Source organism: Seriola aureovittata, chromosome 18 (genome assembly GCF_021018895.1).
Source record: "Seriola aureovittata isolate HTS-2021-v1 ecotype China chromosome 18, ASM2101889v1, whole genome shotgun sequence".
NCBI classification, from domain to species: domain Eukaryota; kingdom Metazoa; phylum Chordata; class Actinopteri; order Carangiformes; family Carangidae; genus Seriola; species Seriola aureovittata.
Window position 1 is genome coordinate 15,674,550 of NC_079381.1, and position 52,106 is coordinate 15,726,655.

The window sequence follows — 52,106 nt, forward strand, 5'->3', positions numbered from 1 at the left end:
TTGTGATGTGGCCCACCACATATACACAATAATATTGCAAAATGTAGACCTGACAAAAGCCACAATTGTATGTACATGTTTACCAGCTTTTCACCTGTGCATTTTCTACTCAACACAACACAACACAGTATAACTCATGTCTGTCTTTGTTGTGTTGCAAATTAGATGACAACAGCATTGATACTGATGAGGACAGCTAGCTTAATAGGTGTGTTGTACATATTGTCTCATGCTGCGACCTTTCGTGTTACAGCCCAACCATGTTTTTCCTCTCATTTACATTTATCTCCATATAGCTCTTTAATCAAGTCCAAGCTGCCCTGAGCTGATACCATGTTCTCATAATGAATGCTTGACTTTTTGCTCAGTTTATGGAATGTATTTTAATTTTCTTTTTTTTAACATATACCTGTTCACATATGGTCCTCACACTCAGATATAATCTACGGAAGTAATATGAAAGTCAGTTTTTGCGAATGCTTAAAGGAGGCAATTTCAATGTAATTACAGTGCTATTATGGAAATTATTCACCTATTGTCAGTTAAAGGTCAATGTTATACTCTATGGTCTATTCTTAGGAAATTGATGCATAATTCAAAAATATTATCAAGTTTAATTTTGTGAAAATTATTTACTTGTTTTCAGTTAGCAGGTGTCATGACAGGTATCATTCTTATGCACAGTATTTTCTGTTAACACCGCCATAATGCAATGTGTTCCATTTTATAGATGTAAAGATTATCATTGTGGAACCCTATGATTGTCAGTGATGACACAAAATGGCAATGAGTAATAAGTGTGTGACATCTTGATTTATTGCTCACAAGTGTTTGTTATATTGGGAGAGGTAATTGAATGAATGAAGTAGTGCTTTCAGACACAGCACTAATAAATGATAAAGGTTTAAGTTTGACAGTTGCAACAGGAAAATGAATAACATGTCACTGGGTCTTTTTTTACTGCTGACATTTTTGATTCATCATAGCAGGAAAAGCCCAGGTGTTACTTATAACTGCTATAATTAGTTGGAAATCATTTAAGTAATTGCAGAGGAATATGGTTCAATGAGATAATATTAGATCTCTGATAACAAAAGAGCTTAAGTCCGACTTCAAACAATGGTGACCCTTGTGGAAAATTGGGATGGAAATATGGAATTTACTGTATTTTTATTTCACGTATTAATTTGTGTCTTCAGTCGAGTGGATGCTTCAATCACATGCCTTATGTAGATCATGATTTTTTTTGCTAAGTCTGTTTTCCTTTTTGCTTTTATCACTACACCAACTTTTCCACCTCAAGACAAGTGTAAGAAATTGTAAAAACAATGATCCAGCGTCTCCATTCAGGTTTTTTTAAATGATTTTATTGAAAATACATATATAAACAGGTAGATAGAAACATACTTAGTGAGCCAGCATGTGCAGACATTTCCACAGCAGACAGTTTGACATACTCATAACAGTCATAACAGGAAAAAGCACAGGTGGAACAAATTTCATGGACAATGGATCAGTTCCTTCAAGTGTCTCAGCAGCAAACCCTGCCAGTGAGCCAGCATGTGCAACACCAGCACACTGGAGCTACTGTAGCTCAACTAACTCAATGGAACACAGTCAATTTTAATGTTATCAGCTACACCTGTGTTTATACTGTTATCATGCCAAAATGTCTGCTGTGAAAAAGAAGGGTTATAGAAAGATCTGAAATGTGGAATTCAGCTTATGATTGATGCTATTATTCATAATATAAATGTTATGAAAGAAAAAAGTGTGAACTGTACACTCTACCAAACAGTGTCTCACTGGGAGCGTAAGACATTTTTTTAATATTCCATATCATGTTTTTCAACATATTAAAAATTATCTTTGGTCTCAATTAGTGGTTCATTTGTTTAAATCTAACAACGAGAGAAAGCAAAAGTTTCTCTTGAAGAAATAGCATTAATCTCTGGATGCTGCACCTCTGCCACTTCGTGAGGACAAATAGACTGGAAAAAAAGAGTAGACACAACATCCTTCAGTACGGAACAGACCCAGAGGAGTCATCATCAACTCAAAGCAGAGGAGACATATACAGTAGACCAGAGTGTAACAATGGTACAAAAGCATTTAGAATAATTGCAAAACCGCTGTAGAGAAGAAAATTATACAAACAGCAACCCTGTCTGTCTCTCTCTGTTTCCTTCTTTCTCTGCTTTGGGTCTAAATGTGCACCACGTGTTGTTGGCTTTAACAGCACTGGCATTCTTTCATTCTCAATTCAGTGACAAAAGCCAGTGAAGCATTTCAGTTAAATTTGTCCTTGCCCTGATATTAAAGGAGAAAAAGAAAGAAAAGGTTGAAAGGAGTGTTTGAAGTGAAGCATATCTCCTTCCTTTTCCATTATGTTGAATTTATGATTCAGGAACATCAGTTTAATCCATTTACATCTATAGCGTGCACAAGATACTATAGATAAGAATATATCTGTCTCAATAATTCTAAATTGAATTCATGTGTACTCGAACTTTGGACAAAGGCCTAGTCCAATTACTCCATGATTCAGAGATTCACAAGTGCTTCATGACTAATTGGGCCAATTGACATGTTCGAGTGCTAAAAACCCAAACTGCATTAATAGCAGTCATACGCAGAGGCTTGTTTTCTGAGACTAGTTGATATTCTGCCTATTGACTGTGAACTTGCCTTGACCTCATTCCTTCAGGCAGCATGAACAAAGAAATGCTCATGGGATACAACACTAAGCAGACGCGGTTTTACAGTTCTTGTATTCTTTGTTAATTAAACGACTGCAATCCTCTAGCAGTTCGCATGGTTTGGATTTAATAGCTGCATATGTCACACTTGGCATTCATTTAAACTACTCCATCACATCTGAGGCTGGCCAAAGGACACATCTACAGTAGTACTCTCCTTCAATGGCTTTCTTTTTCTTTCTTTTTTTTTATTGGAGCCTACCCATGACTCTCCATCCCCACCCATGAGTAGTGTTTCAATAACAGGAAACAATCGGCCATCGTCTTTCATCACAGGTTGACGCTGGTTCCCGCACGGTGCCACTGGGTCTCTGTGGTGCCAGCCAGCCAGCCTGCCGCAGTCCATAGCAAAGGAGAGAGAGAGAGAATAAAGAGTATGTGCCAGCTTACTTGTTTCCTTATCGTCCTCCAAGGGGGGATCTGACGCATGGCCTTGCAGCAGTAATATTCAAGACTGATACGAGATGAACAGAGGCCTGTCAGCCTTACAGAGACATTTAAAGGCAGCTAATTGACAAGGCCCTCATTAGAGAAACATGCTATTTGCAAAATCATATGTCACTCCTGAGTGGGATTTGGGCTTTTTTGCTGGAAAGCGCAGTTGTAGGATTCAGTTAAGTGGAGTGGTCCTGGTTAATTTTATATTAGAGTCCCAATGCCACGTGTAATTGTCTGAGACACTCTAAAAAGCGGCTTTCTCAGCAAGCAAGGCATGTTGAAAGCTGTGAATGTTCCCGTATCACCCTCAGAAGGATGGTAGCCCCCCATGAGAGACTGCATGTCCAGGTTACATTTATTCATGGACTCCTCATGCAATGCATTTCTGGACCCCTACCTTTTTTTTAAATTTTAATACAGTCATCTGACAGCAGAAACAAAAGCATTATGTATGCATGTATACATTACGCATGCATGCATACAGTATTCATGCATTCAGTATGTCTTTGACAAGCTTTGATTTTTTTTTTTTTTTTTTTTTGAGCTGCCACAATATGTTTTCCATCTGATTTATTTTTTGTGTTAGCAGCCGTACTGATAAATGACCCTTTTCCCACACAGGTGATACCAAACTGATTTATGATATTAATAGCTGCTTGCACACTGCTCTACTTGTAATTACATCAGGCTGTGCAGCTGCAGTAAGTGAACATACAATCATATAGCCTGCACACAATTTTTAAGTTCATATTATCTGTCTTGGTGGACGCCTTAGTTTGCTTATCAACCCATCTCCATGGTCATTAAGCCTTTTTCTAAGAGGCGGGAGGACAATAAATTATTTTGTTGACATCTGTCTGCGTGTGATGAATGAATAAATGCTCCTTGCTTGATTGGATGCAGGTTTTTTCCCTGGAGGTTGTACAATTTAGTTATTCACTGGTCCATATTTCCTTCACCAAATGATGGTGAACTGAACATATGCTATATTTGAGGGATCCAAAATGGATATATTTTCCTTTTATTGTAGGGTTTCCATTCAATTATGAAGATTTACACCAAATTGAAAATGGTGCAGGTTTTTTTATACTACCACTAACAAACTAAATTGTTAGTTGTCTTGTATGCTGAAGTATTCTGTGAAGGTTGACAGTTGAAGGGTTGGTCCTTTAACTTAATATTTCATAATAGGTTAACTTAAGTTGTGATCCCTGAACCTCAGCACACAGCGACACACAGGCTCAGACATGTCTCTTTTCCTCTGTTGTACGTGATGAATTCCACTGCCCCCTCTTGTCTCCACCTTTGTTTTGCACCTTCATGAGGTAAGAGCAGCATTCCTCGCATTCAAGCAGCATCCTCGATGACTTTATGAAAGTGCTTACAGACGCCTTTTTCTTGATTGACTTTCCGACGGACACATCCTGTCCCCCTTCAGAAGCCGCTTTCCTCTTCCTCATCCCTACAGCGCATAGTCATGATCAGAGCTCTCCTTGGAGGCTAGTCCGGATACCTGTTGCAGTGTTTGCTTGGCCAGCTGGAAGTGTGTGCGTGTGTATGTGTGTGCTAGTGTGTCTGTGTGTGAGGAAGGTGAGAGGTAAAGGAAGACCTGTTGATCATCACAGGGCTCAAAGGAAAAGTTATAATAACAGTAATGAACTATGGCTGCAGCAGTGTGTTCTGTATCCTGTTGTGTCTACATGCTTTCTGAAAAGAAAAGCGTTTCCTCCTTCAACTTGGAAGCATTGTTTATGGGGTTACAGTATGTGTTTGTTCATAGGTCCTCACAATGTCACCCTGTGTACTACAGTGAGTCTTTTAAATATTCAGACACAGTCACCACTAATAAATTAATTTCAAATTTCTGTTTTACCCTTATACTTTAATTTACTTTTCTTTTCATTTTTTACATATACCTCTTTACAGACACCCATGTTACATGTTTACATCTTGATGGAAAACTATAAAGTTTCTGTGCTTTAAATATTGATATAAATGGATTAATAGAAACAAATGTTGTCCACAGTGGGTGATTGTTGCCATTGTACAATGGCATAATCACAAAAGAGTCTATCATTTTCCCATGGTCTCTGGATATGGCAGAGTTGAAGAAGGGTAAAGGATTGTGTAAAGTGAAGGTTTGCACCAGAGTGAGCGTTGTACCTTATAGGTTGGGAGATGGTCGTATATAGATTTCACTTGGATACATATTAAGCATAGAATGGAGGCGAGACTTATTTGAAGAAACAAATGGATTTCCAGACGCTGCCTTTTGCAGATTCACTGTTGTGTGATGTTAAAACTGCAGATGCTTATTGCTGGATTAGAAGTGGAGTTAAGGCATCTTTGATCCTTAATGGCCTTCAGTTTCTGTTAACCAAGCTGAGTGGAAACTGTATAATTTCCATTGTTGTTCATGTTTTGTCCATATGAAATTGACACAGAGAAAGCAAATTTGAAAAAATTAAACAACAACAACCAGACACAGCTCATCTAGTCATGTTGTTTTACTTCAGTGCATCAATAGCCTTGGAGACTTGGCTGAAAACTTCATCCACTGGCAGCTCAGAGTCAATCTAGACAAAGCAACACAGACACCATATGTAAGAATACATTATGTCAGATTTTGTTTTGTCAGTTTTCACTGAGCATAGCAGTCATACACTCACCTTCCTCACAATACCACGGCCATCATAAAAGGCGATGACTGGCTCAGTTGCTTTGTAATACAGGTCCAGACGCTTCTTGATGGTCTCCTCATTATCATCTGAACGGCCGCTGGTCTCACCACGCTTCAAAAGCCTCTTGACCATGGTCTCTGCTTTTGCATCAATGTACAGCAGCAGGCAGGGTTTGCCGATCTGAGTTCAAACACAAGGGAGTGATTTAAGCTTGTCTCCATAGTTGCAGGGATGAATTATAGACCCAAAAATTCATGCCCTCTCCTACCTTCTTCTCAAACTCCTCGCCCTGCTTCACCTCACGGGGGTAGCCATCAATAAGGAAGCCCTTGGAGACATCAGCCTTGGCGATCATGGCATCCTTAATCATGTCTAAGACTGTGTCCTGCAAGCAGCCCCGAAATATTATGACCAACTCTCACAGCATGATATAGCACTTCAAGATGGAAAATAACTTAAAGTGCATATTTGAAAGTGATAGTTCAGGTTATTTGACATGGGTTTGTGTGAAGTAGTTATACATAGTCAGTGTATTACCTGCAGTAGATTCAGATTGGCGCACTGCCAGTTTAGAGTAGCAGCCGGGAGCACCAACACAAAAGCTGAGTGGTGTACTAGTGTGAACGGGGCCAGACAGAAAAACATGTTTTAGCCAATTTTAAAAAATGCCACGTGAAAAAGCCAATATCAGATTAAGTGTACCACTTCACTACCATATTCCTATGCACAAACATGGTGAAAATATTCAAAATAAAGCATACACTTAATCTGATATTGGCTTTTTTTCAATATGGCAATTTCTTTCTGGCTAAAGCACATTTTTGCTGCTGTCCCCCTCAACAGCTGCAAATGACTCAGATATTGTGCCGGGGCTCCTGGCTGCTTCACCAAACTGGGAGCGCGCTGATCCAAATCTACTGCAAGTAATACACTGACTATAGATAAGTAGCTCATACAACTCCCACGTCAAATAACCCCAACTATCACTTTACTCTCATCTGTGCACACATTTTGCTTGCTATACTGCACAATTCTTATCGATACAAGGAGGAAAAGATATAAACAATACTTTTATTGAATGAAACTTTCTTACCAGGGGCACAAGCTCTCCCTTCTGCATGATGGCCTGGAGATGCTTGCCCCTCTCAGAGCCAGAAGACACCTCAGCACGGAGCAGATCCCCAGATGACAGGTGGGTGTAGCCATATTTTGCAACTACCTTCTCACACTGGGTGCCCTTTCCAGAGCCAGGCCCACCTGAAGAACAGAGACAGAAAGCATTAGTGTTACAGGACGGAGATAGATGTAAGAGGTCCAATGTCTTGGACAAAAAAAAAAAACACTCACCCACAACAAAGATGATCTTGGCATCTTTAATTTTGTCTGAAATAAGATGGAACAAAAGAAGTTGAGTCCAACTGTGTGAATAGGTAAAACTTCTTTCTAACAAAGTTAAATTCACACGAAAAGGATTTCTAAAACAAACCTTGTGGAAGTATGATATCAGTGGTACAGGTATTTCCCATTTTTTTAAGCCACAAGGTACAGTGTCTCCTGGTCCACTAGGCTGTTTTGACTGTAGGTCTGTAGGTCTGTGCTATTACTCAAACAGTGTTGCCATGACAACTGTTGTCACTTAAGACTGTTATGTAGCCAGGTATAACAGTTCAGTGGGAACTACAAGAACAATCTAAATTATAAATCTAAACAAATTTGCAGAAAATGAAAAGAAAACACAGAATTTTGGTTTTATTTATTTATTTTATTTTTTTAAACTATATTGTATTAATTATCTTAACTACATTACATTAGAACTATATTATCTTTACTGCATTTTGTATAGATTTTGTATCTCAAATATTTTTGTTGTTCAGTAAATGTCATAATTTATTTCTGAATAAAAATGGAATACTATGTCTATGTACAGTATCATTGAATGTACAAGGTAAGGTGCTGTCTGTATTCTCAAAAATCACCAAAAGATGGCAGTAGAGTCCAAGAAAACGGAGCAAGCTTATCTCTGCATTACTATAACTCCACACAAGTAATGATAAAATACAAATGAACATTTTCCAAATCATTAAATCATCATTAATAAAGCGTTTACAGTCATACTCAAACATATGTAATTATTTACCTGCCATTGTGTTGTGTTAGATGAGTGTTTTCCTTCAACTGAAAAGGACAGAAAAGGACACAGAAAGGCAAATAAATTCACTACAGCAGATAATATGACAGCAAGATAATCTAAGTAGGTCACACTGTTTTTATTTAGGTAATCCATTATAAACTGACACTCTGTTGTGTGAAGAGTGGACAATGACTGTCTGCACAAGGTTCCATGTTAAGGCTGGGATTAATGTCACTGTCAAAAAAAGACAGGTGACACTTTGTTGATCACATGTTTAGAATAGAATTAATAGTTTATCAAATATTCATTTTGGACTATGCGAATAAATTGTCTCCCACCATGAATGCAAGATTGCTACATCACCTTTTAATCAATTCGAGGTCATATAATCATTTGCATAACAGTTTTATCTATTCAGAGAATCAGTATTTCTGTATTTTAAACACTCCATTTCTGAACATTGTGAAATACTGAATACTTTGCCACACTATAACACTATCTGCTGGCAACATGAAACATTCTTTGAGAGTAGCATATTCTTTCTAACTCACAAACACATGAATGAATCAGGAGGTGTAGTTGTACTGTTAGTAGTATTAATATTACTGGTAATGTTAATGGTATTTTTTAAATGTTTGTGTTTATCAATAGAGACTGTACAATGTAGCCACACAACTTAAAAATGAGCGTAAGAATACTACATAGCTTATACAGTATGTCTGAACAGTGATCAAATTTCAACAGCAACCCCATTGAAACCGTCCACCAGCAATTAAATTCTATTTTTCCTCGTGTGGTGTTGAAAAACAATGAGAACCTGTTACTTCCTGGAGAGTCGGCCAAGCTGTCGTAGGAAAGTAGAAGCTTCTGATTGTAGCAATTGTGTTATTTAAAGCTGACAATTCTAGTCCTGAAACATTTGATTGGCATAGGAATGACTTTTAGTTATTTATTCATATTACTGAATATATCTAAAGAAGACAACAGCCATTTCATTTCCTGTTTACACTTCTCTTTTAACTTACTTAGAAAACAGAACAGAGAAGAATGAGGAAGGGGGTTGGGTCAGTAATTGGGCTGTGAGTAAATAGATATTTTCAAGTAGCTTCTTGTCAGTGTTATATACACGGGTTGAAAATGGGTGTGGTTGAAAGAACTGACTTTAAATAATTTTAACATGTCGCCTATTTCAAAATAACCACCCAGTTTTGCATCTACTTTAAATATAGGGATGTTCTCACAGGCCAAATACTATACAGTATATACCATCAATACTTATTATCATCTTTCCATTCTTTCCATACAGTTCTGCATACTCCAATTGTGGCTATAGTATTTGCTTGTCAACAGGTTACTTACATCACAAGTGTGTGTGCTAAACAAGTAACCTGGTCTGTCTCAAGCTACAGTGCTGAATATTTTGTGTTTCAAGACTTGAATTTGACCTTGTGACAAAGTGGCTGTTTGCTTTGCTCACTGGCACACGCCTGCTATACAAACAAAGCTGTTAGGCCTATGATAGTGCCAGATTGACCGATAAGCTTTAAAGGACCAGTGTGTAGGATTTAGGAGGATCTATTGGCAGAAATGGATTACAATATTTATATTGGAGTTTTCATTAGTGTATAATCACCTGTAAATAAGAATTATTGTATTTTCATTCGCTTTGAATGATCCCTTCACATCTACATAGGGAGTGGGTCATTTTCCACAGAGCCCATCATGTTTATACAGTAGCCCAGAACAGAAAAACCAAGCACTGGCTCTAGAGAGGGCATTTCACGTTTTCTCATTACCTGAAGGGTAGGTTCAGGTACCAATGTAGATTGGAAAGGGAAGGCTGAGGAGAGTGGTATTCAGTGAGTTGCAATCTGCAGCCTCAAAGCCAGATGGCACTAGATCCTACACACTGGCCCTTTAAGGACTGTATCGTATAAGAAAAGTGGTATAATATAAGGACAGGAGACGAATTCAATTAAAAACCTCAATAAATGTATATTAAAAAAATGCAGATACTTCCACACAGGTGCACTGCACAATTAATCAATTAACATCCAATCGTGCTCTGTGTTATCATAAATAAAAATGCTGAGCAGGTCCAGTTGGTTGTGAATTTGTATCAAGTGGCTTTGAAAGAGGGTTCAGTGTTGGGACACGGATGGCACAAGCTTCAGTCACACAGACAGTTCAGCTGGCCAGTGTTTCAATAGGAACAGTGGCTAAAGTGACATCTGCATTTAAATCTGTGGGGAAAACATCAGTAAATAGGAAATTTAATCAACAGCACATATTTGATTACGTGCATTAGTGTGATATGCAAGGAAAAACAGAAGAGCAACTCTTCTTCAAGTGACTGAGAATGTCAATGCAGTTCTATCCTGATGGGAGTGGTCTCTTCCAGGATGGCAATACCCCCATCTATAGGGCATGAGGGGTCTCTGAATGGTTGTGAATGATGCAAGTCATATGCTATGGCCTATCACCAGATCTCAATCCAATTGAACACTATGGGAGATTTTGGAGCCTAACACCTTAGTAAGAAAATTTATGTTAGTTTTTACTTAAATTTGTCACCTGTTTGTATGTTTCACTGTAGCTGTACTGCAACAGAGTGGAAAAAAGTGAATTATAGTTGTACTATACATGGTCCAAATGACAGATTTCTATCTGGCTATATGGTTTACCATCAAGATATATTTTAGCAGAGTACACACCAAAGCTGCAAATGTTACCAGCTTGTTCTCTGGTTCTCACTTGCAGTACTCCTCAGTACTGGTGGTGCTGCTTCTCAGGTGTCGAGTTTTATGTCAGCAGCCATTAACCCTGTGGTCTGTGTAAATGTCACTTGGAGACTGTCATCTGAGTCAGCACAGAGCTTGTTTGGGAATCCCACTTTGGCCTATTATGGTGCCATCCTCTGGGTGCCCTGCATCGTTGGCTTGTCAGTCATGTTCTGGTTCTAATATGGTGCAAACAACATTACATGGCTGCCTGTGTGGGAAATACACACCATACTGCATGGAATTATGGAAGTGAAAGTATATGCAGCTTGGCTTTGCTCAAATACATTTCACAATAGAGGCCTTATCAAAACTGGAGATGTAGCAAGATGTTTGAACAGGATTTTGTCTAATGTGGACAAAGCCATCTGAATTTTGTACTAGGACTTGATCCATACTGTTTGCATGAATCTCTACATAAATAATTCAATAGCATGCAACTGAGTGCACTCTTAATGTAGAATAGAAGACCACTTTAGAGGACGAGAGACAGAGACACATTCAAACGTGATTTTTGTAATTCAATCCTTGAAATTAAATATAGAGACACTGATACATATCGCCTGTCACGCCCTCATGTCTTATTACTGTTTTTTAACATGCCACCCAGCTAAAAAAAGACCCAGTCAGTTTGCAGCTGTTAAGGGATAGCATGTCAACCATTCTCTAAGAGCACATGCGGATGAAGTTTTCACTCACTGCCCCTGAAAGCAACAGGAGTGAAAACAGGGCCGAGCACATGATCTACTTGTAGGTTCTCTCTATACAATGTTGGTTACTAAGGTACTCTGCAATTTAATTGGGCATACTGTCCCTTTAAGGGAGAACAGGGGACCCTTTGACGTCAGTGCAGTGGGAGATATTCCATGATGTTTGTGAAAGGATGGAGCGAGATAAATTCATTGTTAGCTGTGGCTTTTTGGGGTGTGTTTGTGTTCTAAATTGCAAGCTTTAACTCACTTTAGTGTGCAAAATCATCTCAAAAGAATCAATAGCATTCAGCCACTAATCAGCTGTTAATGACCTTTTACTGTGGCTAAAAGCATGGCAGAATTAAAAGGTGAGAGCAGCTTGTATGAAAATACCCATAAATGGGTGCAGACGAAGGAGAACGTTTAAATGTCATTAGAGTGGAGGCAAACCATCTGCAATGAAATGTCAAACCAATTGTCTAGAGATAAAAATAAGAATCAATGGTTGGTTATCCCTTAGCAAGACAGTTATATCATCTATTCAATACCATCACTGAGCATGACACACACTAGAAACATGCCAGTGCACGATACAGAAAAGCCTGATTTTCTGATTGTGTCAACCATTTTAAACAGTGTGACTAACCAAAGTTTGTCGAGAGACCAGTAACCATGACAGTTTACCATTACAGTCTTATGTTATTCTGCCTCTCCATCCCATCAAACAGCCCTGCCCACTCCGCCTGCCCACACTCTTTCACTCTGACATCTCTCTATTCGTTCACTTAGACCCAGTCCCAGCCATTTCCTGCCTGCTCTTCCTCTATGGAGCCTTTGTCCTCTGTACTGACCTCTCTTTTCGCGCTGTGGCTCTAGATCCCAGTGCAAGGGGCTGCTGTCCCTGGATCCCCGTGTGTGTGTGTCTGCACAGTTCCTGCTGCACGGCAGCCCTCCCTCCCCCATGCTATGCCTTTTTATAGCTCAGCTGAGCCTGCTCAGCCAGCGTTGCATTCTGGGTAAAGGGGAAGAATAAGGCGGGCGAGGAGAGCGAGGGAGGGAGAAGCAGGATGAATGACAGGAGAAGGCAGGGGTGAAATTAGAGGCAGAGGGAGAGGAGGGGAGGGCGGTGGCAGCGTGTTTGACAGTAAGTTTTAATTCAGGTCATTAGGTAATGAATGGCTGCATATGAGTGTATCCCAGCAAAATAAAAAAATTGTGCTTTACTTAATGTAAATTAATCAGAGCTGCTAACAGCAGATGACTGCATTTTTTTCTTTACGTTCCAACTCAATCTTGGTTATGCAAACAAACTGGAAGTGAACCAACAGGTTTGTTTAGCCCTTTGTTCTTTGTTCCACTAAGGATTGGGCTTGAGAAATCCATCGTTTCGTTGTTCTCGGTGGATCTAGGAATTATTTTCTAATGAAATTCTGTGCAATACAGGTCCATGTTACACATGTAGTTTTCCTAAGCTTAAAAACAGGAATTTAAGAGTGCAAACTTTACAAAAGCTACCCTATTCACCCCCCCCAAAACTAAACAAAACCAGAGCCCAACGAAACATCTGAAACATTTTATTAAAAGCATGAAGGGACATATTCATGTCCTCAAATGGAACATAAATACAAAATATATTTATATGTACAAATTATGGCAAAGACAAATAGAAGCGTACCAGGTACTTTCTAAAAATGTTAATTCACAAAAAACAGAAAAAGAAAAATATTAAATGTAGCTCCCAATGTGTTGTTTATCAAATAGAGATGAATCAACCATAACCACTACGAACTTACATGATTACATGATCCATCCTGGTTCAGAATTCAGTATCTTCATGGTTCTTATAAGGTTTGAGGTACAAAAATGAGGTAAGCACTACTTTTGAATAAAAAGCAAGCCCATAGGTAAGATCAAATATTTTGGATTTTATGCAGCAAAAACTTTCAAACTGAGCCAATTAAAATGTACTTTCTGTTGTTTTTTATCCCTCTTGTTTTCATAGCAACAAATGGATAAAAAACGCACAATAGGCTTCAACTATTCTTTTTGCAAAAATCTCCATTTCATGGTACAAGTTAGCAAAACTTTGTTGCTGAAACCAGAGGAAAGTTTGGAGCAGAATATCATAATTACAGTGTGGTCCTACAGATATTCAAGAACTGAGTGTGCTCTGTTTTTCACAGAAGTAATTCAAAATTTTGACCACAGGGAGGCACTATACCAGCACCACAACCTAGAACTCAATATTGTTCATTGTATTAGATTCCTCAATATATGAAGCATCCATCTCATCAATCTGCTTCTATTTCTATGTTAATTAATAAAAAATGGCAGTAAGTAGTAGCCCATTATCAAACGTTCAGAACAGTATGGGCAGCAGATAGCATCACTTTAAAAGCCAAGCGGAGACATCAACTGGAGCTTGAATTATCACACATCTCTAATCTTGAATCTATAAAACAAGCAGCTATTTCATATCATTTGCGCAGTAACCTCTGTAACTGCAAACTGTGTGAAGAGACCGATGCATTAAATGGACATAAATAACATTTATGTTGATGGTTCAGTCAATTTAAATGTGTGGTTATCAATCAGTGGAACGTTTAAACGGACCAAAGCCGTTTGTTTAACACTGGAAGGCTCTTCCTAATACTGTTACTGCACAAATAACACCAGTCTCTATGAGTAGTGGGAACCAGAAAAATTGTAATGATAAAAGCAGCACTGATCCATGTATAACTGAACTGACATTTTTGTTGAAAGTGATCAGACTTCAAATTAAGATTTCAGTGCAAATCTTTCATTTCTCTTGTATTTTCCATAAAATTCTGTTTCTATCATTAAATCTTTTTGTGATCTCCATGACTCACACGGTACGTCTCCACACCAATTGTTTATATTACACTGTATGCCCATCACGTGCTTCTAAAAAACATATCTGACACCAGGGTATACAATCTTGAGTCTTAAAATTAGCTGATTAAGGCATTAGATTGAGTACATATTTCATCCCTTACAGTATATCATCTTCGTCCCCACACCACCGAGCTTAAATCCTGCTTGTTTTCCTGTTACATTTAGACATCTATAACATAATACACTGAGCAATATTTGACAGGGTACCACCTATTGCACATGGAATTTGTCTTGCTATCAAAAAAATCGTGTTAGTTCAGCCTTGAGTGCTGTGGTTTTTTTTTTTTTTTTGTTTGTTTTTTTTTTTTTTTTTTTTTTTTTAAATGTTGGCTCATCCTTCTTTCCTTCCGTCTGCTTTTATTTTCTTTGACACTAAGTCATGCGGTATTATTCACCAAGTCCTAGCTGGAAAATCCACCAGGTGGCTCTGGATCAGGGGACTGGGGGTTGTCCTGGTCGTCTGTGGGCAGCTGGACACGCTGCTCGTCCATACGCTTGGCCTGCACCCGCTGGATTAGACTGAAGAAGTCTTCATCAGGCACTGTGGGGGCGTGGGGGCCGGCTTCTGGCGGGGAACACCGCTGATCATCAATCCTGGAGGACTGAAGTTGAGAGAGATGAAATCATTTACAGACACCACTGAATGAATGCTTGACATTTGGTAAAGAAAAAAGAAAGTATCTCCAAAGTCTATAAGACTAATAATTAAGAATATAAGAGGATTAAACCCTTGACTTTACTTCATATGATAATTGTGGCCTTACCTGGCACTTGATAAGCATGTTGAAGAAGTCATCACTGGGTTCTTGGTGATCTCCCTCACCCACCAGGTGTCCCAGGTTGTTATGGGTAATCCTCAGGCCAGGAAGGCTACCAACATTAACCCGTTGGTCATCAAGACGGCGGCTCTGAGAGCTCGCAATCAAATCAAACAGCTCCTCAGTCTGGGGGGAAGTGGTAATTGCAGGATCTAAGAGAAGAGAGAAGAGCCCAATGAGAATGAATGTCACACATCTCATTTGAAAGGAGTTCAGCTGTCAAATAGCTAAAGATCTATACCGAAGATCAACTGACCTATCATCTCGTTCAGGGACGGCATGGAGTTCGCAGCACCTTCTCCATTGTCTCCGTTCTGTGGCTCATCAAGATGGCAGCGCTGGTCATCCATGCGGCTGCTCTGGAACTTGCTGAGGAGGTCAAAGAAGCAGTCTTCATCGGAGGGGTCACGGCCCAGCTTCTGAAATGAAAACGACCAGTTAGTAAAACGCTCTCATTCTTGTTCTGCACAAATAAACCAAGACCATCCCTCTTACATCTGGAATTCCTGTCATGTGTCGATTTACTTTTACTGGATTTCCTTCCATCGTTGGTTGACTACATATTCCCCACTATAGATACAGATACTGCCCCATCTCCAAGCTAGTCTCTGGCTCCACTTCCCTCCACTTGTCGATGCATTTTCTCATACAGGCTTTTATTTCACTCTTGAGAAGCTAAGACATGATACGTTGGTTCGTTGCACTCTACAGCGCAAGCCACTCGCAACTGAATCTTTTCAAGCTCATGACAGAGAATGCAGTTCACCTGGTTTTTACTGAACTCTACTATATGTCCAGGAAATATAATCTGCCAGTGGAATAATTAAACTCGGTGCCATTATGAGTTGCATAATGAGGATTTTCAAGATGGCCAATTTGCCTAGGAGAGAAATAATCTGATTAACTCTCAAGGGATGTCCTTCGTGGTGAGAGTACCTTGGCCTAGATACTGAAGGTGGGACAATATCATAAAATGTTGTGTAAAAATACAACCCATTTACATCTAAGTAAAATAGCTCACAGTGGTAACCTGTAAATGGGATCCGATGAATCAGATGGCAATATGAACACATACAGCTTTAGCTGCCACACACAGCTGCTTTTGAGGAACTAAGTTATGCATGTTGATTAGTTATAACTAAATATGATAGAATATTAATATGTGTGGTGTGTTTTACTTGTTTGTTGCATTTTAGTTTTATTTATTTTTTACCAAATAGGTGAAAGTGGCACTTTTAAGTTTTTTTAAATAATGGTTTTCTTTGGTTTTAACTTTCACACATGAGCAGTGGCATCGTTACACCAGGCGTTGATTTCAAATCAGCTGGCAGCGCTGGAAATTAGTGTGCAACTCTAATTAATGATCAGCTGATCAATGATTCAATCATTGAAATCTCACTGACAGTACTTCATTCTTTATCTATTTCGAAATAACACCCAGAAGCCCTCTCTCATTTTGTGCTGAATCATGTTCTCTCACCCAGTGTCACAGTATAAATATTGTGTTTAAGTGAATTTTTCTTTAGCTGCAAATACACTCAGCTAGAAAATCAGATGTGGAATGACTAATGTTTGACCAGCGCTACTGAAAAATTCGGGCAATCAGGCTGCAGTGTTATGAAATTATAAATAAAAGTCTAGCTGCTGGCTCACAGAGAAATTATCTGGGAACAGCCAAAACTGCCAACAGAGGAATTTAGATCAGATAAAAGCAAAAACAAAAGAATACACTTAAATACTAGAGTAGGCAAAATTGTACTTTCTCCATCTATTCCTACAAAAAGGGTTTTCCTTAGAGGGTCTGTTCCAAGAAGCAGGTTTACAGAGATCTCTGCATAACTTTGCAGAGTAAACACTGGAATCCCCTCAAATCTGGAACATGAACTGCTGCAAAGAGAGGAGTTGAAATGTCCATATAAAGCTTTGGCCAAAACTTTTAAAATTAAGCAATAAAATCATTTTTCAGCCAGTCAAAACACAGAATATTTAACAGTGAAATATTATAAACACACAAACATTTCACTAAACTTCAGCTAAACTTTAGTTCACTGAAATGAAGATTAATTAAGACTCATCCTCCTCATATTCCACAACACATTTCACACTTTAGTAAAAAAAAAATGAACAACAGCCGCTACATTGCAAAAGGAATTTGGGTTGCCTGAACATTAACAAAAAGTCTCACAGCAGGTTGAGGGGAGCCGAGGTCAACAGAAGATCGAAACATGTCGATGGTGTCCTCATTATAGAAGCTTTCTGACCATACTTCCCTCCCCCGCCTTAAAAAACTACCCCTAGTACAAACATGACTGTCAATATTCACCATTAAAACTTGTACAACCAAAACAGTATAAGATATGACATCTTTAACACCAACTAGTGGATAAAGTTAAAATCACTTTGCCTACAGCAAGATGTGAAGTAGGTCAATGTCAACGGACACCTGATTACAAGCAGCTCTATTCTAGGAATCTTCTGTTTTCTATGGTAACTATTGTATCAGAAACTCAAACAAACAAACGAAAGTTTCGCTATTGATAGAAAAGTGTAAAATATCTACAGTAACAATATAAACACACAAACTGCAAATACACACTTCCATGTGTCAAAACGCTAACGGAAAAGAAAGTCAGTAACCTCTGGTATCCTTTGCACCATGTTGTTGTTCAAGCTGTAAAAACATAAATGAAACATCTTACCAGCAGCACTTCTTCTTTGTCTTCTATCTATCCTACTCTCTCTCTCTCTCATTTCTCTCTGAGCTCTCTTTCCCCTTCACTTTGTCCACATGCCTCACTCACACCTCCTTCTCTCCTACTTTAACCCACCACTTTACATCACTCTCACTCTCTCTCTCTCTTTCTCTCTCTCTCTCACTGCTCTCCTGCTGTACTCAACTCCCTCCCTCTAATTTCCTCTCCTCGTCTATCCCTCTGTTTCAGCCCTCTTTTAATTTCTACCATCCACTCCCTCCCCTCTCTCTCCCTCCCCTCTCTCTCCCTCCCCTCTCTCTCCCTCCCCTCTCTCTCTCTCTCTCTCTCTCTCTCTATCTCTGCGGCTCTCCTGCAGGCCATTTTTGTCCCGTTCACTCACTGTGGGAAAACAACTCATTATGGGAAGCAGGGGGGGCTGACCCTTTGGGGAGGGTAGCGGCTCTGTGATCAAGGTCACATTATCGGCAGAGAGTGAGAGCTGAGGGTTGGGGGGAGAGGGGAGAAGCGGGTGCAAATGAGAGGTGGGGAGAAAGGGGGTGTAAGGATGGGTACAGTTATGAGTAAATTGCATGCCAGCACTGGCAGCCAGCAGAGATCAACTACCCGAAAATGACTAGAACCACCAACGCCAGCACTCAATTCTTCAAAAACTCATATACCATTCATAATCAAAGGTTGTTTTTTTTAACCACCATTCACATTAACAACATCTCCCTGTGATTATTTGCGTGCTCTGTGCACACTAATCAGCTGTGACTTATAGCTTATTCTGTCCTGTGTCCTTGGCCCCGTGGTCTCTGTGTGGTTTTCCTCACTTCCCTCTCTGTATTGTCCAATTAATCAAGTAGGCCAAAGGGACAGAGGGAGTGAGAGAGGGACACGTGATGATGATGAGAGAAAGAAGAGAGGGAGAAAGAGAGTGATCGAGGTAAAGAAATTAAATCATTCATGTGTGAGTGTGTGTGTGTGAAAGGAGGGGGTGGTGCTTTCTAACCTCTTCTGTTTTCAGGCAAGGTATTAATTACAGGTGGGGAATGGAGGAAAATTTACAGCAGGCAAAAATTAAATCAAATTATAAATTTAAAACCAAACGTAATCATCAGCTGACCGTTTGCTCAGCCACAAGCCCAAACAGCAATTCAACAATTACAGCTTTTTCTCTATGATACTTAGCTCTACATTGCAATACAAGAACAATGCTGTTCCTGTATTTCCATGTCTTCAACATGGATCATCATCTAGTGAGGATCCTTTAGAGTTTTAAAGCAAGTCAGCTGGAAACTGTGAAATCAGCCAGAGATAGCATGAAGCTAGTGTTAGCTGGTGAAATCAACCAGCCAAAATTGTAATTTCACCCCACAAATTTATTGTCTACCATTGTCTTACATCAAGTTTAAAAATGTTAAATGTTTAAAAAATTACTAACAGTTTCCAGTACATTCTGCTGATGAAGACCATGTAATATAAGTGAAAGCTCTGGGACAAGCAAATAAGTAAGCCCTGGGTTGAGAACGTTTTATCAACTGCTGTTCCCAACATGGATAACGGGGCTCACTCCATCTACTCATGAAGACTGTATAAAACAGCCAGAAGCTCCTCAAAACACTGAGTAAGTGGTCCTTGAGTTGATATTGTTCCAACAACTGAACCATATGTTATTACAGCCCTGGAACAGTTCAGTCAATACTCATGGATGTGCATCCATCCACCTAAATCCATAAAATTAAATAACCAACAAACCAGAATCAGATTGAATTTGTTGAATTAAAATCTGCTGCTTCAGTGACAAAAAAAAATTGGGCTCTGACATTTTTGTTCAACAATAAAATCGGTTCACAAGAAGTAACTATGCTAGAATGTGAACCTCATTATGATAATTAAACTTTATCATCATTTGACGGTTCAACAAAGTTGGTGTACTATCTATTTTATAACTGCCCCTGAGGATACATCCTAATGACTTCAAGGTGGATTTCTCTCTGATTTATAGTTTTCGGAAAAAGCAAGTTCATAGACACATAACTGGCTTTAAAAGACTGGCAGATTTGAAGAAGGGGTATGCTTCAATGTCAGCAGGATTACCAACATTTAGTTTTGGATGCTATTTTCAGTCCCTTGTGATGAACTATCATCATGCAACCCAGTAATTTCTGCCTCTTTTCTCAGATGTCAGCCTCCTGATTACAACAATTTGCATTGTTAAAGAATCAGGGCGTGATTAGGTGCCGTGGGGACACTGAAGTTTAAGGATACAACAGCTGTGAAACAGCATCTTCATCTGGAATTTAGTTCACAGCAAATGGATCGCAGTTGGCATATCATGAGAAGATACCTTTACACTGTAGCTGACATCTTATATACCTAGAACCTCACGGGAAATTAAAAGTAATGTTCCCAATTTAATCTCTCTCTAATTTCTCTCATCTTCTCTTTAAAGCAGAAGCCCTGAGGACATGTTGGACAGGAGATGAAGAACAGAAAAAGGAGAAAACCGAGTTCTTTTTCTCAGGTAGGCTCTAAGTGATTGAATTAAAATGCTGGCATATCTTAGATTTAAGCTAAATATGAACAAGGGACTATTATTATTATTATTATTACACATTTTGGTGAGCTGCTTAATAGACTGAGGCATGAAATTGAATTTAGCTTGAGGAGTATTTTTTTTACTATTAGAAGAAAAAAATGAGAGGAAAATAGCAATATCTTAAGTCTTTATCATTCTTATTACCTAAAGCTGTAATGACTAAATCTAAACAGTGAGGAGTGTTTGAATGTTGATACTTGATTTACTGGAAACTGGACACTTATTCAACATCTTGCTGAGAGTTGGAGGAGGAGATTGATACCACTGTCTTGTCTGTATGATAAATATGAAGCTACTGTGAGGAGCTGGTTAGCTTAGCTTAGCATAAAGTTTGGAAACAAGGGGAAGCAGTTAGGCTGGCTACTGTCCCGAGATAAGCTTGTACCTGGTGCCACATGAGTAACACATTGGCACATTCGGCTTAAAAAAAAAAGGCAGTAAAGATAAAGCAACTCACTTGCACTGGAGGCGGGACTTGCACAGTGATGTCGTCAGTGTCTACAGGCGAGTCTAACCACGGCCGTTCATCTGATGACTGACTGTCGGGATAGCCTTTCCTTTTCCCGGGCTGTGACAGCTGACTCTTGGATCTCCTTGGTATACTTTCCAATTCTTGGTTCTCACCATTCTGCAATAAAAACATATTGTTAGTGAGGGATTGAGAACTGTTTGGGGAGAGGTGCGGGGGATCACATTTACAGGGGAGAAATCACCTTATCTGAAGAGTACTTCCACAGTTCTACACTGTCCATGCTGTTTCTCTTGGTGAATTTGGGTCTTGCTCCTTAAGAAAAAAAAAAAAAAGAAAAAAGATAAGTAAATAAACAACACATTAAAATATCTTACAACTTTAGAATATCTCATGCAATTTATTCTAAAATCATTTCAGGAGCTGTATGGCGCTCTTTGTTTGTCTTTTCGCAGCAGCAACAGCCTGTAATGTCAGTAGTGGTCCCATGATGTCCGCTGTGGCTGTGTGGTTTAGGCAGACAACTGGGCAAACAATCTGAATAAGAGTCTGTTTGCCAGCTCTGCACCAGAGAGGGAAATGTAGGACATGGGTGTGAGTTTCTGGCTGGAGAAGGGTTCATAAAAGCAAACATCACACAAAAGCCAGGCTGATTGTACTGATAAAAGATTGTACAGCTCCCCCACACTACATTATATAGAGTTTTGAAATGTTCTCACTTGCCTGAGTTGGTGGATCATTTGAGGGGAATCTATAATAATCAACTTTATCATTTCAGGACAATGTTGAAAACAGACTGTGTTTTAGAAACAAACCGTCTTCCTGAGGCTGGAGGTAAAACAAGAATCTTAATTTTACCCCAAAAATATACACACCTCCTCGCTCTCAGTCACATTTAGTTCAGACATAACACAGACACTGTTTATCAGTTATGTCTGTCCCACCTGAAGTTGGTTTTACATTTAACATGGCCACCTTGTGTACACATACAGTATTCAGAGCTCTTCCAAACCCACACATGCTATTTTTGTCGAAGGCAAAAGTTAAAAGAGCAGAATCTACACATTTAAAATAGCTTTAATTCAATTAAATGATCTGTAGATGTAAGGTGATTAATAATTCCCATTTACTAAACCTCTTTACTAAAAATTCTATACTATTAAAGCAATTTCCTAGAGCATGATGGCTATTTCTTTAATGTATGATGTACAGCTCCAAGACAACTTCCCCTAACCACAGTTTGCAGTGTGCACACAGACAGGTCCCTGATCAAAATACACGCACAAATTCACAGAGTTGGGCTTTTTGATCCGCCGCACCCCTTCCCCTGCCATGATCAAGGAAATGGAGGCACTCACTCACAATACGTGCAAGAAATCAAGTTACGTGAGTCCATGTAAAACACGTGTTGCAGAGGACAAAGGCGAGTCATTATTTCATTCCTGAGTAAGAGAGGACACCATGTGATTCTTTTGTTTGTTTGTTTGACCAAATCTGTGGTTGCATATGAATTACAACATTTTATATCATACAAAATCGACAGCTGAATAAATCATAAGGAGAAGCACTAACATGCATGTCATTAAGTAAACCTGAAATCAGTTGACCTTGACACTAAATGTGACCAGCTTCAAGTGTTACATACAAGCTAAATTATTACCATATAAGGGCCTAGACAGTAGGTGTCTTAATTGCACACCATTGTACTTGTACAATTATTAAAGATCTAATTCTCACATTGTTTTTAAATGATTACCAACAGGACAAACAGATTTAATATATATTTATTTTAGTACCTAAAGCACTCCAATATGCAATATTTGTGTTTTACTAAAGAACAAAGACCTTGACTCTGTTACACTTAGAGTAATACATCATATGTAAATTTATATATGTAAATCCAACTGGCATTGCCCGTCTCCGTATCTCATTATCTGAACAACTATAATTAGTGGGAACATTAACTGTGTCATGTTAATGACAAAGTAATAATGAGTGATGTCAAGTGTCATTCCATTTATAACATTCACTGGGAGTAAATGACAAACATACAGTAAATTACAGGCTCTTAAATCAAACTCTCCCACTCTGTGAATTTGTGTATGCGTTTATGCGCAGCTAGCTTAGCATAAAGACTGGTAACTGCTAGCCTAACGGTGTCCAAAGGTAACTAAATCTGGCTGCCAGCGACCCCAAAAGCTCCCTAATAAATCACTAATATCTTATTCAGAAGGTTGAAAGAACTTTAAGTGTTACCTTGCATCTCAAATTCTGAACTGGAAGGTGAAAGGTCACTCTCATTGACCCCCAGAGCCTCCATCAGCTGCTCCACATTCATTCTGGCTGTCAGTTCCCCGTTTCTGTCTCCGATCTGAGGGAGACACAACGAGACAGGAACAAGGAGGCAAATAAATAAGTTCAAATTCAAGATAACTTAACTTTACCATTTTATTTTTTGAATTACTGTTTATGAAAATGTCTCACTTCTTTCGAGATGTCCAGGTGCTTTCGGGCATAGTGCAGAGCTTGTTTGTGGTTCCCTAAAGATACGTATGCATTTCCCAGACTCCAGCAAGCACGGCCCTCACCAACCCTAGAGAGGCATGGACATACACACACTATTTAAAAAAAAAAAAAACATTCCTCTGCACATGCATGTTTTTTTTTGTGTCTCTGCATTACATATCATTTATTCTCACTTTACCTATCAGTAAGCTCCTGGGCAATGTACAGGTGTTTCAGGTGATAGTCTATGGCCCTCTCATATTGCTGCAAAAGAGTGTAGGTGTTTCCCAGGCTGTAACAGGCCTGAGCCTCCATCACCTGGTCCCTCAGCTGCCTGGATAGTTGCAACGTTTTTCTAGGAAGAGAGAAATAGAGAAAACAAAGAAATGAATAAGGTGAGTAAAAGAAAAAGAAATGAAGACGTAACAAAGAGAGAAGGGTTTGTTGTGTGCGACAGGGTGGATGAATGAAGACATTTGTTACGTATAAAAAAGAAATGCCAGAAAAAACTTTTTTTCTTTTTCATACTCAATTTGTGCTTCTGACACATTTTCACTTTCACAGAAATTGCTTCACTTCCTCTTCCCTCCACTAGATGTCAGGCTGTCCTCTTTCCTCACCTGTAGTACTCCGTGGCTGTGTTGAACTGGCCCAGGAATATCAGGGCATTGCCTAGGTTACTGTAGGCCCGCCGTTCTGCTGCTTTGTCCCCAAATTCTTTGGCAATGGATAATCGCTGTGAATGAAAGAGCAGCAAGGTCAAGTCAAACCAAAACAACACAATATCTATTCATTCTGCTGCTTCTTTTGAGCAGGTGAGTTCATCCAAATTCTCTTCTCAAAGCAGAGACTGTTACACAAGTTCAAGTTGCAAGCTCTGTTGGACACATTATTTCATGACCAGAGCTGCTGCTATAGCAGCGGTGCATCAAATCAGCCCCTCTGACTCCCTTTGTAAGCTGTGTGCACCCCTCTGTGGCACACTGATAGATTTGTAATGGGGAAGAGAGGAGAGATTGGCTTCTCCCATGAGCAAAGTGGTTTACAATGGAGAGTGACAGGAAACATGGGGAGAGCGAGCCTGAAACCATACTTACCACTGATTCACCATGAAACCTATTCCCTTCTTCTTCTTTTTTCTATGTGAGGCTTTCATTCTCTGCACACTGTGTTGGCAGAAGTGTGAGATCATGATCCACTTAAAAACTGAGAGGTGAAATTTGCTCGAAGGGGTAGCTGCACTAGCTGTCTAGCATTAGCACTGCACAAGAAAATAACACACATTTGGATCAAACACTACTCTGTATTTAGCCTCTATTCCTGTCCTTGCACTCACTGGCATCTATGCTGTATCTCTTTCATGCTTTATTTGTATTAAATCAGAATGAAATTACAGTTATCAGTTCTTTCTGAATTAGAGGTCAGTTCTGTAAATTTGTCTGTGCAAGGCAAACTACATAAGAGCTTTTCCCAACATTGAGCATTGAATCTGTTTCTTAACTGAAATGAAGCGCAGTGTGGTCTGACTGCACCTCAACAGGAAGCATAGAATGAATAAATGATCAATTAGAAGTGCACTCAGAGAGCGCAGACCTCCGCCAAAGCCAATGTCAAGCCACATACACCAGACTTCAGAAAAAAAAATTAAAATTCATAATAAATTATCTGGATCTGCCCTAAACATTTAATGGGTTGTTCCCTGGCCCATGTCCTATCCCTCCACCAAGTTTGTTGCACATCAGTTCAAGTAATTCTGCTGACAAATAAACAGACAAACCAACAAACAAACAGAAAGGAGTGAAAAAATAACCTTTGAGGAGGTAAGTAATGATTAGTACAAGGTTTAATTTCAAAACTCTCAAACATGTTTGATCACAAACTAAATGACCACTTGTTTTGTGGTAACAAGTGGTTATAATTAATAGTAGTTATTTTACTTGCTTCTGGGCTACATGTGACAGAAGCATAAAAAAGAGGCCGAACAGGATAATGATGGCAAGTTGCAAATTTGTGATGCGGTTGTGTGGCTTCAGGGAGGACACTCAAAGATCCCTGGCCAGGAATTGTAGAAGCGACAAAAGATATAAAAACATGATGTGTGTTTTGGTTTTGGCACATACAATAATATGTTTACATGAATTTGTAAGATGAAACAATTTAATTAACCCATTTATACCAGATGCTGCGTAGTGCAACATTGCCCCTCCCGCCGGTTTCTGCGTAGCGCAGCATTGAGTCTTCTGCCGGCTGCTGCGTAGCGCAGCATTGTTGATTCCTCGTCATTTTCATGATATATTTTTACATATTTATATGCTGCATGCGTCATGAAAATGACGAGGAATCAACAATGCTGCGCTATGCAGCATCCGGTATAAATGGGTTAATTTTTTTTGGTAATTATAATGCAGAGTTCTTTGATCTGTAATTCCTTTGTGATCAAGTCCATTTTCTGCACAATCTGGTGCAGACAATATCATGATCAGCCACGTCACTGGACAGCTGCGAGGTGAATGACCTTGTGTCACAAGCAAAGTCAGGCTGCTCTTCTGCTGACGCAAGGTCGCTGCTCTGTTCTGGCACAGCACCATGAACATGACGCTGGTAAACACTCTGGATTTCTCACCTGACGGTGGAACTTGATTGCTTCGACAAAGTTTCCCAGCAGGTAGTGAGTGTTGCCCAGGTTACCGTAGGCTCTACCTTGAGCAGCTCGGTCTCCAAGTTCTTTCACCAAACACAAATTCATCCTGCAGAGGAAAGTAGACACCGATTTAGTAGCAGTACATAAGTGACGTTCAGTGACGTTAATACATAAGTTAAATATTTTAATCATTGTACTTCTCCATCCAGTAATCCATTTCGGTTAATCAATGCATCAATGCTAACATTAGAGAGCAACTAAATATACGAAACGTCTACAATATATTTCTAAATATTGGTGTAAAACAAACATGTTCATGATGATTAGTTACGACTGATTGCTAAGTTCGTACATATGATAAATAATTAAACCTTTAATATGTCCATTGTATTAATGAATGCATCATTGCAATCACCTTTGACAGGTTCTCCTCTTGGTGTTAAACTCCATTATTTTAAAAAATGGCTAAAAAGCTGCTATTTATCAGCACCAAGCTGCTTCACAATCCCACCAGAAAATTCCACTTTTCTAAAGGGTTTTGGATTAATGTGGATTATATTCTATTTTTTTCACTGATCTACACACAAACACAAAATCAAAGTATATTGTTTTGTTTGTCTTATTTCCTGATATGTAGGGTTTCAATTTATTTACTCAGTAAGTTTAAGTACAGTTAGCTTCTTTTAAATGCCATTTAGCTTCAACACCAATTCAACTGAACTGATCATGATTTGGAAAGAAATGTTTACAGTAGCTCTGGATAAGCTTGCATGCCAGAGCAGAAGCTCTGCTTTAAAGATCTGTACAAAGAATTCAGATGGTGGCGTGGAGACATATGTATTCTATTTCTTAAGAGTGAACAAATTCTTTACAAAAGGCTGTTCTCCAACCAGACTGAGTAACCCAAGGACAAATCTGACAAGGCTGCAATCCATTCAGTATTTCACAAAACGGGGCTATGAGGCAGATTAGCCTGAGAGAACCACTTTCACCCGCAGCAAATATGAGCCTGAGGTTTACCAGAGGGCAAATGAATCACTGCGAGTACAGGGTAAATTATTTTGTGGTCTGATGAGAATAAATTGAAATCTTCAGCAACAATTTAAAGTGAAAGTCTGTTGAAAACTGATAGAACTCATAATCAATTCTCACAGCGTTCCAGCTGTAAAGTATGCAGCTGTTTTTAAACAGGGACGAAGAAATTAATGTTCTGCGTACGAGTGTACAACATTTCAAAATCGGGTGGTTCATTTCAATCGAACACATTGGCCATACAGCTAAAATCAAGTCTGGAGTGGTTCTTAAAAAGGGTTGTGAAATTGTGAACGGGTGGTTCAGCCAAAAGCTGGGACTGAAATATAAGTAAAAATCTGAGCAAATCTGCAGGTAAAAAGAACAGAGAAACACAAATCCAGATGTGCAAGGCAGACAGGAACAGCTGACGGTGTAATAACAACCAGAGGTTGAGTCAACTCATGATAACTGAAGTGATATTTCTGTGTATAACTAAAATATTGTGTAGTAAACTATCAATATTGTGGAGTTTTTGACACTACAAAAAAATGCAGTTTAACTCTCGTCTATTACTGTAATTGTGATTTTCTACTGTAAACATCCATCTGTTGCAGATTCAACTAAACATACTCGTAAAAGCCAGTGGCCCTTTGCAGTGTGTCCCTGACGTCAGGAGGCAGGTCCCCCGGTTCCTGGGTGCAGCCCCATAACTGCTGTTTGCCCTTTGCATGAAACACGTTCCCTATGTTATACAGTGCTCTAGCCTCTCCAACCTGCAGGCAGAAAATAAAGAGATACAGAGAAGGTAAAAAAAAAAAAAGAAAAACATTATCAAAAAGGATGCTGAAAGATCTTTCAGTGTGTGTGTGAATGTCAAGTATGTTTTTCAGTAATGAATGCAAGGAGGCAAACATGGATGTTACCTTGTCACCTTGCTCTTGAGAAATATCCAGATGTCTTTGACAGCACACCACAGCCTCATCAAAGCGTCCCAGCACCTTTAATGTGTTACCAAGGTTTCCACTGGCTTTCCCTTCTCCAATTCTGTCTCCTATTGTTCTGAAAAAGAAAAGAAAGAGTTAAGTCACAGGAGCAAAGACTACAGTTTTTCTATGTTAATGTTCATGTTAAACAACAGCCATTAAGATTCATTTGGGAGATGTGTATATTATATTTTTAATTGGCTGCTTACTTTCCAGGACCAGGTCCCGGTGGCCCTGGTGAGGCTGTAATGTAACAAGGTAAATCTCCCCAGGGTTTTTAATCACTTCCCTGCTGAAGTACCAGCTGCACTCACTGCAGGGGAGCGGATTACTTATACAAGATAAATATCCAGCTGGTAGCCGTTGACTGTTACTATATGAAAGTCCCCTCACTTTTTCTTGGAATTTTCATTGTCTGACTGAATGTCAACATGATAAAATCCCTGTTTTTTTTAGGCATCTGATTAAGTAAAAGAAAAAAACAGGTGCAGACGGTAACCCAGATCCTTCTCCTCTGAGACTGTCTGTACATCAAAGAGAAGCATCATTAGTATATCATTCCTGCATACTGGAAACCAGCTCAGCACTGAGTAGAGCTTCTCTTTCATTGTGTTGACTAGTAGTGATATATGTAGCTTTATTTATTGGCCAGTTTTTATTAATTCCATTTGTCTGCTTATAAGTTCCCTTTGGTATTAAGATGATACTGTACTCTATTTCAGTGCCTGTGTGCCTCTTTTTGTGTGGGTTTCATCTGGTGTGGAATGCTGGGATAAATAAATACACGCCTTTCTCCACGGCTGGGAACTGTGTTCAAAACAAATAATAGATTACTAAAGGGTCCAAACTCACCTGGCTAAGGTAAGGTCATGTTTGTGGTATTCCAGGGCTTTGCCGTACTCCTTGAGGTAGAAGTATGCGTTGCCCAGCTGGCTATAGATGGCACTGAGGGTCTTCAGGTCTTCTGTGCCGACCTGTACGGCTGCCTCAAAAAATGCTGTCCCCCCTTTAAAGTCTCCAGCCTTGCACAGTCGCTCTCCCTCCAAAGCCAACTCCAAGCAAGAGGCCTCCATCCTTAATGTTGCACACACAGGTATACACACACACATACAGAAAAACACAAAAAAAGGTCTTTACACATTATCAGAGAAAGAACAATGTACAAATTACAATATAATATGGCCACTTACTACAGTGGCAGTACAACTTCTTTTCACGGTGAGGAACAAACTGGCCAGTATTACCATGACAACAAGGTCTGTAGCCATATATGTGGATTGTTGCCTAAGCAACTGAGTTGCAGCTCCAAGATGAGGCACCTTGAAAAGGTGTTGCACTGCTCATATCTGCCAGTTTTTTACAGTCGGCTTTATGAAGACGTACAGATTTCTTGCATTCATATCAGTCGGCTGTATCAAGCCAAATAAACTGCTTGCCTTTTCACACTTTTTGAGTGTTTTTGAATATGAAAAAAATATTCAGCAAATCAGTCCTGTTGATCCAAGTGTGTCTCAGCTCACTGACGTTGCTAGTCCGATATAATAGAAGCCACACATTCAGGAAACAACTATCAAAATAACAAGTGAAGAAGAGCCTCTCCCCCACTTCTACCTTGCCTTGGTCACCATAGCAACTGCTAGATCAAGGATGCTGACTTAACTTTGTGTCTATTCAAAATCATGTATCAAAGTATTAATGTATCCACACAGTGCGTGTGTGTGTGTGTGTGTGTGTGTGTGTGTGTGTGTGTGTGTGGGTAAATGAGAAATAGGTGATGTGAGTCAGCGTGTACGACCATTTATGTCCTTAATAAAAATCAATTTGGCTCACACCGAGTGCGGTCACAACAAGTACAACAATGCCTAATCAGTGAATTGTATCCAGAAAGTATAGATCCCAGATTCATTGTATAATCCAGGATAAACTGAAGACCAGCCAATCTGGTTGCGGCTCCAAATTCCAGATAAGGTACTAAAATGTAGAGTTAAGTAAGGATTATCCTTGAATCTAATCAGTTTTATAAAAGGCACCATTACAAAGGTATAGTAAAGAGATGCATACCGTGATGGTGGTTGTATTTTGTTTCCCTTTTGTAGTCAGGTGAAGATGTATACGGAAATGTACCCATCTCTGTAATTACGATGGTAGGCATTTTTCAATGCCAAAAGGATTGATTGTAAGTAGTAATTAAGAGTAATTTACATTACCCACATGATCTCCTGGTCAAATTTTCTTAACTTTTCCTGATCTAGAATCAGTGCAGCTCACCATGGTCATTTGGTTTGCCAAACGGAGCATCGCAATCAACACAGAATTGGTCCTTTTCAGTGTTCGAGCAATACCTGTGTTTTTGTTTGGTTCGTGTTTTGTCCACATACTCCTGTAGCTCCAAGTGTAAAGGCCTGAGCATAGCCTGAGGTCGGGGCCCATGGTGGACCAGTCTACACATAGCTCTCTCTGCCCCAGTCAGAGGGCAAGGCTCAGCGGCCATGAGGGAAGGTAGGGGCTAACGAGAGCTAGCTATGTCAAAACCTTTGAGAAATGAGCAAGTCTTTACGTACAGATTGCAGTTCATTCAAGTATCACTGATAACACAATGCTGAGACTTTTAGTGATATCAGGTCATATAAGTCATTCAGATGGAATTTCCAGAAACCAATATGAAGTCCATATTGTCCACTGAATAACTCCAATAGAATCCACAATGTCAGCAACGTTGCTGCAAACCTGGACACATTCCAGCTGGAAGTTCCACACACAGTCCGCGACCAGCCAAGAATCACATCTGCTTTTCAAGTCCTCGAGAACATTCCAAAAACTGAACGGTGAACTCTCCACTCCTGAAGCCGAGACAGTCACGAGGGAGCTGTTGAAAAATCCACGAAAGAGCAGGTCCAGTTATAAATGTATTTCTTAGCAAAAGCATGTTGATTAAAAGTCTACAGAGGACATGTTTCACCCCTCCAAGTTGATGTAATCAAGAGGTTGAGATGTCAGCTGCTGTTATGTCACTGAGTTCTGACTATTCCCAATGGAAATGTGTCCCCTCTTTTGATCCTCTTCAACCTGTCCTCAGCTGTGACAGCAACATCCATAGCTGTGCTTTGTCATTATGAGCCACATTTTAACAAGAGGAGAAGGTATAATGAAGGGAACATTCTGGGTGACAGTAGGGGGGAACAGTCTGTGACAACAAAGCGGGTGAAATACCTCTAAGCTTGACCAATGCCCCAATGGGAGACAGAGGGGGGGGGGAGAGAGGGAGAGAGAGAGAGAGAGAGAGAGAGAGAGAGAGAGAGAGAGAGAGAATGGCTAATCCAGTAACCTGCACCTCCTTGGTAGAGAGCAACAAAGCTCAGCGAGTGGCCCAGACTAATCCAACTATCTGCGGACACCAGCAGAAACATTATTAGGTCACCAGCCAAGACAAATAAGACAATGAGTGAAGAGGGGGTGAGGCTATAAATGACAAGACTGCACATGCACTTTCACTTTCCTCTAAAATCTAACTAATTTATAGATGAGAACTCTTCATTTGTGTTTATGTGTTTGTCTTCTTTTCTTGGTAAAAACCTTTAAATGTTATATTTTGATTCTAAAGAAACAAAATTTACATAATATTTAAAGCAATAACCACGTACCATTTTTTTTTTACTTTCAAATTACAATGAAAAATTACAATTAAGTGGATCCCCAACTTCTAAATGTACTGACCTTGACACAGGAGTAACTAATAACATTAACAACAGCTGTGCTCTAGCTCTACTTAAGTGTCCCAGTAAGCCTTGACAGTGTGACAGTGAGCTAGCAAGAGCATTACCAGGACCCTGAAACTGAAGGAGCTAAATGGAATTCAGCCTCATCATTAACTTTATCATTTACACATGTGCTTTTCTCTCTGGTCTTCTGTGGGAAAAAAAAGGCTCCTACAATGACCCTTCTCAAAACCACACACAGATACCACAGGCTGAGATGATAGCCAGAGAGAAGCATATCCTCTTTGATCTGAAAAAAAAGAAATCGTTTGACCTTGCGTGTAACTCGCCATGAGAGTCTTTTCTTTCCTTTGTTGCTGCTATCACTCTCTGACACCAGACAAAGTTGTATCATCTCAAAGTATGTATTGTCATATCACCCTACGCCAACACTCTTCCAGTCCTCTTGGGGATGAAATGACCACACTGCCTTCCTCACTCATAACAAATGAATCTTGCTGTTGTTGGAGAAACAGATCTAAGCCTTGCAGCAGAAAGTACTCCAAACATCTTTTAGAAGGGCTCTGGAAAGTGGACAGAGCTGGTTATCACTGTAGACAGAGAGAGACAGTCAATGGAAATATTCAAGGTCATCTCCTTGGCATTAAACAGCAGAAACTACTTCTGCAAGAAATATTTATGGGGGAACTCTAAAGCTCTGAAGTCCCTCACAGGAATGAATGGAGGGAATACAGGATGGGGTTTTGCAAAGACATCACTGCAGTGTCTTTGTGGAAGCATGCCAATTATAGGGGGTAAAGTTGAGGTAGGCAGCTGCAGAGGTGTTGTTACAGAAGAGGGACCGAGGATGAGGTGAAGACACAGAGGGATAGCGAGTCCAGCTGCAGATGGTGATGGGGCCTCTATAAACTATCACTGAACTGTAAAACAGTTCGTGGAAAATGGGTGTGGCTTTAAGAAGGCCTAGCGACATGGCTAAAAATCTTAAGCTGTGTAGTTGTAAAATTAGAGGCCAGTATATTGTCACTTATCTTGATCAAAGACTGAAAACAAAAAGTACTACACTGAGGGTTAACTGGCAGACAGAGGGATAAAACATTGAGGAAAAAGGCATTTATGGACATGAAAGGCGAAAAAAAGGCAAAGCAAAGAGACAACAAATCAAAGACTAAAAATGCTTTAGTCTCTGTGAGATGATTTTTACAAAGTGACTTTCATTCTTGCCATCTCTGTGGTTGGCAGAAGAATGGATCTGTGCAGTCTGCCTTTCTCTCCTCTGATTACCACTCTAATTGGTCTGTTTGGGAGACACTCATCCCATAATAGCCTGCCTGTGGTCTAAGAGAGAGTCTCCTAGAGCTGTTACCATGGCAGCACAGAGTACATGTGACACATTGGACAGGTTTCAGGGAGGAAGCTAGAGAGGTCGAGGTGAGGTTTGTGTGTAAGCTGAACTACGCCATGTCTGAGGTTTGTCCTTTCAGAGAAAAGAAAGCATAAAGTGAACAATGAGCCTTTGTCAAATCATGAATCACAATGTGTAAATTGTTGGTATTAATATGTGAAGATCATGTTCATGACAAACCTAATTCAGTAAAAATTAACAGTAAAAAGTCTACATCCACGTGGTTAGGACCTAGCCATGTCAGAAACCTTTTACTCATGACTTTCTGTCCATAAATGGTACTGTACACCCCTTTTCACATACTGTTGATTATGCAGACACCCTGCTCTATATGCAAACTCACTACCTAAAAAATAGCAACTTGATGAAAAAAATATATGCTGCAATATACATGTTCTACCTGCCATACCACCTCTTTCCATCCAGTGACTCCACTTGGAGCACACTTCCTACCACAACTGTGCAACAGCCTTGACTTATATTTAAACAATCAGCATTTGTGCCAACAGTCTGAAACAAACTTGTTGCTGGTCCGGATTCATTTAACAAGCCTTTATGTGATCCAAACTGCCTCTCAAGCATAACATACCCATGACCAGAACTGCACAAACCCAAAATCAGTATCAGTCTGGGGTTTGTGTTTAAAGCTGTACTTGATACTTATTCTTCTGCAAAACACATTTCCTGCAACATTTTACAATAAAAGTGTATCCGCTTGTTCTTTTTTTTAATTAGTGTGATGTATCGCCTCATAATATACCCCAGATTACTGTCAGATATAGTTAATGGAGCTGGATAAATCATAAGGACCAATAAACTATAATAAATAGTTCAATTATCAATTGTAATTAATGTTCAGATATGAAACCACGAGCTGAATATGAGATCTGAATCAATACCTGATGGATTTTCATCAAATTATTCTAAATAAAAATAAGTTCTTCCTTTAGTCATAGATCCTTATTCCATACTCAAGGTTCTGCACTACTGTTCCCATGAGTCTTGCCTTAGCTAAGAAAGTCTGCACTCAGTGTGGTAATCCAGCCATAATTACAGAGTGCCACGGCTAGTTGTCAAGGAAACCATAGAGAAACTCTCTAGGAATGTATTTTCCTCTTGCACTGCATGTCTCTTTCAGTTAGAGCAGAGCTGTTTCCTTCTTTCTTCTTTTGTCTGATTCTCTTGTAAAACTTCATTTTTATTCTCCATGATTCTGTTTCCCTCAGCTCTTAACCCTGCTGTCAGTAGCAATATTAATGGGGCAGTATCATCTAATGTGGTCCTAGAAAATAATGAGAGAAAACAGACAAAAAATGAATAATGATTAACCATGATAAAGATAAAATTTATTTATGAAGGACCTTTCGAAAACAATGTTTAAAAGGTGCTTTAGAGGGTAAAAACAACAAACATGAACAAATCATGGAGTGTTTCTCATAAAAACAAAGAGAACAATAGTAGAACAATAGCACCATCAATAAAAAAAAAAAGAATAGTAATAAACCAGGACAATAAAAAACTAAATCAATAAAAGAAATGGTGTGGTCTAACAGGAAGGCTAGACTATACAGTGCATTTTATGAAGAGGCTTAAATGAAGAGATAGACTTAGACATCCAGTTTTTGTTTTTCTGGTGCGTGACAGCTGCATTTTGGATTAATTGTGGAGAGGAAAGAAGACCAGGCATGATGATGAAACAAAAGCATGAATGACTATTTCAAGGTTTTTGGCAGATATTTAATTAATTTTGTAATCAATTAATTCTAAAAGAAATTGGTTCATTTTTGTGAGATAACTGATTAACTGAATCATTTTAATTAATTTTAAATCAACTAATTAGCTAGAATCTGCCTAAGTTGAAAAAAGCATGACTGTATGACAGATTTGATAAGGCTGCTACTGTCAATTAAAAGACAGGGGTAATAAAATGGGCGTATAAAGGTTTGTTTGTGACTTGAGTCATTGCAACAGTGTTTTTCTTGTTGAGCTGAAGTCAATTTTGAGTCTTGCATTTATGACTGTCCTCAAGATGTTTTATAAGTGAAAAAATGTTATTGAAATTATTGGGGTCACGGCCAAGATAAGCCTGGCTATAGTCTGAAAAAAACGGTACTCAGGGACCCATGAAGAACCCCACAATGCAGCCTTGAGGTGGACGATTTGGACTCTCTGTAACGTATGACTTAAACCATTCAAGGGCTGTGCAATGAGATCATGGTGTAAGGAAGAATATTACTTTATATTTTCATATTTCTAGAGCTTGTAATTTGAAAATTTGGACTGCAAGATTTGAAGTGGCTACACACACTGGAGGTCCATTGCAGCCTTTGGCTTTAAAATATGTTGAATTAAACTGAAATGTGGCTTAAAAATGTTCCAACCATAAGCATTAATTTCTCTCTCAGTGAGTACAATCTAATTTAATAGTTACCTGATGTATCTAATGTAAGTAGACACATAATTTTTAAGAAACTTCTTCAGAGTTGCTTCTATCCACAGCCTGACACTGTTTTCATTTTAGCAATATCCAATAAATAGAATGAATGTAACATATTTTATGAGATTTTTTTGTTGACAAAGACCCTACAGATAATATATCAACAACCCTCATTGTAGAAAGGTCATGTATTGACTTTATCAGTAGAATAGATGGAAAAGCAATCACAGAGGGCAGATCTGGCATATGATCATAACCAGCATTGTGCCTCACGCTTGTGTATTTATCTTTGAGCGTGTGTATTTAAGTGTGTGCATGTGTGTGTGTGAGTGTGTGTGTGTGTGTGTGTGTGTGTGTGTGTGTGTGTGTGTATATGCGTGTCAGGGATATGACACAACCTTGCAGGGCTTTTGAATGTCACTTCACAACTCAACAGTTATTAACATTCCCAGCAGCCTGCTCTGTGTCACAGACACTGGGCTGAAAAATTAAAAAGGGGAGGGATGAGTAATGTCACAATATGTTTTACTCCAAAAATGGAGTGAAAGACTGTTCTGATAAATGTTTGTTAGTTTGATAATGGTTAAATTGTCACCATTGTAAATGCGTTTACTTAAGTATATTACAACTAGTATATGTCCTCCACAAATGAAACAGCGAGCTGTTTACTTATCTTACTTACTAACTATATCACCTTGATTTGAATTGTAGCCTTTCAATCAATCCTTTTGAAAATGTCACCATGCAATAAGTAGTTACATAATTTCCCTAACTCTCTGCATAATCTGTCAGTCATTTGTCTAATTTATTCTACTTGACTGATAATAAAAATGTGGAGGTCCCTGATCAATTCAGTGTTATAAAGAGATTAGTCATTTTCAGATTGTCAAAATACAAAGCAGTGATGCTTCATTCTCAAAGGTCTTACCAAAATGTGATCAATTCTGTCTATGATATGTCACGACACATGAAAAATCAACAGGTGAAAGTAAGTCTACGTTAGTAAGTAGCGCTGAAGAATAATCGATCAATCGCTCAGGCAAGTTTTTTGATAACTGCTTAAGAGTTTTGCTTTCAGCTTCTCAAGTGATGCTTTGCTTTGGGGTTGTGGACTCTTGGTGGACTACAACAATTCATCTGAATATATCATCAAGGTCATTATCACCATTTTCTGACAATGTAAAGGCAAATCATTTATTAATAGAGAAAATATCTGTAACAATGATATTGTGCTAATTTTCATCATCAGTGGTCTATGTCTAAACTCAAATAACCCTCTGTATCTCACAGAATAGTACTCAGTTTGGACCGGCGTTGACAGACAGTTAGAAGTTTAAGTTCAAACTGTTTCATGACTTGCAAACTGAACAAAAATACAGATGATACAAGGAAAAAAAAGAGAGAACATTTGCAAATGATAGAGAAGACGGTTATCACATTTCACACCAAATATGCAAACATGGGGTAAAGCTGGCAACAGTTTTGCCCCACAGAGCCGGTGCATCTGTGTTCATGTTTAATCCATGTGACATCACTGACATCACCCTGCACATATGGTGTGATCTTCGCTGCAGTTTAACCCAGAGCCATGCGTGCTGTCAAATGTGTCCAACCTGTAGACAGACCCCCACTCTCTCTCTCTCTTTCTCTCTCTCTCTCTGCCATATTCCTCCTACGTCCACATCTTTTGAGGCTCCTCTCAGTCTGCACATTCCAGCCACAGCAGCTCAATGACCCGAGCCAGGAATGAGGCTTGGAACTGGGCTCTGGCTGAAACTGTGGCTGGGTCTTGGGCTTTAAATCACTGAAAGCTGGCTGGTCAAGATCCCCCTGCCTAGCTCCTCCTTAGTAAAGCAAAGCCTTGAGCTGGCAGCCTCTGTTATTGTCTCTCCTTTCAGCCGCTCCCTTTTTCTTTTTAACCATGCTACGAGGCAGAGGCTGACACCCCCCCCTCCTTGTTTGCCGATGTACCCCCCCTCTGGTTCCTACCTTGAGTGCAGCCTCTTGCTGGCCAGGTCCTGGTCCACGCCGTTAGCAGCCGACTGAGCCATAGCACCGCTGCTTATCTCGCCTGCCTCCTAGCTCGCTTCCTCCCGCTGTGAGGGCCCCCTCACAATTATTTCCTCCAGAGGCTGCTACCGTTTTCTCCTTTCTTGAGCCGCTCAAGTTGTCTGTCCCTCCCTCCCCCTCTCTCCCTGTCTCTCTCGCTCTTTACCACTCTCTCTTTCTCTCCCTCTCTTCACCCCTTTTCCTCATTCACCACACAGCAATGGCAGCTGCTGAGGAAGTGAGGTATTGTGCAAATAAACCATAAAAAACACTCAGCCCCTCCCCCCGTAGTCGCGTCACGGGCTAGGGAGTTGCTTATGTGTGAGAGCACTGACTGCTGCTGCTGCTGCTGGTGAGCAAGGGGAAACTGTGTCTGTCATATTTTTCAACACATTTTATACATAAACATACTAAAAAAAAGAAAATCAGGGTTTTATTGTTGATGACACATTTCTCTCCCCTCTCTTAATTTTCGTAAGTTTTTGTCTCATCTTTAAAGATTTTAAAAAGAAGCTGTGTTTCAATGTCCTTCACCTGTACCCCGCAGTGATGTCACAGAGTGCCAGCATAGACCTGTGCAACACTGCTGCAAGATAAAACCCCTGGAGCTCAGCAACAAGACAAGCAACAAGATTTTCAGGGGGTGTTAATTGCTCTATAAGGGGTATTATTTACAGAAATTTATTCAACGTGTCAAATGCTATTAACACATTTAAATACTCCCAACTTCCCCGTTCCTCGCCAGTGTCTCACATATGCTACATGATGTGTTTGCTTTTACTTAATGCTAATGTTTGATGCTTAATGATTCAATATGGTAACCCCACATCAGGCTATAGCCAGGCTGAGTCCAAGTATTTGGATTTTCCATACTGCACTGTACAGACTGACACTAAATAATGTTTTAATGTCTTCTCCATGGTGTAATACTGAATCCTTTACTTTTTAATTTAATTATAGCTTAAACATAGTCAAATCTAAATCTAAAAAAAATGCTGGAATCAGAATAACATCAGCCCAGGCTTCTGAAACCCACAGGTTCGCAGTAAAAAAACACAGAGCACATGACTTCATTGTCCTCACTGCCAACAGTCACGACTTGCTCACTAGAAGGTTGAAAACCTGCCTTAAAATCTTATTTTCTATGACATTAAATTTTCATGACAAAAACGAGCAGGAATCAAAGTTAAAGTCTGGGAATCATTTCTGAAGAGCTCACTTCAAACCAATGAGAAGAACAAGGACAAAAATACATAACTGTGAATCTGTCATGTGATAAACTGTTTTAATCTTGGCATATAATTTTGTGATCATGTCAGAATCCATCAGCCATAATAATACGCTGATTGAGAATTGGGCCTTTAAAACAGGATGTAAATGTGTTGACAGTACTGTTAATCCTACTGAGAACCAACCAACCACCCAGCCCCCCAACCGCCCAACCCCAGCCACTGAGTGTCAGCAAGCCGCTCCCAGCTCGCTCACACATATCAGCTGTACTGTACAGCTTACTACCTGCGGGTCAGTTATATAACAAGGCAAAGAGAAACAAGGCTCCTCACAAGGCCCCTCCTTCATGTTAGACAGGAGGGAAAAGTGCCTCGGGGCTTCTCTGCTTACCCTGCTGCCACTGCGACCTGGACCAGGATAAGCAGCTGAAAATGCATGGATAGATGACATTACTGAATTTACCAGGTCTAAAATATGAGTGAATATTGATTGCACTCAACAGGTGGTGAGAAAAAGGAGTCCAAGTGATACTACTCTAGATGTGTTAGTTACAGTATATCAAGGTAATTTGTACCTACTGCATATGCTAATGAAAATTTTGTACTGTTGATGTATTGTCACTACTGTCATCAGTCACGTTTGTCCCAAACCGCAAGCACAGCAACTTTCCACTTGCCTCATAATCCTGAATTCTGTATCTTGTCATTCAGATCTGGCAGCTACCTTCCCAGGTCAGTGACAAGCTTCTCGACAGCTGTTGATGGTGCTAGGTACATCGTCACTGATGCCAAGCCTTGGCAATAACCTTTCCCTAAGAAATACTAAAGGAATTATTTCATTTCTGGTGTTTCACTTTATCTAGAGGCCATTTCATACAAGGTGCTGTAGTTATTATGCAAGGCAGTCCACCCTGATGCCCCTTCACCCCAACACCTGCTGACGCCCTGTGCAATTACAACACACTTCTGTTGTCATAGTGAAAGCTGTGCCAGAAAACTATGCACTCTACAATTTTCTGGATCTATATGCTGCCCAGCGTGTTGTGTTTGCGAAACACATTGGAATACCTTAAGCATATTTTCTAGGTTTATATTAATGTAACAAATATGCTGCATTCAGGTCCATCCCTCTGTCACACTGGTAATGCTCGTGCCGCCATTGTAAGAAATGGGGTAGCTTTTCTGTTGTTATGCCAGACTGTAAGTTCCTCATAGTTCTGAGACGTGGTGGTGGTGGTGGTGGTGGTGTTCCCCAGGCAGACATGCAGCCTCTTTCCTGGGGCTCTGGCTACCTATCCTGAACAACTGCTACCTAGAATTAATAAATTAAAACATATAAAGCTTTGCCAGATGTAGTGGTAATATGAGACGTTTTCTAATCAATATCTTAAAATAGTCAAATCATAGATTATTTTTTAATGTTTTCTTATGTTCCACTGAGGAGGTTATGTTTTCACCCGTGACTGTTTGTTTGTTTGTTTGTTTGTTTGTTTGTTTGTTTGTTTGTTTGTCAGCAGGATTATACAAAAAGTACTGAACTGATCTGCACTGAACTTGGTGGAGGGAGGGATCATGGTGCAGGGAACAACCCATTAAACTGTGGTGCGGATCCAGATGATTTACTATGAATTAGATTTTTTTTTTCTCTTAAGTCTGGTGTATGTTTGACATTTGCCTTGGCGGAGGTCCTCGTCTACAGTTATTTATGAATTTAGGTAACAAAAAAGTATGCCTTAAATCTTAATATATGAAACCTGTTTCATATCAGTGAGCTTCCGGGATGATTTAGTTTCAATTCACATGAGCAAGTGGTCTCTGCAGTACCTGAGGTTCACCATAAGATGGCAGCAATGTACTAATGAATGACAAAGCTAAAGGAGCTGAATCTGTTTCCCCATGATGGAACATGACAGAGACACCGCAACACATTAAAGAAACTACAGGACCCCCTGTAGCTCCTTTCATGTACTCCTGACACAATAATGTGATGTGAACCACCACCACCTGCAGTTCAATCACGAAGCAAAAACATTACCTTTACAATTCCTATAATCTTATGTTTTTCTTGAGCCTCATTTTCTAAATAAAATAATGCCCTTTTAAATAACATATAAAAACAAAATTAAACTAAGCTTGTTTTTCTGCTGTTTTATGCTGCATAATTTTGGAAAGATTCCAGCTCCAAAATGACTGAAGTCTATTTGCAATTGTTTGTAATTGCAAGTGTGTTCATAGCTCTACTGGAACAATCTGTCTAAAGACACAATGCCTACACAGATATTATAATCTTTTATATTCTTAAATCTAACTCTGATTGTAAGTGTTTTTCTAATTATCTTTGGTTTTTCATTATTTACTTTATTATTTATTCTCATTGTGTTTTGTGTTATTAAATTACAGCTAACTCTCTGAAAATATTTCCTTTCTTGAATTCTTATGAGTGGACACATTTCAGTATTTTGTATCTCTTTTTTTCATTACTGCTCTGCATCATTTGTCTGTTACTGTGAACTGTTCATAATTGATTGCACGTCACATGTACATTGACCAGTGCTGGTGCACGTAAACGTGAATACACACACAGTGATAAGCAAGTGATTATTTTCCATTGCAAACTAATTCTGTCTGTAATTAAGTTGTGTGTCTGTGACCACGTTTGCATGTAATATGCAGATTTTATTGGATGAAATCATATTCTCTGCTACCTACTGAGATACAGCACACATATAGTAGCTGTACAGTTATATACCACAAGCTGTTTTGGTGTGATGCTGACAATCCTGTTGTGTTGGTTGCAGAGTATTGGGTTTTATGGCTTTTCAGTGCTCCTTAATTCTCCTCTTCTAGGGCATTAATATGCTGATAGCAACATGACAATGTATATAATGAGATTCAGACATGTGAAAACACCATTATTGTATAAAGCCACACATCCACACACTTCCAACCCCCTTCGTCCACCACAACAAGAAATCAAGTGTTCCTTAATAAGCAGAGGGTACGAAGGAATAAATATTAAATATGATAAGCTGATAAGCTAAAAGGGTCATCGCCTGTCAGTGAATGCAGGTCTTTCTGTGAATTTGTTATAATTTGATGCAAGAAAAATCATGAAAGAAAATAGCTGGTGTTCTTTCACAAACTTCATTCACTGTCCTTGATTACTATTACTATAGTACTATAGTACTACTCTTCACTAGTCCGCACATTCAGGCCACTGCAGCTATTTGCTATTATTGATTATCTGCTTTATTCTCTTCCAAGCATCATTTCAGTGCAATAACTTATTACATTTAGAAACATTGATGATATAGTATTATACTATTTACAGTAACATATTTGTGTGTATGTACTGTATATTAACTTAATTAATGTCAATCCAATGTTACATCAGATTTCCTTATTATTCACAATGACAAATATTTCAGAAGAAAACATTCCTAGAGGTCAAAGGACCAGCCACTAATCTTCAGAATATGTTTATATTGTATTTGTTTTTGTCTGATATTGTATCATTGCATTGGGAACCACTCATTTTAATGAAATGCCATTTGTACACTCAGAATAATAAGCACAGGCGAGCAGCTACTTTATACTCTTAAATTCAGTTTTTTTCTTTTTCTTTTTCTTTTTCTTTTTCTTTTTTTTTCACAAAACCCCTGTTTTCCCCTGGCCTCACTTGCTTTATATTTTGTTGTGGTTTTTGCCATAATCCTCTAGCCGTGTATCAGTTGGATCGTCTGTAAAGGCAGCAAGAGCAACAGCTCATTACAGAAAACAAGGAACAACAAAAGCAAAATGAGATCGAGGTAAGCTGATTTCAGATTTAAACTGAGCAACTCAATTTTTTTTCTCTCTTTTATGAGACAGCCCATTTTACAAAAACAAAACCATCTGCCTTCATATATTAGTTTGTGCTTTTCCATCGCCATTCATGAAAGCAAAAATACATGAGGGATTAAGTTCATCATTGACAGTGAATCACAGTGGTCACATCTATTTGGTCCAAAGAAAACAAGTCGTATAATGTAAAGCAACATCAAAATAAAGGAAGGGGAGTCCATGGCTGTTTCTTTGTGTCTGTTGTCCTGCCCAATATGAGTGCTGGGCTTGGGTGACCTTGCATCTACCAGCCACTCACTCACACAGGAACATATGTATTTTGCATTATCCTCTTGAGCCAATCATGAATTCAGCATAAAATTTAAATTGAAATGAAATACTCCGGGATTTTAGACACTTGGTTGTGCGTCTGTGGCAGCATTTGTGTGATTTGATATCACTAGATTCCTTTAGATGGTCTTTTCAGATATTGTATCAGCATCTAGGGATTAGTTTGTGCCAGAACGCTTCTATATAGCTGACGGCTTTTATTTCATCACCAGTGAAAAAGATATTAGAGGTAGATTTAACAAGAAGCAGGTTGTACCAATTAGATGAAAATACAATCACAGGGTAACGATACCAGGCAGATAGAGAGAATCTTCCAACAATCTAGTCCTTCTTCTTCTGCTTATTAGTGGTCAGAAAGACTGAAACAAATCAGAGCTCCAGTTCCCTGTTTCGAAGGCATAAGTTGCACAAACTGTGTATTATCAGCATCATATGGGAGTTCATGCTTTCACTTATGTGTGTTTTCTGTTGTGCTATGTTACACTAATATTCTTCGATAAAATTGTTGCTTACACATTATTGTAAACCTGCAAACGTAGCTATTCAGCTGCAGATGACAATACTGCCTCTGCGGTTCCTGGAAAGCACAACAATAGTACTGATGGTGTTTGTTTAACTTTATGGTATTATGTCTGCATGTACAGTATATCACTTGCAAAAGATTTGGCATATCAAGAAAAACAATTGTAGTACGGTACAAACAGGAACACTACATGCAGGTAATACAAGTGTTCGTACAGGTTTAACATGGAGGAAATATATAGGGGACAAATGAGACTGATAACAGTATAACTCTATGTCATTCACAAAAGTAACAGATGAGGTGATTGAGACAAGTTAGAAAAGGAATTTGCAATTTTTAACACAACTAAGATATGAATTGCACACTGCAGCTAAATATCAGAAAGCCCCCTGTTTCATAGATATGAGATCAACAGACACCAGGTCTTCCAGACAGACGATGGGTTAAACAGAAAGAGATCAAAGATGAAAACTGATTGTAAACGAGGAGTAAAACATTTAGGGTCGCATGTTTGTTAAAGCGACATCTACATGATTTGTCTCTTCCCCTCAAGACCAGAATCCAATATAACTTAAAGGTACCCACTGACATTAGGTGTAAAGGAGGCCTCTCAAAAATGTACAGACTGCTAAATATGTAAAGCTTGGGCTTATCATATGGTATATACATAGACTAAGCCTGTTTAAAACACTTGACCTCTTATGGGAGGCGGTTCGAAGATTACCTTCAATCTGTGCCCTCTCTGGTTTAATCAGTGGGATTTACATTTTTCTAGATGTGCATATTAACCATCTAACTTTAAACTGATTTCCCTATCTTATTTTTTTTTTTTTTCATTTTTAAAATTTAAAATTTTTAAAATTTTAAAAATAAATAATAACATTTTATTTTATTTCAAAACCTACCGGTAGTCAACTTCTAGTGAATTCGGCGGGATTAAAGAAAGTAGCAGATATGCTGTATATATACTGAGAGCTGGGGTTCATGTATGCTTTATCATTTTTGTGGTCAAAACATACAGATATGCAACAGATGTGCATAAACATAGGTGCAAGATTACCAGGTGAACACCTGATGAATCCATTACAGTACTGTCTTTTCTATTGGAAACACAATTACCTATCAAACATCTGGGCTTTCTAATTTCTGAGAGCAGGACAACAGGCATGCATTACACTATATCAAAACCTGCCTATTTTCTGTGCTTTTTTGGTACTAATGATAAAGCAATCTCTCAACAAAACTGAGTGATGACAGGGGGCTGGGAAGGAGAAAACAATTTGCGTAATGGAAAAATCAGACCTAATCTTCTCCCGAACTCAACCTAGGGGCTGCGAGAGAAGATGAAGGGAGGGAGGGAAGGGGAACAGCGATGGATGAGCCTCTAAATCTGAGAGTCCAATGAGAGCTGATGTGTCTTAGCCCTAACCTTAAACCTCTTTGAATGCCTGTTTTCTTGCAGCAATCCCCAGGACAATGGCCTCCAACAATCTCCTTAGTATAGAGGCACAGTTTGCCTCTGTTTCCCATAATGTTATGCAGACAATGACGTTCCTGTCATTTCAAGCAAATCGTCGAACTATCTGCTTTATCTTTACATTGAGCTTCATATACTGTGTGCATGAATTAAAGTAAATTCAGATTGGATTATAGTCGACATATGTCATATACCATACACCATACACCATACAAATATCATTCTTTCTTTATTTTACTCTAAATTACACATTGCTGTGCTGTCTATAGAGATACGGTATATTTTTACTATATTGTTACCTAAACATGTAAGCTATGGGTAGATTTTCTCCTAACAACCAAGGGGTGGCAGTGTTGTTTACTCCTCTCTGGCATGAGTTGACTCAGGATGGACAGTTACAAATATGTATAAAGGATAAGCATAATGTGAACAAACAGCTTGCAGACAGTAGTGAAATGTTGCATTAATGTAAGTCTAAAACAATACTCACATTACCATATATACACCGAAGCCAATACAACTGTTCCTCCTGTCCTTACTGGCCTTAAAAACATCCCCTTCCATTGTGATTCAAATTTTAGTGATGAAAGACAAAATTCACAGTCTCTGTTCTTTGCAGAAACACATCGTAAATTTCAACTGAAAGTAATGAGGATTCTGCAGTTCATCTGTCAGATAAAGTGGGTATGCTATGGGATGGAGTCTTTTTACTATCAAATTTCCTCTTTTCCTCAGACAGTGGAGGGCTAGCGACACAGACATTCACATTATATGCTGAAGTGGTCCAAATCTGATGCCTCCAAGTGACTCTGATTTTTTTAAGAAAGTGTGAACAAATGTGATTTTTTTTCATATCAGATCTGGGTCCTACATCTGATTCATATCACATCAGATCAGATCGGAATTCATGTGTTTTGTTTTTTTTTTTTAAATGTCTCACTTCCCTGTCATCAATATTCAGTATAATGGAGCATTAAGGCCTGTAATGTGAACATGGCCAAAGAGGAAAGTTTGTACTAGAAAGAAAAAACAAAACTAATCTTCACTTATTTTGTATAATTCAGACTGCTAAAGCCTCACATTAGCTCTGTCTGAACTAATTAATATATTTTTTGCAGAGGACAAGTAATGTGGACTGTCCAGCACTTAGACTTAAATCATGTTCGGAAGAGACCCTCATGACCAGTGTAGACAGGTGGAACGATTACAGTGACTTGAAAGAGACTTTTGAGGAAAAAAAAAAGGCATCATACAGCATGTTACTGATCATGTGAGCAAGCTGAAAACTGGATATGGGGGATGAGATTTCTAAAATTATTGATTTGTGTTCACAGCTAATACTCAGCCCCTCCTGTCATACTGAGAGCAGAGCGTTATCTCCCATTAAGCCGGTGTTCACTCAAAGAAAGTTATTATCCAATCAGGAGAAAAACAGAGAATACACACACACAAGAGTGGAGCTGATCCATTTTGCCTTTTGCCTTTTGCCTAAAGGATGACTGCTGAAGAACAGGAAAGGAAGCTATGACTATGTGTGTGTGTGTGTGTGTGTGTGTGTGTGTGAGTGTGATTTTCAGGTTAAGATTTGGGTGTGTCTGTATATCAGCTTGTCGCATGTGTGTACTGTACCGTATATAAGGTTATACATCATCTGTCCATGTGTCCGTCTGTGTGTGTGTGTGTGTATGTATGTGTGTGTGTGTGTGTGTGTGTGTGTGTGTGTGTGTGTGTTTCATGCTGTCTTGTCTGTCTAGCAGTGTGATAATGCTGAGCCTTGTGAAGCCGCTTGCCCTCTCTGTTGTGGCTCCTTGTTCTTGGCCTACTTTGAGAGAGGTGAATTGAGGGCAATTCTAGTCTATGGGTAAGGGGATTAGGTCTCCAAACACGCTTCTCTCCAGTTTGGGATTTTGCCCCGATGCCAGACACTTAAAGTCTGCCAGGGATTAAGATAAAGAGAGAAGTAAGAGCGGCGTGTATTGTGGTGTGCGTGGGTAGATGTTTTCAACAACAAGAAAAGGAAGAGGAGGGGCAGGCGGTGGTTAATAAAAAAAAATAAGATGTATGGTGGTGATATGATCTGATACACTAATGCAGCATTTGTTGACCTATTTGGCTGTGGCGCGTGCCACGAAGTCGGTCAGTATGTTTTCAAGGGATAAGACACAATAATGGAGAAGCTGTTCTTTTCATTTCCTTTGTATTAGTGGATGATCTCTTCTCAATTCAGTGGTTTAATTAGGAAATGGCTCAGATCCTTAATAATATCCATTAGTCTTACTGTTTCCCGATTTAGCAAACAAAAGTCATTGCACTACATTGGTATGAGAGCATTGTTAAGGAGCATTCCAAGAGGAATCATGGACCGTCTGACACGAAGGCCAAGCTTACAAAGTGGTTATATCTGCCACTGCCTCAGTTTTCAATCTTCTTGTAAAACGGAACATCATCTGCATAAAATTAAAATTTCTTTTAAATCCAAGGGTTGGTGAAATACTATAATATCTATATAGAATCTCAAGCACAACTGGTGAAATCAAGAATAAATGAAGCCTCCAAGTAACAGGTATTTTACACTGAGAACAAAGTGGCACACGCTCCGAATTATTTATTAGATAGAATGATAAGAGCATCAGGTTGAGGTATTAATGTCCCTGAATCTCTTATTTGGCTTTCAGAGAGTCTTCATTAGAGTCTGTCTTTTCCTTTGTCTTGACGGAGTGGACGGGTGGGTGGGAGGGTGGGGGGGTGGGGTAGGGGGTTCCTCCACCCCTCCACACTGCGTCTGGAGGCTCCTCCTGTAAGAGGCCACTGCTCCATCACGCTCCTCCAAGAAAGTGGGTCATGAGTCTGAGACTGTGGGATTACCGACCATCAGGCAGGCGTGTGCCGGGCCGCCTCTTATCCGTAATGTTTAGACTCCCCCCCACCACCACACACTCCTCCCTTCAGTGGAAAAGAAAGGCAAAAAAAAACAAAAAACACATGCCCTCCACCACCCGACCCGCGGGTACACAAAAATCCATCTTCAGCCATAAGCTTGTTAGTCTTTAAGACAATTCAGAACTGACTCCCAATGCACCCATGGTCATCTCACAAAGAGGAGAAGAAACAGAAGTGATGGAGTGCATCATATTGCAACTGCTTAACTTCTTAAAAGTCATAAAAATACATATTCCCAATCACAACAATGTTACTAAACAAATTAAACAAACAGGGAAAAAAACTGTTGGCATGTCACCCCAGGATGTGGAATTTTTTACAATGTTCTCAATGAATAATTTACCGAATCCCGGCCGGCTCAGCAATAATGACATCTAATAGCGACACAATGATAAATGCTGGCTTTTAAACAGCTGACCCCTGTGATACTAATGGCAGGCTGGTTGTCTGGTATGCTCTGACATGGAGTATGATTAATCAGCAAATAAATTACTAATAATAAATACATTCATTTTGCAGCGGAATGATTACATCCATCATTCGAGGTCACTGTTGCCATGTACAGTACCTCTCTCCGCTTTCCATGTAGAGATGGTGAAAGAAAGGGAGACATCAGTGGCAGAGGTGTGGAGACTTTGAAAGTTGGAAACAAAGTAAATGTTGGGGGTGTTAGTGAATGTAAGAGAGTTTAGAATTGAGTCAAAATTAAAAGGACAACAATCATAGTTTGTTGTGTTTCAAGCTGCAGAGAACTCATCTACTCATCTCACTGTTTTGGTCCAGAATAGGGGGGCTGGCTGACTCTGAGTCTGGGTGGGTTCATCGGAGAGAGAGAGAGAAACAGGGAGAGAGGAGGGGAGGGAAAAGTGGATGGGGGGGGCAGAACAGAGATTTCAATTAAAGTTCAATTATAAGCACCCACCACCACACATGACCTCCTTAAAAATCCCAACACAACACTAAATTGAGCCCTGATGTCTCATTCAACTGAAAGGTACAGACATACACAAACAAAAAGGTGAATCTACTACTTACTGCCATGTAACCTATTGTTCCATACAATAGGTTACATGGCAGTAATATTATTTAGTTCAGTTGCGATTGTCTTGACACCATCAGACCTTCTGATCAAGATGAATTTTAATTAAGCATACCAACAGCATTTCTAATGATCCTGAACAAAATTCTTCTATAAATACAATCATTTTAATCAGGTGCTGAAAATAGAACCTCTAAAATCTTGTTTATTTATCTCTTTATTTGAATTAGTCATTTTTTATTCATTCAGTTAACTAAACTGTATTTCACAAAGCCAGTTTTCTTCTCCACTTGGAATTTATTTTAGGTTTAATACTATACAGCTTTGACAGTGTTACACTTCCAACTTCTTCACACTGGACTGGAATAAAATTCTGGATGGAAAATATTCACTATTGTGCATAACTTCTGAATAGTCTTTTATGTATTTATTTATTGGAGGTAGAGTAAGAGTGTAATCAAATGTATATATACTTAGTCTAGTGGATTCAGAATATATAATACATGCTAAATATGTTTTTTTTTTTGTTTTGTTTTTTTTTTGTTGTAGACTGGAAACTCCCCCCAGGCTGATAAAACCACCAAATTCCCAGAAAAAAAAAAAAAATCACCTCCGTGTATGTGCTGGACACTGACAAAAACATCACCTCACTCACTGTCAGTAAAGACAGTTGGGTGTGTGAAACTATTTAATTCTCTATTTGTGTTAGGTGAGCATTGTGTTGGCTAGTCTTTTAACAACAGCAGAATCCAGCAAGATAAAAACTGGAATAAAACAAATTTAACTGACATTTTTAATCAAAAATGAAAAAATAATGAAAGAATAATGTAACAATTGTCATATATGTGATTCTATTAAATCATCTTCCACAGATTCTTAGCCACAGACAACTTCCTTAGCTGCATAGATGCCGTCTCTTTCATCAAAAACATGTCATTGTGCAACACAATAAAAATATCCTATCAAGGCTCCAAAAGCTGATTATGTCTAAATAACTTATTTCAAATCAATCTATAGATGTAAAGCTTAAATCAACAATAAGCACTTTAAAATTCTTTATTGTCTCTAGTTAGTTTTTCTACCAAAATATGCCACCTACAAGCCAGATAGACCTCACAGCAGGCCAACATCTGTAATGACAAGCTCTGCCTGAAAGGTTTGAACTCTGACCTCCCAGGCATTATGTCTGCTTCTGGGGTGGCTTATCATTGCTCTAAAAAGCTGATATTTCCCACCCTGGACAAAGACGGGTAAAACACACCACCGGGTCAAACATAACCAGTCGGGTCCCTAGACTGTGCGTCAGAACTGACTAACAGCATCCCCCATACACATAAATGGATGGACAGTTGTTGGCCTTCATTGTCTGAGCATGAAACTGGGGACACATGTTGGGTGGTAAAAGTGTCAGGGCCTGATTGAAGAGCCATTGTGCTGGTTTCCAGTGGTAGCAGTCATGCTTTGTTCCCTGTGTTGTTCATCATTAGCATATCAATATTCAAAGGGGCTGATGCTGGGCAGAGGTGGCAGCCCTTTTTAGCCTAGAGTAGACCCTCGTGCACAAATAATGAAACCTGCATTCAACTCTTAAGGGCCAGCTGTTGAGTTAAGCCCATAATTGATAAGAAGTGTGATGAATTATATCGGATCTAAAAGCAGAACTGAGTTTGAGTCGTAACTGGGAGCATTTGTCCATTTAGTCTTTTCTTCTTTTCTTTTTTTTTTAAATACCCGAAAATTGTTTCAAATGTCTGACAGTGCACGTGGAACACTTTTGACCCATTTCTCTTCTCTTGGGGGTGAATAACAAAGGGTACCCATTCTACCCCACACCACCCCTCCAGCATTCATCCCTCCCCTCCTTCAACTCAAGCCAGCTGACCTCAAGACTGGCAGGCCGGGAGACAGTTAGCCCCGTGTGTTATTGTGTGTGTGTGTGTGCGCGCGTGTGTGTGTTTGAGGGGCAAAGCCACCAGAGAGTGTCGGTTACTCCGAGGGCCAAGCGGAAAAGCGGTTGGGCAGTTTAGCCAGCTGCTGAGGAAGCGAGCCACGGCTGGCCTGGTCAGTGAAACCTTGCCAGATGGAGCCATTTCAAAACAATGAGTGCTGCTCGCTATGGTTGAAAACTAGAGGCTGGTTGCTCTGGGGATGCAGAGGGTAGACCATTATAAACATTAAATGGATTGTTGTTGGTGTTTGCAAGATCTAGAAAAATTCTTCGGATCAGGAACGTAGACCTGCTGAACTTTGTCTCTCTCGCAGCGACTGATTAAGACCTAACCGAACAGAATCTAGATAACTTTTGCGCATTCATAGTCAAGGCCTGTTTTTCAAATTCAGACGTCATTCCCCTGACATCTTTGCCAACTATTTTCCCCTCTTTCTCTCTTTCTTTCACACGCATTTACTCTCTTCCTCTTTCTCTCCAGACAGCAACAGGCTGAGGTGTCCTGGGACTACTGCGCTTAGGAGTAACCAAGCCTGGGTAATGAGGCGTGTGATTGGTCCCCTCCCTCCTGGACAAGGCCAGTCTTTGGAGGACATGATGGATCATGACAGGAGCACAATGGCAGCCTGGTGTCAGAGGGGTGGCATGGCCGCGCACGGACCCCCCGCAGCAAGACTCGGCCATCTAGCTCAGCTGTGCATAAGAAGTTTTACACACGTATGTACATGCATGTACACAATTCAGGACACAGAGCCACAATGTGGACATACACAAGCATGTGAAATAGCACATATGCACAAAGCAAGACCATGTGCATGTATGTGCATGTAAAAACACATGAATTGAAGCCAACATATTGAGAGGCAGTCGGACTACAAGTTCTACAGTAGTAGAATAAAAGAGCATATTCTCAATTTTTGTCATTAAATTACAGCCTTTGATGGTGACTATTTTGGCTTTTAGAACGCTGTATTGGCTTCATGTTTTTGCTGATGAAAAGTTGGATATTTTTCTTTTAATGTACTATAGACATTACTTTGCAAAT

General features: G+C 39.4%; 2 protein-coding genes across 4 annotated transcripts; both read right to left on the minus strand.

Annotated features, from left to right (window-relative positions):
• Positions 1–5,689: 5,689 nt before the first annotated feature.
• ak1 (adenylate kinase 1) lies at positions 5,690–12,452 on the minus strand. Its single transcript, XM_056404002.1, has 7 exons — positions 12,333–12,452; positions 8,016–8,053; positions 7,226–7,261; positions 6,972–7,135; positions 6,147–6,263; positions 5,867–6,058; positions 5,690–5,773 (listed from the first exon to the last, which is right to left on the minus strand). Exons 2-7 carry the CDS (start codon positions 8,020–8,022, stop codon positions 5,705–5,707), a joined length of 585 nt encoding a protein of 194 aa, XP_056259977.1. The 5' UTR covers positions 8,023–8,053; positions 12,333–12,452; the 3' UTR covers positions 5,690–5,704.
• Positions 12,453–13,039: 587 nt separating this feature from the next.
• Positions 13,040–37,944, minus strand: gpsm1b (G protein signaling modulator 1b). 3 transcript variants are annotated; one of them, XM_056403506.1, is made up of 14 exons: positions 37,673–37,944; positions 28,978–29,199; positions 28,066–28,201; positions 27,773–27,915; positions 26,111–26,234; positions 24,108–24,223; positions 23,687–23,842; positions 23,467–23,575; positions 23,239–23,353; positions 21,227–21,297; positions 20,971–21,141; positions 15,472–15,631; positions 15,162–15,367; positions 13,040–14,999 (listed from the first exon to the last, which is right to left on the minus strand). In XM_056403506.1, the coding sequence occupies exons 1-14, from the start codon at positions 37,732–37,734 to the stop codon at positions 14,799–14,801; spliced, it is 1,992 nt and encodes a 663-aa protein (XP_056259481.1). In that variant the 5' UTR covers positions 37,735–37,944; the 3' UTR covers positions 13,040–14,798. The 3 variants fall into 3 exon arrangements, with proteins under 3 accessions (XP_056259481.1, XP_056259480.1, XP_056259482.1); XM_056403505.1 differs by having other exon boundaries at positions 15,472–15,634; positions 37,673–37,943; XM_056403507.1 differs by lacking the exon at positions 20,971–21,141 and having other exon boundaries at positions 15,472–15,634.
• Between the last annotated feature and the right edge of the window lie 14,162 nt (positions 37,945–52,106).

What these genes read in the sequence shown, in the direction of transcription:
- ak1 (XM_056404002.1), bottom strand. An exon ending in GCGAGGAGTTTGAGAAGAAG is followed by an intron (nt 6,059 to 6,146) that starts GTAGGAGAGGGC and finishes GTTTGAACTCAG; the next exon opens with ATCGGCAAACCCTGCCTGCT. An exon ending in GCCGTGGTATTGTGAGGAAG is followed by an intron (nt 5,774 to 5,866) that starts GTGAGTGTATGA and finishes TGCTTTGTCTAG; the next exon opens with ATTGACTCTGAGCTGCCAGT.
- gpsm1b (XM_056403505.1), bottom strand. Translation starts at nt 37,734, where the DNA reads ATGGCTCAGTCGGCTGCTAACGGCGTGGACCAGGACCTGGCCAGCAAG. An exon ending in GGAAGTACTCTTCAGATAAG is followed by an intron (nt 21,142 to 21,226) that starts GTGATTTCTCCC and finishes TTTTTATTGCAG; the next exon opens with AATGGTGAGAACCAAGAATT. An exon ending in ACATGCTTATCAAGTGCCAG is followed by an intron (nt 15,000 to 15,161) that starts GTAAGGCCACAA and finishes TCTCAACTTCAG; the next exon opens with TCCTCCAGGATTGATGATCA.